This window comes from Rhipicephalus microplus, chromosome 4, assembly GCF_043290135.1.
Source record: "Rhipicephalus microplus isolate Deutch F79 chromosome 4, USDA_Rmic, whole genome shotgun sequence".
Taxonomy (NCBI): Eukaryota; Metazoa; Arthropoda; class Arachnida; order Ixodida; family Ixodidae; genus Rhipicephalus; species Rhipicephalus microplus.
In genome coordinates this window covers 4,097,974-4,170,062 of record NC_134703.1, presented here as the reverse complement: position 1 = coordinate 4,170,062, position 72,089 = coordinate 4,097,974, and the positions used below count along the sequence as shown (strand labels likewise).

Genomic DNA, 72,089 nt, shown 5'->3' with positions numbered 1-72,089 from the left:
TTATATGTGCATATCGTCTCAATTCATACTTCAACAAAATAACAAACACCCTGAAAAACACCGTTCAAACCATAGCCACATTTTGGACAGCACCAGCTCTGAGAGCTGTTCGAAACGTGTGTTGTGGGCTGGCGCTAATTGGCTGGTGAAAGCATGCCCTTTCAATTTGGACACTGTAATTGCAAACAGAAGCGCTAATGTAGTAATGGTTGGCATTGGTTATTCGGTGTTATTTTTACGTGAATATATATCAGTTATCACACTTTATCATTCAGTAACTAGAGATGCACGTATATGTACTGTTGGTCAGCCCATCAAATAACGGTATAGAAAAATACATAAGACAACAAATTAAATACCTTGCTGCTACCATGTACAATGAACCATCCCCTGATTCTCTCAAGACTCCGCTCCACAGACTCATATTCAGATAACCTAAGCAAACGCTACTATATAGATACGAGGACGGGGGAGAACTTGATATCGACGTTACAAATCACCCAGTCCAGAAACCCAACGCGCTAAAACCTTTCCACGTTCCCTAAATGGTTCTGTATAGGTCGTGCTGTCATTTATGCCATACTCCTGTTCTCAGTATACCGGACTAGGTTCAAATTACGCGTATACTCTCTGCGCTGCGCAACGACAGCTTATCGTCTAGTAGCAGGAGCGGAAAACACCATAAGTCAGCTGCCCCTGTCTTCTGAAAGCAGGTCTGGTACTGCGCAGGCGTCTGCCTCCTCTCGCCACGCTGCTCTCTACCTCATTAGCTTTAAAGCGTTCGTTGCCACATTCTGGCAACTCACACATGCCAGCCGCAAAACGCGTCCACCGAAAAGCATGGTCGCTTCCCCTGATAGTTGGCGTACAGGTCCAAGGGCCGGCACTCTTTACGACACCATTGTGAGTTTAGGAAGCTCACGTAAAAAAATGCACAAAAAACAGAAACAAAGAAACAAACAACAGTTCGAAATTATTCACCGAGAGTAAGCTTGCACTGCTATCGCTCCCGCTTGTGCTTGTGAAACATTGGAAACTCTGTGAAGCAGATGGTGGTGGTTCGTAATGCTTCAGCTGTTGCCTGATGCGATCTAGGTAAAAATATGCGTGCCCGGACTCTAAAGAATGAGAACAAGGCAAACAGTGCTTGTAGATACGCGTCTCGCAATGAGCACTAGGTACATTGAAGAGATGTGTTTTTTTGTTTTGTACATATAAATGATGAGGTAGACCCTCCGTACACACAAAAGCCAGCTATTCTTGAGGGTTTGCAGTTACTCGTTTTTCTGCGTAACATGTGCACACATACTGCTAAAAATAAACACAGGAAGTCCACTAGAAAGCTACACAAATATATATATATATATATATATTGTAATGATAATAAATAGTGGGGCTCAGGCAAGAGACGGAAGACGACGAAGAGGAAGCAGAATAAGAACAGCCGGCCTGCAGCAAAGGCGTTGTCTCTTATTTCTCGTCGTTACAATGGCGCAGTCGACGAAGAAAACGGCTTACGTCTCGGTTTCGTCATCCAGAACGCCCGCCGACGTGCAGCCGCGGTAAGCGTCGCTTGAGGACGGCGTCAAGCCCTCCTCGGCAGCTGTTTACTGACACCACCGTTCGGGGACGGCGTCAAGGCCTCCTCGGCGGCTCCAGCACCCGTTACCGGTACCAGTTCACGATAAGGAACGCCGTCACGCTTCTTCGCTGATGGAACCCGCAAGGCGTCCGTCGCGGCCAGCATCGATCCCAGCACCGACGGATGGCGTCCAGGCCTCCGTTGTGGTTCCGGGAAACTTGTCCTGGGACGCGACACGTCGCGGCAACCATGCGCACGGGCCTCTCTCACCTAGGGATGGCGTACATGCCTCCTCCATACCTGGCAACCTGTCGGCGCTTCAAGCACCCACCGTGTACGGCGTCGAGGCCTACCCGGCGGCGCAAGACCGCTTCATCTACGCCACAGTACCAGGTCACAACTCATCACACGGGTTCCGCTTGCCTGGGAACGTCGTTCACGCTTCCAGCGCCCTGGAACCCATGTCCACGATTCCTACCACAGCTGGATTTCCAAGGGACGCCGTCCACGCGTCCTTGGTCAGCAATTGTACCACCTCGAGTACCGCAGTCACTGTATCCTCCGCAGAGGCGGGCCTTGGCTCTTCGTGCGGATCACACGACAGCGCAGCGGAGCTGCAGCATACCATCGCGCAACTCCGCGTCACGACCAACGCCCTCATAGCGTCGAGCTCCCAGCTATGTCCTGCCATCTTGCCAACATTGTGCGCACTCAATGCCATGTTGGCTGCGGCCGCCTCACAAAACTTCGAGGTAAGCTCGCCCGAGAACCGTCGCAATCTCGGGCGTTCTCTCACGGAGGTATCAGAGCAAGTGAACTGCTTGGCGTGGGCACATTTCGGAGTTTTGCCCGCAGTCCCGCCATCGCCGATTTCCTTCGAGCTACCGGAGTTTCGCGGCTTCCAGGACGATGCCAAGGAATGGGTGGCAACCGTCAACGCTGTCGGAGATCACGCAGCGTGGACGGACCAAAAGAAGTGGGGCATGGCCATAGACCGCCTTCGGAATGCTGCCGCGGCTTGGCATCGATACGAAGGCGTGCGGCAGACATCCTGGGTGGACTGGAGTGACAAGCTCATAGCTGCTTTTGGACGGAGTCACCATCACCTCTCCACGACCACCCAGTCTTACGCGACCGCTACCGAGAATAGATCCCAGAAGGAGACCACCCTCGCGGCTTCAGCTGTATTTTGCAGCTTCCCGACAGCCAATTTAACCACCTACCCTGGGACGAACAACCCTACAGTGTTGACCCTCACTTCGAAGCGACATCTCCTGATATCACGTCAGTCTGTGGCCGAGTGTGCGGACGTCTGCCACACGCTAAGCGCCGCCTCCTTCAAAGTCACTGTCAGCAAAGACCTACCAGAGAAGGTAATACTTCCGGTTAGTGACAGGTCATCTGACAATGAAGGCTCTACTGCACGTGAAACTATAGGAATAAGCAGCTTGAGCATGAGTCCGACAAAGGCAGTGCTGCAAGAGCACGCGTTGCCTCTCAAGCTGCAACCTGAACTCGGCTCTCAGATGACTACAAAGACACCCCGACGCCCCTTGCCACACCGCAAGCAACGCAGGCGTCGACGCTCAGTGCAGCAGGTGACGGTGCAGCGTGGACTATTTCCAGCATTTGTAACACGACTGCGACAGGATGCTCAAACCGACGAGATTAAACCAACGCGGCCACTTTGCAGGAGCCTGTATCTCCTGCTAGCGGCATCTTGTCCAAGTCAACAGCGTTGGCCCCATCGTGGACGACGCCTGCACCGACCATCACGTCACAGCCAGTGTCGTCCTCCGGAATCTCCTTCAACAAACTTCCATGTGAAATATCAGCTTGGCCGAGCCCGGCCACCCCGGAATAGTCAATGCCGCCCACCGGAGACATTGTCGGTAGCCCACGAGGCTCGCAGTCGGGGCCGAGTGTAATGATAATAAATAGTGGGGCTCAGGCAAGAGACGGAAGACGACGAAGAGGAAGCAGAATAAGAACAGCCGGCCTGCAGCAAAGGCGTTGTCTCTTATTTCTCGTCGTTACAATATATATATATATATATATATATATATATATATATATATATATATATATATATATATATATATATTGCAATAATAAGTTAATAAGTTCTAGGATTTTACGTGCCGAAACCAGGTTATAATTATGGCAGACGTCCTAGGGAAGGGCTCCTGAAATTTGGACCAACTGGTGTGCTTAACGTGCACTGTCATCACACAGTACATGAGCCTCTACCTGTACCTTGTGTATTAGAAGCACTAATACAAATTACTGTAATGATATCTTCCAGAGTGCTTATGAGGAGAGCCAATCTTTATTCATTGTCGTACGAGCTGGTCAATAAAGCATTGCCGCGTCAAGCGGAACATTAAGTTGAAACTCGACTGAGTGAAATGATCACCAAGCTCGACTAATTAATCGCTTCAAATCAAGTTCGTAAAATACAAGGAAGACAATTTTCGGCTCTTCGAAATTTAAGATTACAACCTAGGGACACTCTATAAAAGCTGCCAGGCTATTATTTCGGGCACGTAAACAGTTCGCGAGAGTGACCCGGCGTGAGAACCTCCCACGTCGCCCGACACAGGGGCTTCATGACCGGCTCGTGTAGGTTAAGTGCATGGTTACGTGAAGCGATGACAGCCTATCGATATGCAGACATGCTAAAAAGGAATCTAGTGCTCGTGTGAGCAGGCCAAGCTAGAAAGTTGTCAGGACTGCGATCTCTGGCATACACCATGAAATTACAAAAGCCTCGCCGTGGTGGTCTAGTGGCTAAGGTACTCGGCTGCTGACCCGCAGGTCGTGGGTTCGAATCCCGGCTACGGCGGCTGCATTTCTGATGGAGGCAGAAATGTTGTAGGCCCGTGTGCTCAGATTTGGGTGCACGTTAAAGAACCCCAGGTGGTCGAAATTTCCGGAGTCCTCCACTACGGCGTCTCTCATAATCATTTGGTGGTTTTGAGACGTTAAACCCCACATAGCAATCAATCATGAAAATACAAAAGAAACCGTCGCCTCATATAGCACCACCTGGTACGTAACAGCGCTACTGACTTGCAGTACAATGTTAGATGCGTGCGTGCGACGTGCAGCCTCGTCAAACAGAATTTTAAAGCCTAAAAAGTGATGCAAAAAAAAAACTGGTAACAGAAGAGGAAGTAACACGGACAAGGCCCAAACTATCAACTCAGAGTTTATTGAAACAAGAAACATATATGTGTGTGACTAGATGAACATGTAGTAAAGAACCATTAGCAGACTTCCTGTATTGTGTTGTCGTTCTTTTGCGCACCAGCAATCTAAGATAAGTTACCAACTCGTCCAGCATTCCATCATTCTACAGTTAAACCCGTGAGCCGGAAACCTAGATGTTTAAAAACGATATCGTAGGAGGGCACGCTGGAGGAAAGACCGTTTATGTACAGGTTAAACAAGTGTCTTAGTACAAATCTCTTGGGAAGCCCTGTAGTATCTTTTTTCGGAGACAGGGAATCGTTCATTTATACGTAGAGATACCTGTCTTGTAAGTAACTTCGAATCAAGTCATGTGCTTTCTCACTTATCTCATATAAATACATCTTTGTCAACAAAATGACGTGGTTTACAGAATGATCTTGTTTTACATGAAAAGAAAGCAATGGTATATAATCTTTGTTCAGTGTTATTTAATATTCCATGTTTGATAGAGAGAAGCGCTTCTTCACAGGATTTTTTTTTCTTTCTAAACTCGTGATGCACGTCAGACATAATAGAGTACTTTCGGACAAAACTATCAGTGTGGACGTTCATGATTGTCTCAAGAGTTTTTGACATCTCTGGTAATGCTGGTAAAGGTCAGTGATTATTAAATGTGTAGTCTGCGCCATATATATGCACCGGGCACACTCTAGCCAGCTTGAGCGCGTCCGGGAACACACCGTGTTTGAGTATGCAGTCAGCGACATGAGGTAAAGGACTGCAAACTATGCAAAGCCCAACATCAGGCCTGCGTATGGCAAGCTTGCCAAGAAGTCCCAAGCACCGGCCCGCTCAGTGGTAGAATACCGGGCTGACACCCAGCGGACCCGGGTTCGAGCCCCACTGTGTCAATGGCACTAGGTTTTTAGGGGCGAGGCTCCTTAAGGCGTGGGTCGGTACAGCCTCCGATGTATGTGGTATTAGCCACCGGTGGCACATATCCGCTCTAGAGCGAATATATGCCACGGGGGATGCGAGATGGGAGATGGCGGTACTAGGAGTGTTCACTAGATTGACGCACGGACGCACGCACGGACGGAAGGACAGACCAACTAGCACACGGACGGACGGATGGACGGTCGCGCAGACGTATGGACGGACATATGAATGGACGCATGGATGGTCGCGCGGACGGACGGAAGCACGGACGGGCTGACGGACCCTTCATTCACTCATCCCCATTCACACCGTAGATATGCTGTCATTTTTTAAAGACGATAGTCTTTCTTGGGGACCTTGGACGCAAAAATTTTGGTCTGTCTGCCTGTATGTATGTTTGCCTGTTTGTCCACTCTTAACAGCATCGGGTATTTGAAATGGCTCACCCCATCCACAGCACCCACCAATGTTGGGCAAGATTCAGCGTTCATACTTGTGCAATTGTCGATTAAAAAGCGATTATTGCGCATGTCTGGGGCACCACAACAACAAGTATATATTCTGCATGTGCGTCTTTTACTAGAAAAGGCGTACATAGGTAATTTTAAGGATTGTAGCGCTTCTCACGCTGCGCTGACCATGCAATGCCTGCATGAACAGGCGAGTGTTTCCAACGGTTTGCTAAAACGAGACGGTGGTGGCACCTACCCGTCGCCTTGCGTTCTACACCTTATCACCTCTGAGACGGGCGCGCACACCTGTCTCAGAGCCACGCGCTCCGTTTTCCAAGAAAACTGCCAGATGGCACTCACGTCTCACTTGTGACGTGACTTTATGCGCTGGTTCACCTCCGCTGCACGCTTGAGGCACTCTAACGCAGCGCCTCCAGAATACCATTCACCAATTTTCTTGTGCAGAACATCAAATATATGTTTTGTTCACTCTCTCCACACACAAGACTATGATGTTTCGAGGACATTTTCAGATTACATGCAGATACGGTGCCATTTTTTATTCAAATTTCTTGCGATGAAGTTGCGGACACCGGCGGCGGCGGACAGCTAAGTGCCGTTCGTGAACCGAGTTTTGATCTCATAACAGCTTTCGCTGTAAAATAGAGGGAAAAGCACATCAATCTTCAAGGTCCTGCCCATTTGAATGATCAGCGAATATACAGCGTTTGGGCATGGTAACGGAACCCTGGGCATTGCGTTTCCAGTGGCGAATGTGGAGCTGTGAGATGGGCTGGACGTTATTTTGCAATTTTGTAGTGTACTGGACATAGAAAAAAGCTGTAATGCCTATCAAAAGAAGGCCACCTAACTGCCTTTGGGTACACCAACAGAGAGAAGTGCTCCATCGTAGCAGGGGGTGGCCTGTAAAGGCGGTATAGAGGCCGTTCCCTCAAGAAGGGGCGTCACAGAATTCGATTTTGAACAGGAAACGACGCCGTTCAATTCTTCAACGGGTGGCACGCGTGACCGCAGATAACGTGAGCGTGGCTGCGTGATGTAGCAAGGTGCCAACGTTAAAACGCGCTTAAGGACCCCTTTTTCAACCCACCGAGCACGGAATTTCCCCAACTTGGTCCTTTCAATTTGTTGTTGTTGTTGTTCTTGCGGTTGTTGTTGTTGTTGTTGTTGTTGTTGTTGTTGTTGTTAAGTTTTAACGTTTTTACAAACAGCGAGGCCGCGATGTATGTGTTGTCACACAACAGTGTCGGTGGGTACTCTATAACTTCCCTCCTGAAACATCCCTAAGAACTCATAGTAACTTTATACAAAGGTAGTACCGGATTTGACGAGGTAGCATGCCTTAGTTTATATGCACGCAAATTTCCATTTAATTCATGCTCGCGGCATTTCCTTCGCGGTATATCGGAAGCTAGATTTCTCCATTGACTGCCAATGCAATTGCGCCTCCAATAATTGGGCCAAAGAGCGTGACACACACACAGGCACAGATGCATACAAACAAACAAACACACACTCACACACACACACACACACACACACACACACACGCGCGCGCGCGCGCGTGTGCATGCATGTGCATGCGTGCGGGCCTGTGTGCTTTCTTTGAAGGGTTGACCGAGAACTTTCACTGACATGCATTTTCTAAACGACAGATATTCACCGCAGCGGCGTCCCATTTTTGCTAACTTTCTTTCATCGCGTAGGCATCGAAAAGGGCGTAGTCCCATATAAACGCTGGTTTTCCTTGCCCTGGCCATCCCGCAGCCTAACCTAGGTATTTCGATTGATTTTTCTCTCCTTTTTACAATTTAGCTAGTATACAACCTTAGCTTGTTCTTTAGTATACCCCGCCATGCTTCACTTTCAGCTGGTCGTTATTCTAGGGGCGAAGCTTCTTAGGGTGTGGGTCTGTCTATCCTCCGGTGGTGTATGTAGCCACCGGTGGCACATACCCAAAAGAGTGGTCTTTAGAATGTCCGCTGGATGGCGTCACTTGTATGTGCTGAATACATGACGAAAAGGTGTGAGATGGCTGTACTTCAAGTGTTCACTAGATAGATGCACGGATGGACATACAGATAGACGGACGGACTGACGTACGCACAGAGAGACAGAGAGGTGGACGCGTGGACGGATGGACAGACAGACAGACAGAGGGACGACCGCGCGAACAGATACACGGATGGACAGATGGACGGAAGAACGGGTGTACGGTCGGACGCATGGAAGGATGCACGGACGGACGGGTGCACCGACGGTCACACTGATTGACGGACGCAAAGAAGGACGCATGGACGGACGGAAGCAAGAACGAATGGGCGGACGAAAGCAAGAAGAGACTTACGAGCGCTTCGCCCCACCAATTATCATTCACTCCGTGGATATGCTATGATTTTTTATTCTACTTCCCTGATCTCCATTAGGCCCCGTAAGTGAATATTACGGTTGCCGTCCCGAAGCAGCAGCCTCAATGTCTTACTTGCCCTTCTCCACCTGCTGCTTTAATCTGTTCCTCCGCCTCTCTCTCATGATCACGCCCCTCGCTTTTATGCCATGATGCCCATGGCGAACATCATCTCCTAGCACACGTGCTGCCTTTGGTAATAAATGGGCTGGTACAGATGCCCACTTTCACCTTAATTTCTGGCTTTTAATGAGAACCATGAGCCCGAGCAATGAATCAGGCTAGGCCAGCGTACTGAGGCACGGCTTTTAGGGGCGAAGCTCCTTATAGCGGCACCCGTTCGTCCCTCGTAGCCGTAATAGTAGTTGTAGTGTGTAACCAGTATCACATTTTGACCCCCAAGGTGGTGCCGGTGGTAGATTTCTTTGCGTTCCTGAACAATAAAAAATAGTGCTCAATGTACATGCCAATGACTGCTAAGGGGGAATGAGAGACAAGAGAATTCGGCTTTTAGTTACGCGCACGCTGCGAATTTTTTATTGTTCAAGAACGCACACAAGACAAGAAAGGGTTGCGACGTTATAGTCGCTGGGAATAACCTCCTAGGTTTTAGAAAGGTTTTGCGAGCGTTGGGCCGCAGTGCCATAAATACAGTGAACTCGTATATACCATGAACTCGAGGTGGTTAAAGGTGGGAACTAGGCGTAAAGCGCAAGCCGTAAGAAAGCGTGCGTGTGCGTCCTCTCGTTCAGTCCTTGGAATGTCCGCTGGATGGCGGGGCTTCTATATGAGAAATATATGTTTAAAAGATGCGACATGGTAGTGCTTGGACTGTTGAATAGGTGGACGAACGGACACACAGACAGATGCATGGACGGACACATTGATGGCTGCATGGATGAATGGACGCATGGACGGACACAGGAGCGAATGCATGGACGAAAGCAGGGACGGACGCACAGGTGAACGTGCGGACGCACGAACAGACGCACGCACGGACGGGCGGATGGACGCACGGGTGGCCACACAGACGCACGCATGGATGGACGGAAGCAAGAACGAATGGATGGATGGATGCTTCGCCCCACAATCCATCATTCACTCCGTAGATATGCTGCCAATTTTTTATAAACGCTTGGTCGGTATGGGACCAATGTATGCGGCAATTTGAGGCCTTGAATATGGCGATTCTGTCTCTTTTTTCCAGGAGAGGAGCACTTGCCAGGTATATTCCCATTTATACACCAAATAGCTGAAACGCATATATATGTGTAATAAACCCATACCTAAATAATCGATCGATCCCATTACATATTATGTCATTTATCGCTATTCAGGATTAGCACGGTGAAAACGCAGGAAAGTTTTTTTTTTCGGTATACATTTAGTCGAAATATCTTGTTAAAATGATTGGCAAGTTGTAGCATCATACGGTGTGGTAAAATATGATACTTGCATGTAGTGCCAGGTCTAAAAGTTGGGAAATAGCACTCGAAAAAGGGAATGTGCGAAAAAAGACAAATGCTGAAACTCTGACGATGAACACAGAGGTGTCAGGCAAAGCTCACAACTATTTCGCTCACAACTATTTCGACATATCCGACCACCTCTCTTATTTCCTGCTCAACTGATGCGGATGCAGCAACAAGTGAGCACTTGTACGTACATTGTAATTTATGTAGTTTTACTCTTTCAATAAGTAGCGCCGTCCTTTTATTTAAGTGCCGGTCTGATAGCTGAGGCCCCAAAATGAGGTAGAATCTAATATCGGCGAGAAGCAAGTAGATCAGTGACGCGACAATTAGTTTCACACTGGCTTTCCATGTAGACACTTGATTGCACAGGATGCATGCATCTCTATCTATGTAAACAGCGTATCGGACGGCGAGCTTGCTTCCTAGACTTGCACATAATAAAGCAAATCTAATCACTTCTCTTCTATGTTAACAATTGCTATATCATTCAGTCAACACTCTGGCGATATTGATAAAAAATATCGCAAGTTACAAAGGAATACATACAATACGAGTGTATAAATACAACGTGTACAAATATATCTTCATCGTTGTTGTGGCTGGGACAAATATGAAAGCGCATTACCCTAATTGGCTGTAAACTTGTAGTGGTTTGAAACGACCTCTGTGGGCTCGGACTATAGACGTGTTGGTTGTGCACGACGAATGGGCCAAGGCGTATAAGGTAGCAAGATAGATGCCAGACCGGCAATACGTGACAGTACGGAAACAGCGAACACGGACAGCAGTGTGGCACAACTATAGACACTGCGCAGGACAAGAGCGCAATAATGCTCCATTTATCAGCACCCAGTGACCGAGCACTATGACCCACTCCAGTCACGGATCCGCGCACACGCCACCATTTGTCACTGGCCTGCTCGTGCTAATTGCGAATCATGGTCGTCTTCTGCGCCGACATTGTTTGCAATCCATCTAGGATACACATATATTATGCCTGCACGCAGACCACATTGCGAAAGCAGACCGATCTGTGCGCCCCCGTACGTTGGTACTATAGTGGCTCAGGTATCACTATTGGAAGCCATCAATTTCGGGGGTGCTCATGTACGCTAGTAATAAATCGCACACGCTTTTGCTAGGTTAAGCAGCCCCTTATAATGAAACATTATGGGATATTCACTGATTTAGTGTTACGATCAGTACTAAAAATCCAGGAAGTGTCTAGACTTGAACTCTGCCCTCACAAGCAATTCAAAATGGCATTCGTCTCGGAGAAACACCATGAGATTGCTACCAGGCATATGAAAAAATTACGACATACAAATTATCAATTGCACTATGGTGCTGAGCTAAAAATGAAACAAAATCTTTTGATCAAGCGTTTAAATAGAAATGCCTCAGAATAATCAGGTTAGGATAATGCTTCGTAAGTTACAGCAATGTTATATATATTTGACAATTCTTCTTTTATTTTTTCTCTGCAACAGTTTTCAATTATTTACGTGTGCAATAGTAGATATATTGAATGTATAAGCAAATCTTATGTAGGTATATCCATCACCTGCTAGCAGGCGCTTTCGTTTGCTTATAATTGCTTTGGATTACACTGCGTTATTAATTTCATTTATTTCATTTCATTTATTTACTCTCATTGCCGTAAGGCGTTACAGAGAGGAGGGGTACAATATTAAACAATCAAGAGAAAAGACAACAGCGGGGTGGTTACAAAAAGTGATTGCTGACAGTGGACCTGAAGTGCGCAGCGTCGCTGATGGAGACGATGGAGGCTGGAAGGTGATTCCACTGCACGCTGGTCGTTGGGATAAACGAGTTCAGGTAGAGGTTTGTTCGGGAGTTTGGCACACCAACTTTTAACGGATGATCAATGCCGGATGACACGTATGATGGAACTGAAAAAAAGGGATTGTTTTAAGGTCTGATTGGCGTAAAATATTTTATGGAAAACACATAGGCGGTATATCATACGACGGGTTGCAAGATCAGGTAGTTGTACTATTTGTTTCATGTTAGTGACACTGGATGACCGGGAATAATCAGAGAGAATGAAACGAGCGGCCCGATTTTGGATAGCTTCAAGTGTGGAGACAAGATTGGCAGAATGTGGATCCCATACAGAAGAGGCATATTCAATCTTCGGCCGTACAAGGGTTTTGTAAAGCTGCATTTTTAATGAAGTGGGAGCGCGAGAGAAATTTCGTCGAAGGAAGCCGAGCATGCGGTTCGCATTATTGCTAATATATTCAATGTGCGAGTGCCACGAAAGGTTATGTGAAATCTGAATGCCCAGGTATTTGTAGGTGGTAACCGATAATAGAGGGGAGCCATTCAAGAAATGTGTGTTTACAGGGGTGTGCTTGATTGTTCGAGTTAACCTCATATATTTGCACTTGTCGACGTTTAGTTTCATTAGCCAGGTGTTGCACCAGGCTGAAATTGTGTTAAGGTCGGTTTGAAGTTGTGAGGGATCAAAGGGTTCACATATATTTCTATATATAACACAATCGTCAGCGAAAAGACGTATTGATGAGGTTATGGTATCGGGAAGATCATTAATATAAATTAGGAAGAAAAGAGACCCCAATACTGATCCCTGAGGGACACCAGATGTAACAGGACAGTGAGGAGATTCGTTATCATTAACGGCTACATATTGAAAGCGATTCTGCAGAAAACATTCAATCCATCCTAAAATGTTAGGGTCAATGCTCACTTTGCTAAGTTTATAAAGTAGTAGTGGGTGGAAGACGCAGTCAAATGCCTTCGCAAAATCAATGAAAATGCAATCGACTACTGACGCACGATCCAACAAAGAACAGAGATCATTAGTAAAGGTGATTAATTGAGTTTCACAGGAATGATTTTTGCGAAAACCGTGTTGGTAGACTGTAAAAAATGAATTAGATTCTAGAAAGCTCATCAAGTTAGTGTAAATGATGTGTTCGAGTAGTTTGCATGGGATTGATGTAAGAGAGATGGGTCGATAGTTAAAAGGGGAGAAAACTTCACCAGACTTGTACACTGGAATCACCTTTCCACCCTTCCAGTCGTCGGGCAGTAAGGAAAACTGTAAAGACTGTGAAAAAATATAGGAAAGGATCAATGAGGAGTTCACATTGGTACTTTTCAGCAACTTATAGTTAATTCCATCTATTCCAGAAGATGAAGAAATTTTAGCCCCCTGTATCAGCTTGAAAATTGCAGCACAGTCAATAAAAATGGCTTCCATTGGTTCAAGATGTAGGCTTTCTTTAACAGGAAAAGAAGTAGGAATTGTTTTAGTAAAAGATAAAGAAAACGTATTGTTGAGCAATACGCAACACTGCTCTCGTGGAACAAGTGTTCCATCCGGTGTTTTTAGTTTTACATCTTTAGATCTGCTCATATCAACAGCGCTCCAGAACTTGCGGGGATCAGTCGATAAGAGAGATGGGAGCGTTCGCTGATAATACTCGGTTTTTGCACGAGAAAGGGCTTTTTTATATTCTGATGCGACGTGCGCATAAGCCGCCCCACCTTTCAGCAGAACTTGATAGTCTACAGCCGCGAAAAATGCGCTTTTTTTTATTAAGCAATCGTGTTAGTGAGACGTCGTACCACGGTTGGCGTTTAGGACAGGGTATTCGTCTGAGCGGTATGTACTTATCAGTCAGCCATTGAACCTTGTTTCGAAATAAAGCCCAATTAACATTGAGCGGACGCTCCCAAAATTCAGGAAGGAAATAATCTATAAAAGCTTCCAGTTCCCTATTTATGGCTTGGAAATCAGCTTTAACATAGTCTTAAGTTTGTTTAAACTGTTTGGCGGGGCGCGAAGAGGATGACGGTATAGTGAAATGGGCAACTAAGTGGTCACTCAAAGCAGGCAAAAGCGTTAAAGATGAAACAGACTCGGGAACAGTGGTCAGATGTTTATGTTTTTTCAGATGTAATGTTTATGTTTTCAACGCTACCATATAACAGCGCATGTATGGGTACGCTACACGCGTGAAATGTTGCGGCAAGAACGCCGCAATGCGGCTCTTGCAGACAGTTATGTTCTTGGCTATAGACTTGCAGCAGCCAATAAAATGGCTGCATATTTTAAACTTCGCATTCAATATTCGTTCCACTCGAACGAAGGTTTGCACCACGGCGTGGTTTCTCTACCGCATCTGGCAATCTGTAATCAGAATAAAAGATGCAAGGAAAGGCAGGGAGGTTAACCAGATGCCCATCCGGTTTGCTACCCTACACTGGGGAGGGGATAAAGGGGAGAAAAGAGGTTGCAGAAAGATGAGAAGGTACACACAATCACGAGCACACTCGGGGAGCACACACAGTTTACAGGCGGCCGCTCAGGTTTGTTGACTTAAGGTAAAGTAACAGTGCTTTAGTTGCTTTCTGCGCAACTGAGGCAGATGCCCAAGGTCCTGGTATCTTCTGCACACAAAATGGTCCGGGGTCAAGTCGATTCAAAACCATCCGTAGCTGGCATCGCTGTGTGTCGTAGCAAGCGCAGCTGCACAGGACGTGTTCGATGGTCTCTTCATCTCCGCAGTAGTCACATGTAGGAGTGTCTGCCATACCAATGCGAAAGGAGTACGCCTTTGTGAATGCAACACCCAACCAAAGGCGGCATAACAGTGTCGCATCGGAGCGGGAAAGGTGTGATGGTAGCTTTAGCTTGAGCGAAGGATCCAGTTCATAAAATTGACACCTTTGGGAGCTGGTAGACGACCAGAACGTGCGTGTGAGATCTCGAGCCAGCAGGGTGCGCACAATGCTAATATTTGCAGCGAAAAGAACAACGCTACGCTCTCCTTTGCATAGCCGATTCGGGAGAGCATGCCGACAAGTTAACTTGGCTTAGCCGTTATTGCAGTCAAACACACTATACGTCACTGACGTCTCTGAAAACAGCCGACGTGGGCCTCCGTGTGTTATCTTTGATGTATAACTGACCTGTTGAGTGTGATAACGCAGCGGAGCAACGACAGTGGTGACTAGAGCGTCAATAAAACAAAGTAGGAAATACCAGACACTGAACAAGATTCTTTCGGTTACTGTTGCGCAATGTTTAAATGTGTGATGTAAGCCCTCCTTCGGAAGTGTCATTTTCGGCTGAGACGAACCTTCTTAGCGAATTTAATTCCCATTCGCTTGAAGTTGATTGATATGTGGGGTTTAACGTCCCAAAACCACCATATGAATATGAGAGACACCGTAGGGGAGGGCTCCGGAAATTACGACCACCAGAAGTTCTTTAACGTGCACGCAAGTCTGAGCACACGGGCCTACAACATATCCGCCTCCATTAGAAATGCAGCTGCCGCAGCCGGGATTCGAGCCCGCGACCTGCGGGTCAGCAGCCGAGTACCTTAGCCACTAGTACCATAGCCAGAGTACCTTAGCCAGAGTATCTTAGCCACCGCGGCGGGGCGATTCACTTGAAGTCGCGTCGTCATATGCATTGTGAAATTTGCTTAAGTACTTTGTGTTTTCCTTACGGGAAGCAAAGCTTTGGCATATTGAGTGTTATGCTATACTGATCAGCTTTGAACTGCGCTCCTCGCAACCCACCTAATAATTAATATTATCTTTAATGTTTCATAGCGCATGGAACAAGGACGAAAAAACAGGAGCACTGTGTTTCTTCTTTTTGTTCGTCCTCCTTTCATGTGCCGTGAAAGATTAAAATTACTAAACATGCAATATATCTTGACAACTAAGGCAAGTATCAGAACCTGCCCAAATATGTAAAAAAAACGAATAAAATTTTGATGACATAAATGTAAGGAGTTTTGTACAAATGATTCTGGTGCTTGATTTTCTGTCATCATCGCTTCATTCGTCTGAAGATATCATGGTCTTCTATTTCGGTCAAGTCAGCATTTTCAGTTATCGTGATTTATAGCGAAATAAGACAATCAATAAACTGCTCGCATAGACACTGAAAGAGACATACATATTGAGATAAGCATAGCTATAGGCACAACTATAGACATACATATGGTCATACATATAGAAAGGTACAAGGAAGACGATAAACTCAAATCAAAACGAAGAACAACAAACATATAATGCTGTCAAAAATATACTACTATCGGCTCGTCTTCACTCAATTACAGTGGGAAAAAAAGGGGGAATCTTTAAGCTTCTTCAAGAGTTGAACACGATAGCGATATTTTGTTCCTAGTGCGTACTTCAAACACTTAGTGTACGAAATATTTTCGAACTTGCTGTGCCCCCACTACGTGGTCATAAGGGTGTAGTAATGTGTGCACCTTTTGAAATGGCTGGCTGACTTTAAACAATGGAGTCATTGAGACAAGAACATATTCCTGCGCCCGAAGGCTATGTACGCTTAAACCTAGCATTAATAAGGCAAGCCTTTGCCTAATATATTGGTTTGTGATGCATGTACACAGGACGCGTGTGTTTGTAATGCATGAAAGTTACTTTCACTCCATTTCCAAGCAGAGAAAGTTATTGTGATTTTTCTACAAGTGGAAGCGTGGCTGTGTTTCCAAGCAAAACACACTGAAAATAGAGAAATATGGGAGGTTACCTTTTGATCAAATCATTATGACAGCCTTGCATAGTATATGGTACTCTCGAATAGCTTCATTTCACTGTGACCCGGACAGAAGACCCGCAAAGCAGTATTTTAAACAAAGCATATCAACGTCTCTAGAGGTAGTAAGAACAAATACATGTGTTCTTTCTTGGTTAAAAAGAAAGCCCTGCTTAATATGAAGAACTCTTAAGGTGTGATGTGCTTTCGCAGTGCTTGACGCATATAGTAATGTGTCCATCATGTTAGTTGTTTATCGTAATATTTATTTCGTCATCCTGTGTGTATAGATTAACCAGAAAAATTGAAAAAAGAAGAGGCGTGGCTGCGGTGAAACACCCACTTCCCGCGAAAACAGCCCGCGTTCGATCCCATCTGACACACAGAGTTTCTTATTATTTACTTCATTTGCATCATTCTAAGCTTTTCGGTCACGCGAAGATGATAATTTTTCGCTCAGAATCAACGACACCTATGCCGATACAAATTTCGGACTTTCTGCGACACGACCTCGTTAACTCTATGGGGTTAATAAGAAAGGGAAAAAAAACTGCTTTGCAGGGCATCCATTCTGCCAGATTGAAGGACATTCATGAGTACACATTGAATGTAACGCCCAACATGTCGTTCCAAAATTTCGAAGAAATATGTGCGCTACTGCACACACCAAGCAGAGGCACCTCACCTAGTTTTCCTTGTAATGAACGCGTTATACATTAAAACGGTAAATATGCCTGTTTTTTATATATACAAATCTCGTACCCACAGTGCGCTACAATATGTAAAAGCGAGAGTTCACATAAACTTTTCGAGTCTGAGATACTGGGGTACATCGCTAAAGTATACAACATTGCTGCGTTGGTTGTTCTTGACGACTAAATGTCTGTTCGTTCAACGTCGTTGTCATTTGTCATGGCGTGATTCGTGTAACCGTTTCCACTTCCGCTGACAACACTGGGCACCGCCGGATCAGATGTTTCCTGTAACACGAGAAAAACACACAAACGCTCAGGAGATCTATAGTACGTAAGAAAAATGTGGGCATGTACTATTAAATTAATAACGCATGTTGCTCTTTCTGGTGAGTCGCCGCTTGTCACATATTTTACTCTGGTTAAAGATACAGGTTAAGCCTAACATGGGTAGTCGAACTTCTAACGACACTTACAAGAGAGCTTGTCTCCACAGAAAATTAACGGGCATATATCAAGAGAGTTATATATGAGACAGATGAAGTATAATCAAAAACAGCTAATTGGCACGTTTATTGTTTCTTGTTTTTAATACTGCACGATACCAACGATGGAACCCCATTTCACTTCTTTTTAGGAGCACTTGCTTTTGTTATTTTTGCAGTACTCTTCCTCGCCTCTAATTTATACCGGCTTCTCAATCATTCTTTATAACCTGCCTAATAAACCTCAGCGCCCGCTTCAGTAGAACAGCGGCTATAGGGCTCTTGGCTGCTGCCGCGAGGTCGTGGGTTCGATTCCGGGCGCGGTGGCCACATTTCAATAGAGGTGAAATGGTAAATGCCCATGTACTGTGCGATGACATATCCTTTAAAGAACATCAGATGGTCAAAATTTTTAGAGCCCCGCACTACTGTGTCTCTCATAATCCTATCGTGCTTTTAGGAAGTAAAACCACAGGTATATTATTATTATTATTATTATTATTATTATTATTATTATTATTATTATTATTATTATATTATTATTATTATTATTATTACAACTCCGCCATCAAGCAGAGCTTACATACTTTTAGTCTGGAAGCACTTTATTGGCAGAGCTTGATTTGTTCTCGCAGTTGAAGTATCGAGGGCACAAAGCTTTTTAAGCTGCTTTTTAGCAGCTTTTAATTCCTGTCCTTGTATCTTTTTCACTTTTTAATCTGATTTACATTTTGTTTTGTGTTGACCATTGCCATAGTATGAAAAGATTGAATCACTGTACTTTAACATGATTGCTGAAAAAGATTGCTAAATAAAGTGAAACTGAAACTGAAACTGAAAAAAATTCAGGTGCCTGTATTGGGTAGGCGTAAGTTTTACCACTGCATACGTTTATTTGTGAGCTAACACCTACGTATACAATCACTGCACAATATAGCTCCTCGCTCATTTATTGTTTTTCTTTTTGCGGTAATCATCATCATCATAACATTATCATCAGCATTATAATCATCATCATCATCATCGTCGTCGTCGCCGTTATCACTATCATTATCATCATCATCATCCTTACTACACCCGCTGCAGAGCAAAGGCCTCTCCCACGATCCACCAATACACCCGGTCTTGTGCTTTTTGCAGCCATGTTATAGCTTAGAACATTTTAAGCTCATCGACCCAGCTAACTTTCTGTCTCCCCTTCGTGCATTTGCCTTCCCTAGAAATCCAGTTATTTACCCTTAACGACCAGTGGTTATCCTGCCTACGTGCTGCATGTCCAACTCATGCCTATTTTTTTTTTTTTATTTCAACAATGATACCCTTAACACCGGTTGGTTCCCTGACCCGCCCTGCTCTCTTCTTGTTTCTTAAGGTTAAACCTATCATTTTCGTTTGCATTACTCACTGTGTCATCCTCAATTTTGACTGAACTGTCTTTGTAAGCCTCCAGGCTTCTGCTTCATTGGTGCAGAAATACGCAGCTGTTATGTACCTTTTCCTTTAGCGCTAGTGGTAGATTACCGTTCATGATTTGAGAATGCTTGCCGAATGTGGTCAACCCCATCCTTATTCTTCTATAGTTATTTCGCTCTGATGGTCCGGTTCCACGGTTACTACCTGTCCTTAGTAGATATATTCCTTTACATCTTTCAGCGTCTCTGCACCTATGACAAAGCGCTGTTTCCCGCCTAGACTGTTGCACATTACTTTAGCTTTATGCATATTAATTTTGAGACCTACTCTTCTACTTTCCGTGTGCAGTTCAATGATCACGAGATGTAATTCGTCCCCTGAGTTACTCATCATGACAATGCCATCAGCGAATGGCATGTTAAAATATTTTCCAATAAATCTTATTCCTAACTCTTACCAATCTAGATTCTTAAAGACATCCTGTAATCACGCACTGAATAGGATTGGAGAGATCTTGTCTCCTTGCCTTACACCCTTATTTGTTGGGATTCCGATGATTTTTTTATGGACGAAAATGATGGGGGCTGTGGATCCACTGCATGTTTCTTTCAGTATGTTTGTGTAGGGTTCGTCAACGCCCTGATTCCGTAGTGCCTGCATCACTTCTGATGTTTCAACGTGATCGATAGTAGCACTATGGTCCACTGTGGAGTATATAGCAAGTACTAAATCCTGCTTGGTCCTTTTGTTTATTGAACACTAATACCACCCTGATTTTATTAGGTATTAGTTTTTCGTAAATAGTTTGTAGAAAACGGAGAGTAAGCTAATCATCCTATAACTTTTCAATTTCTTGATATCTTTTTTTTTTCTTTTGGATTAAGATGATGTTGCCATCTTTCAAGAGTCTGGTACTCTTTCTGTCAAGGAACACCTCGTATATAAAGTGGCCTGTTTTTCTAACAGAATTTTTTCGCCATCTATCAGCAGGTTCGTTGTCACCTTTTTTTCACGAGCGGCTTTGTCTCTCTGCATTCCTTCTAGTGTTTTCATTACTTCCACTGTCACTACTTGTAAGGCGTCAAGTTCTTCTGGCCTATTATTGCTTCTTATGATATCAACCTGGCTTGTTCGGCTTCTTTACAGCTCGCTGTAGAACTCCTCCGCCCCTTGATTTATCCTCTTCATATTGGTTATGACATTGCCTGCCTTGTCGCATACATCCACTTTTCGGCTATGCACAACTTTGTCTTCGCAGCTTTTAGGCTTCTGCCGCTTTTTACAGCCTGCTCCATTCTCTCTATGTGGTACCTATTGATTTCAGCTACCTTACACCTATCGATTAACTACGAAAGGTCCCCTAGCTCTATATTCTCGGTTACATTTTAGGCTTTCGTGGTGTGTCACCTCTTAATGAGATTTTCTACTCCTGGAACAGTTTTCCATTCTCCTGTCTAGTGACAGTATCTTCGACTTCAATTGTGCTCTTTTTGATGATACGAGTAACATTATTGTTCATTGATTCAATACTAATGCCGGTTATATTGTTTAGAGCTGCGAATTTATTCTGAAGCGAAACTATGAATTTCTGTACTTTTCCTGTCACTGCTAGCTCTTTATTTGGCTTCTTGTGTATCAGCTTATGCCATTGCTTTTTTTTTCTGAATGAATGCGAGGTCCAACAACACTAAATGTTGTTGACATTCTATTTACGTCTAAATGCAATATACATACCTCCATCTTTATCGAAACAGGTGTCTGTTCCTTGGCTGACTGCCCCTTCTTGTGGGTTTTGATCATCAGGTATATTCTTCTCATGCAAGGTGATATCAAGCTCGGATCTACATCGGTGGACTTCCTGAACGCTGCATAAAAACAAGAAACCCACAGACATTTATTGCAGTACAACTACAGAGAAATAACTTAGTTACTTCGCTTACAAATAGCGACCCCTGGGGTCTGTCCTATAAGTAATCGAAATCTTTACCCCTGCACTACATGTTTAGTACTGAACTACTTTTGAAATCATCGTTATGTTAAATATACCTTATTTTCGGTGGTAGTGGTTAGACGAGTGGCGATATAGGCGTTTAGTGACATTTTGTTTTTCCACTGTAAAAGAGGATGCAAATGTAGGCGTCCTCAAAGTCGGGACACTATGTGTCTTGTGCAGTGCAATGTCACCGGCAAACAGAACTGTGAAAGCCACACACACACACACACACACACACACACACACACACACACACACACACACACACACACACACACACACACACACGCACGCACGCACAGACACACACACACATAGTATATATATATATATATATTTTTTTTTGAGAGTAGGCAACAAGGGAAACAAAGCAATTATTTTTTTATTCATTTCTAACAGTGTCGGCTGGTGGTCCAGCGTTTTCCACAACCCGTAGCAGAGGGCCGCCGTCAAAGTTAGAGACCACAAAAAAGAAAAAAGGAAAAAAATAGAAAAATTGAACTAACGAGGCAATCGACAGACAACAAAACGAAAAAGAAGAAAGGAACGACGGAGAGCCACCGGAAGTGGGCGGGTAATTCATGTATTGTCATGACGGGTACATTAGATACGCCGCCAGAAGAAGCGACCAACGAAAAGAGGAAAGGTGAAGAATAGTGACACTTTCTCGCACCCGACACATTGGTTCAGTTAAAAGTTCAGGTGGTTTGGCGGCTGGCCTGCGGCGTCGGGCCGTACACACACAAGAAGATACATATGACCCACTCCAGCTTAAGGAAAAGATTTCCCCACGAAACAAAGCTAAACGTGGCCTCTCCCACTACTCCTTACCCTGTCTCCCCCTTCCTGCAGAAAATTGTGTAACCAGTTATACTAAACATAAATTAATGTATATTCTTTAAGAGATGAACAAACAGAAGCATAGACAAAAGAATAAAAAATCTTTTAAATAAAAAATTGGAAGAAACTAATAATACTAACAAGCGCTGGTTGATGCACGTAGCACCACATTTGTATATTTTCACGCGCTAGGTTGATCATTCTATGTGTGCGAATTCACGTATGTATAAGCGAACCGATTAATTCCCTTAATGGGCTCTACGAGGCTTCGCGGAGGCACGTTAGTTGCCCGACGCTCTCGTTGATTCCGTCGGTGAGCGGTCTGAATTTCTTTATCAAGTGTGCTGTTCGCGCTCCCGTGTGTTCTGGAAGCTAGATTGTAGGAGTACGACACTTACGGGCTCGAAAGGGGGATCAAGCAAGTTGTTGTGTTTGGAGAACGAGAAATTAGGGACACCTTATACGTTTGCCCTGTCGTTGCTGGAGGGCAAACGGAACGCGGTTTCCGTCAGTCCAATGTATACCTGTTTGCACACCTCACAGAGACTTTTGTATACCACATTGGCTGGGTCACAGTTTAGACCGTCTTTAATTTTGTATACAAAGTCTGAACAGGAGGTTTCGGCCGTATCTGTGGTCACCATGTGTGTGCACACCCAGCAACGAGGTTTTCCACATGGTCTACAACCCTTATAGTGATCGGATTTGTAAGTTTTCACTCTGACCAGTAAGTCTCTCGGGTTTTTATTTCTTCGGTAAACCACATTGCGTGGAGTTAGAAAAATGGCAGACAGGCGGTTACTCTGTTTAAGTATGTTGTAGTGGCGGCTTAGTATAGAATTCACCCGAAGTGTGGCGGCGGAGTATGTGAAAATTAAATTTGCCCCTGCCGTTACATCTTTATTTCCGTTGTTTTGTTCGATTGTTACTTTTCGGTCCAAAAAGTTAGCGCACTCAATTGCATCGTGAATGATTTTTTCGGGGTACTTTTGACGCGAGAAGGCTACTTTTAATTCCCGTGCGTGAGAGTCGAATTCCGTAATTTCAGAGCAAATTCTTTTGTATCTGTGCATGAGCTTGAAAGTGAGGGACACCTGTTTTGCAGCGATGGGGGTGGCTGCTGTGGAAATTTAGATAGTCTTGTTGGTCAGTTGGTTTTTTATACAGGGAAGTAGAGATAGTGGTGCCACTGAGTGATACAGTGACATCCAGAAAATGAACAGTCTTCTGCGAATACGTGTGCGTGAATGTTATCGGTGGATGCAGGGAGTTCAAATCAGAAATGAATTTGGAAAAAATATGCTCAACATTAGCCCACACGAACACTATGTCATCGAGCAAGCGTCAGTAGAATATCGGTTTGAACTGAGAATTTTCGAGGAAATGAATCTCTAAAAAGGCCTTGAAAATATTTGCATAAATTGGGGCCATTTGGGTTCCCATGGCAGTTCCGTTCACTTGTGGGTAATGTTTTTGGTCGAATTCAAAGTTATTATGTTTAAGTACAAGATTTAGGAAAAGCCCTGAAGCATTTTCATTGAACTCGCTCATCGATTTACTTTTTCCATAGGCGGTGATTGTGGCGGTGATTTTTTCGGTGTAGGGAATGTTGTTGTACACTGATGAGACAGCAATGGTGACCAAAAAGCATTTTAGAGGTACTACCAAGTTTTACTTCCAAGTCTGGAGGCAGAGGGCTATGATATGGCTTAAGGCGGGCGACGTGGACGATGTCACGTCCACGCCGGCGCATGTCGTCAGATGGGGAAAGTGGCTCAATGAGAAAATTCACCGGCGAGGTTTGCTCCAAAACACGGTAAGGGCCCTCGTACTTCGGGACGAGTTTTGAAGAAAGGCCGGGGGTTTGGTAAATAACAGCCAGCCATACAAGTGATTCGGGGAATAGCTGTGGCTTCTTGAAGAGTCGGCGTTGTTTTCTTTCTGGCGCTGCTGTTCTTGTGACGTAAAGGTGCGTGCGAGTTCATGGCACTACCTCGCTTTTCGGGCAGCTTCGGATACAGATGGGCATTCGTATGTGTCGGGACGGAATGGAAGGAGAGTGTCAACGGTGTGGGATGGGTCGCGTCCATAAAGAAGAAAGAAAGGCGAAAATACAGTGGTAGACTGTGCCGCAGTGTTGTATGCGAACGTGATGAATGGAAGATAGCGATGCCAGTTTGTTTATTCAGATGTCACTTACATCACGAAGATGTCGCCGAGGGTGTGGTTAAATCTCTCCGTGAGCCCGTTAGTCTGCGGATGGTATACCGTGGTCTTGCGATGAACAACATGGCATTCAGAAAACACAGCCATGACGACTTTTGATAGGAAGGCTCGACCTCTGTCACTTAGTGGATCTCGAGGTGCACCATGTCATAGTATCAATCGATGGAGGACGAAGGACGCTACGTCCCACGCAGTGGCACTTGGAAGGGCGGCAGTCTCAGCGTGGAGTGTTAAATGGTCCACAGCGACTATGATCCACCGATTTTCATCTGATGTTGTCGGTAGAGGGCCATAGAGATCAATTCCGATCCGATCGAAAGGTTTGGCAGAGCACGGGAGCGGTTGAAGCGCACCGGACGAGTGGAAAGGCGGTGATTTGCGGCGTCGACAGTCAGGGCAGCCCATAACGAATTTTCGAACGAATTTATACATTCCGCGCCAGTAGAAGCGATGGCGAATGCGTTCGTAAGTTTTGAAAACTCCGGCATGACCACATTGGGGATCGTCGTGAAAGGAGGCGCAGATTTGTGATCGCAAGCTGCGCGGGACAACCAAGAGCCACTTACGACCTTCGGGGGCGTAGTTGCGTCGGTGTAGCAGCCGATCACGAATCGCGAAATGAGCAGCTTGACGTCGGAGAGATCGTGGTACCGCAGTGGTTGACGATCCAGAGAGACAGTTAAAAAGGGAAGCGATCCACGGGTCCTTGTGTTGTTCACCGGTAAAAGAGTCGAGGTCGAGAGATGCGACGGAGTTGGTACCAGTGGTTTCGCAGGCCGAGTCGGGAGGTAAAGGCGAACGGGACAGGGCGTCGGCGTCAGAATGCTGGCGTCCGCTGCGATAGATGGCGCGATTGTCGTACTCTTGGATTTGCAGCACCCACCGAGCTGGGCGGCCAGAAGGATCTTTCAATGTGGCGAGCCAACAAAGTGCATGGTGGTCCGTTATGAAGTCAAATGGACGATCGTACAAATAAGGGCGGAACTTGCGAAGCGCCCACACTAGCGCTAAGCACTCTTTTTCAGTGACGCTGTAATTAGCCTCAGCTTCAGTGAGCATGCGACTCGCATAAGCGACGGCGTATTCGGAGTAGCCCGGCTTGCGTTGGGCGAGGACAGCGCCAAGAACAACTCCGCTAGCGTCTGTATGAACTTCCGTTGCAGCTGTTGGGTCGAAATGCCAAAGAATGGGAGGAGATGTTAGCAGACTACGGAGCGTGGCAAACGCGACGTCACAGTCAGAAGACCAGGATGAAAGGTCTGCGTCACCGCATAGGAGGTTGGTCAGTGGTGACATGATCGACACGAAATTTTGAATGAAGCGCCGGAAGTACGAGCATAGTCCGACGAAACTGCGAAATTGTTTCAGTGTAGTAGGTTTCGGGAACTCGGCGACTGCTCGCAGTTTTGCAGGGTCGGGTAGAGCACCACGCTTGGACATGATGTGCGCTAAGATGGACAGCTCTCGCACGGCGAAGTGGCACTTTTTAAGGTTCAGTTGGAGCCAAGCGTTGGTTAAACGTGAAGAACCAGTTGGAGCCGAAGCACATGTGAAGGAAAATTGAGAGAGAAAACGACAATGTCGTCGAGGTATCATAGACACACAGACCACTTCAGTCCACGCAGCGTGTTGTCCATGAGTCGTTCAAACGTGGCAGGAGCATTACTAAGCCCAGACTGCATTACGTTAAATCCATACAGGCCATCTGGTGTAATGAATGCAGTTTTCTGGCGATCAGCTTCTGCCATAGGAACCTGTCAGTATCCAGATCGTGAGTTTAAGGAGAAGAAGAATTCGGCTCCTTGGAGGCTGTCAAGGGCGTTGTCGATGCGCGGTAATGGATAGACGTCTTTCCGCGTCACCTTGTTTAATCGCTGGTAGTCGACGCAAAATCGAATCGATCCATCCTTCTTTCGAACTAGAACGACAGGAGATGCCCAAGAGCTGTGCGATGGTTGAATAACGCCACAGCGTAGCATCTCTTCGACCTGGTGGTTGATGACGTGACGTTCTTAAGCAGAGACACGGTACGGTCTTTGACGCAATGGCTGGTGCGAACTGGTGTCAATGTAGTGGTGCACTGAGGAAGTACGACCCAATTGCGGCTGAGAAACGTCGAATGAATTCGTGAAGTGCTGGGCGAGATTAAGAAGCTCGGCGCGTTATTTTGAACCCTTAAGGTGTCAGCGATGGAACTCGAGAAGATGTCACTCAACGAGCATTCAAGTGGGGAAAGGGCATGAAGTTTGGTCGAGGCGCTACTGCACGATTCGTCTGGCATGTTAAGGAATAAAGAAGAATCAAAGTACTCCACTCGACCGAGACATTCGCCGGCAAGTAGCGTAAGTGGTGTAGAAGAGGCTGTGGACGAAAATATTGCTTCCGCCAGCAGTGACGTCAAGTGTAGCGAAAGGCAAAGAAACGGCTCTGTGGCTCATGAAAATGTCGGAAGGTGTAAACATTACGGTAGCATCATTATGGTCATCGCAGCAAACAGGGACAACGGCAACAGAGGCTGGCGGAATTTCAGTGTCCTAACGCACGACGAGTTTTGGCGACCGCTCAAGGGTTTCGTGCAAAGGTTCGTCACACAGGTGCGAAAATTGAACTTCAGTGCGTGCGCAGTCGATGACGGCATGATGATTTGACAGAAAGTCACACCCGAGGATAACGTCATGCGAGCACACCGAAAGGATGATTAACTCGACAAGCTACATAGAGCCTTGGATGAATATGCGGGCCGTACAGGTGCCGAGAGGTCGAACTGGTTGTGCGCTAGTCGCACAAAGCGATAATCCAGAGAGTGGCGTGGTCACTTTGCGTAAGGAGCGGCAGAGCTGGGCGGCTATAACAGAAACTGCAGCACCTGTGCCGACATGGGCAAAGGCAGAATCACCATCGACAGATATGGCGACAACGTTAGCAGGTGAAGTGCGAGGACTTGAGCGTTTCGACGACGGCGCAGTTCTTGCTTTTGGAACTGTGGCGTTCAGTTTTCCCGGTTGGAGGAAGCGGGTCGAGGACGCATTGGGGACAGTGATCACCTGCGAGGAGATGGGGAGCGGAGAGAGTGAGTCTGAAACAAGGGCTGGGGTGACCGAGACTCGGGAAGGTTAGGGTATCCATACTGCGGTGAGGGATAGGGAGCAGGTAGGTGCATGGGCTCTGAGTGATACGGTAACGGCCGAGTAGCGTCGTGAAGTGGTTGGAAGTGACGGTGACATTATCGTGCCACGGGTCTTGGATTACCGCAGGCGTAACAGATCGGTTGATTGTCAGGAGTGCGCCGGGAATCGCTGACTCGTGGTGCGGCCCAAGGTGTCGAAAAAAAAGGGGGGGGGGAGTGGGGAGCAACTGAAGACATGGGTGCAATGCTGCTGACGGGGTCTGCTGCGTACCACCTGGGCATACGTAAGAGGCGCGGCCACGGGCTGCATATCCGGCGCATGGGCAACAGGCATGGCCACAGGCTGCTGGTGGGCAGCGACGGACACAGCCTGAGCTACTTCTTCGGCAATAACGTCGCGGAGTGGTAAGGGCAGACGAGAGGACGGCGGCTGCTGCGTGAAGGGAATCAACGACAGTTGCCGAGCTACTTCTTGACGCACGAAGTCTTAATATCTTGCAGGGTTGGTGAGTGGTCGGGAACAGAAGTGAGACTGGATAGCGAGTCGGCGTGTGAGGAAAATGGCCGAGTCAGGGCGCGCTACTCCCTCAACTCGTCGAAACTTTGACACAAAGTGACAAGTTCAGCAACGGTGGCAGGATTACGGGCCAGGAGCATCCTAAATGGGCCGTCATTTATCATTTTGAGGATGTGCTGAATCTTCTCCGTCTCAGGCATGGTGGTGTTCACACGGTTGCAAAGACCAATAATGTCTTCGATATAGCTGGTGAACCATGCCGTTGGCGCGCAATCGTTCTGTGCGCGAGTCCGCAAGCGTTGTTCGACTCTGGACTTGCGGACAGTGGGTCGGCCAAAAACGTAAGCAAACGGCGTTTTGAAGATGGACCACGTCGTAATGTCGTTTTTGTGGTTGTTATACCACACTTCGGCCACGTTAGCGAGATAAAAGATGACGTTAGTCAACTTGTCCACGTCATCCCACTTGTTTGCACTCACCAGTTCGTAGTTAGTGAACCAGTCTTCCACGTCGGTCTCATCAGCTCCGCTAAAGACCTTCGGCTGTCGCAAGCGAAGAACGCCGGGGTTGCTGGAGGATTGATTGTAATAGCCAGGTTGCACGTTGTTGGTGGTCATGATGGGAGGTAGCGTTCGGTTGTGAAGCTCCAGGTTTAGGCAACGGCGAATGGCAGCACCAAGGTTCAAGCGAAAGGGAAGGTCAGCACCCTCCACCAATTGAAAAGGGGCTTATTGGCGTGTATTGCGACGGTGGCCCTACGATGGAAACACGATCGGGACAGAGCAACGGTCAAGCAGATGACGCTGACGATAAGGACGAGGCGAGCAAGAGAAGTCCAGGACCCAGTACCCAAGCGGTGGCGATGTAGCTTGCCAACAATGTGTTTTCTTCTTTCTTCACAATATATATATATATATATATATATATATATATATATATATATATAAATATATATATATATATATATATATATATATATATATATATATATATATATATATATATATATATATATATATATATATATATATATATATATAAAGATCGACTAAGGTGGCGCGGGAAGCTGCCCTCACAAGGTGCTTGGTTTCTCGAAAGACGCTAATCAAGGTAACTAACCCTTTTGTGTAAATTACTAATTTTTTTGAAAGTTTCTCTTTTAAGAAACTGATACGGTTCTCGTGCTTTCGGTAAAACGAAATGTACATGTAACAACCTTCAGCAGAATTTGAAAACAAAGATTCCTCTCTTCATTGAAGATCTTTCAGCATAAATGCTGGGTGTCTTTTTTTTTCTTTTCATAAAATCCAAGTTTTAGAAGAATCTTACCACCAAACATATCGCGAAGATACTTCGCGCGCTAAATGATTCTACATTACCTGTAGACTAGCAACACTGCACTGAAAGAAGGAAGTGAGTCAACTTACCAGATATTACCGTGAGGGAGATAGCAACCACAAGCGTGACGAAGAAGCTGATGACCGGAATCCACATGTAGGACACATGGTAGAAGTCGTATATTCCCCTGCAAGACAGGAAACGAAGCTTTTACCTAAACAGGCACAACACCACTGTCGCGATGGCTGTAATGTATGCGCATAAAGGCATTGCAGGGTGAAAATACATTGTTAAGTGCACAAATAGGATTACCATCAGGGTATGTCAGGCAGTTTTACCGAATGTTCTTTAAACTAAGGTGCCTGATGTGCAAGCACATTGTCTCTCTCTCTCACTCTGTGTGTGTGTGTGTGTGTGTGTGCGTGCGTGTGCGCGTGCGCGTGTGTGTGTGTGTGTGTGTGGGTGCGGGTGTGTGTGTTTGTGTGTGTGTGTGTGTGTGTCTGTGTGTGTGTTGTAGCCGTAGTGAATATCTTCGTATGTTTAAGCAGAATCGATGTAACAGTATCTTTATTGTAAGCGCTCTAACATTGAAAGATTAGTGATGGCCGTGAAAGATTTTTTTTGTCTATCAATAAGGAGCCAGTTTATTTCCTAAAGATAAGAAGCCTGCAGTCCAGCGCCAAGAAAGTGCTATAGTTTAGTTAAAAATGATTGCATATTTATCATGCACAGTTGATTATAAAACTAATAATTTTCGGGCAATCTCCGGAGTTTCTCCAGAGTATGTTTACCAATTCTTAAATATGACCGGGGACGCGAATATTCAGAAGAACGTTTATAAAAAATGAAAATAGGTAGAATCAGTAAAGGGGTGGTAATTAACACATAATCAACGCCACCTTCCAGTTATCGTGGACCCCCTTTTTCTTGTGCAATTTTTAAGCATACAAACATGAAAGCTAGTAAGAACTTCACAAGTTCAGGGCTGTGCATGGTGAGCTGTGGAATTGATCATTTCATACATAAAAGTATCAGACAGAAAGGCGGTGGTAAGGAACAGGGACTCGAATTTCCTCATTTATGCTGAGAAAGTAGCTTTGTGCTGCATCGTAGCACGCTTATCGCTGTCCGCGATTTTCTCGGAACGAAAAAAATGCATGCTTGGATCATGTTCACGCCATGGACTGGCAGGTTCCTTTGAGTTATAAAGATTGACTGTAAAAAATATTGGTGCCATCAAGTATCTCTTCTATGGGGGCTGTCAGAAAAAAAAACAATAAAAACCACTTGTCTGCGCAACTGACTGGTTGGCTGCTTGAGTTTCTGTAGTAAATGAAGTTCATGCCATGGCTGCGTGTCGTCTTAGTGAGGAACAAGTGAGCTGTTACTGACCTCCTAATGCTATGACATCATCTCTTAAGTGGCTTTGACCCACCCTGAGTAGTAACTCCGCTGAACAGGAACAGGAACCGTGTAGTTGAAGGCGCACTCCTCCAGGGTGGTGCGGGCGCCACTGGGCTTGCCAGGGTACAGAAGACGTCCGACAGCCACCCACAAGGCCAACCCAAAACCCGTAAACATTGACGACATAGCAATCTGAAGGGGTATTGGAAAAATTGGCGAAAAAATTACATGGCGTATTAGACTATGGCAATGCAATGAAACGTACCAGACGCATTTACTTTTGACCAAGACGCTATGCTTTCATCTGCGAAATTCTAACACCAAAATAAAACTCCATAGTTTGTTTCCAGGTTCATGTGTCACGCTACATTGTCTTTAACTGCACTTAACATCATGAAAACGCGTACGACATCAAGTGGTAAGTGACGTGAATGGTACCGCGTGGATGATACATCACCGGAAATGTAGCAATGTATTGTAACGTATGATACTGCGTCATGTGGAAAACATAAGGTTTTGGGTTATTCGCGTAGAAATCTTACAGTGTTGGCCAATGCCTTTACAGGCTGGTTAAACGGCGGTGAAAGCGGTGTGTTCAGAATATGCAACAGTCTTTTTATTTCACTAAGTAAACCATTGCATTATGACCATGTCTTTGTATCTTAATTGTCGTATTCTACTTGTTTTTCATATATACGTGAACAGGTACTAGCTTCACAGGCTCTTCTGTAGTTGTGAATAATGTACTCAACAGCAGAAGTTAGCGGGACGCGGAATTTTTGATAAAGCTGAATTCCCGATTGGTCTGTGAATATCATTTCGAAGTAAATGTCCCATACTGCACTTGGCATTCTGACCTATACAGTCACCAGCTTTATTACAAGCATTCAGCACTGATATAGCAGAAAGTCGCATTTGTTGTAGATCCAACGTGCTCCAAAATGTTTCTGTTGATACTACAATAATGATGGATGCCCTGGTGAGTCGTACAACACTGAATATTAACACTCTTAAAATATGTCTCTTATTACCTATGCCCTGCTAGGCTATTCACTATGTGCCATCGACTCACTTTCGTGATCATCACGAAAATCATCATCATCAACCTAGCTACACCCACTGCAGAGTAAAGGTTCTTCCCATGCTTCGCCAGTAGATCATGGTCCTGTACTTGCTGTGGTCACGTTATCCCTGCAAACTTCCTAATCTCATCTGCCCGCTTCACTCTGCCTCCTCCTTGCGCGCTTGCTTTCGCTGAAAACACAGTCTGTTACTCTTATTGACCACTGTTTATCTTGCCTACGCGTTTATGTTTTGCTCATGCCTATTTCTTCTTCTTGATTACAAATAGGACTTTCTCAACATATATTTGTTCTCTGACCCACTTTACGAGTCACTTTACGTAACCATTTGTTCCCATCGACTCCCTTTCTGATCCTTTTGTATTCGTTCTTTAGCTGTTGATAGACTAGTGGATAGCAAATTATCTAATTTTGTACCTGTTACATGAGGTTTTGTTACATGAGACTGCCTATAATACTCACGAAGGTTTTCTTAGGTGATCTCCTTCGGAGCAATTTAATGCTTATAGTTACGCCAATCTCATAAACCGAAAACATATTGGTTGTTAAAGAAACACTATCTATACTGACATATTATAACTCAACTGAGTGTGTTGGAATGCAAGTCCATGGTGACGACCTGAAGTATAAACAGCCTCAAGCTCCGCAGAAACTGTTCCGCGAATCGCCGAGTGCCTGTGAACCATAATAATCACCATGTGACTCACCAGGGTTTCCTTCCTTGAACACTCTGTGATTGCTAGTACCCTATGACTCATTTTATGTGTCGCTGATAGAGCACGCGCCGTTCGCGGTGTGAAAGTCGTATAGTGACCAAAAAAAAAAAAGCTAGAGGAAACTACTGTCTTCAGCGTGGTTAGAAGGAATGCATACAGCATAGTATGCGCTAGAGCTACTCAAGTGAAAAAAAAATGTTTCACCAGTTCCTATACCGTCTTCATAATTTGGTGGCATTTTAATGAAAATCTGTCCATTACACATGTCCACACACAAGTGGACGATAATGGCAACTCACTCACCTTACTCCCGCACCAGGGAAGCAGGAGACCAAGGATGAATACCGCGCCAGTAGCACCTTTAATTGATCCAGTCGTGACAAAAACAGCCTGTGAAGTAAAATTGAGTCACATATCACATATAGGTCTGAATAAAGTTTATAAAGCTTCATTGTAATCATAACTTTCAATATTTCTGGGTCCTTCTTTATTTACGTTGTTTATTTCATCTGTTTTCGTGTCTTATAGTTTAGTGAGCTCGTTTTTTCGTGTTTTTTTTTTTATCTCACCACAAGTCCAAAGTACCCATCGCCGCTATAATCACGACCGGAGAATAGCAAGGTTGCCTCAAAGGCGCTACGCATCTTCGACTTCGGTCGCTGATGTAGACGACGCAAAATATTTCCATCGTTCACCGTTTTCATTGGTGGCATCTAATAATTCCCACAAACTACTTTGGTGCGCCCCTTTACGACAATGTAACTCAACTAATCAAGGTGGAAGAAGCTGCACTTGCTTTGGCAATAGCTCTCTCAGGCGGAGTTTCTATATTCAGACTCTATAACGGCCATTCGTAATTTTGCTATGTGTCGAATCATTGCACCCACCCTAGGAATTCTCGGTGTAGTTGTGAAATCGACAGGCATTCGCAAGTGGGACGCTCTGTTGGCGCGAAGTGCGAGCGCTGAATGTGAGTTGTTGGAACCGAGGATGTTTCGCTTTTTCACGCTATGCTGCTGTTCTACCTGCTACTCGACATCGTCAAATAAACATCCTTCCAAAGTGGTGGAGATACCACTGCAGTGCCATACGGCATTTTCTTTTTTTCCTTAATTTATTAAAACTCCTGCACAAACATCAAATCGGCGTTTTCTCACTGATAAGACAGAAGGCAGGCTCGCGGAGAGGAATGCCAGGAGCACCGTAATGAGACCAAAGCCGGCAGCTGAAACAAAGATTTGTGTTCCATTTAGTATCACTTATTAAAAAAACTGGAAGTCAAACTAACTCTAATAGCTCATAATCTGTTTCATACCTGTACATTTGTACCTAATTTAGATAGCATACTATTTTTCTTACAATGGCCGCATGAATTGTCTTTTCTATTGTAGCTTGCAAAATGAAGACCTCTAACCAAACAATTAGTGATATGAAAAGTGAGCCAAATGTTGTCAAACACTTTTTTTGTCTTCCTGATTTGTTCTGAAAACTATGCACAAATAGCTCCAACATTTAATAATAAATACAATTACAACGTACAAATTAGGATTGACAAAAGCTTTCTCTGTAATAAATTTTGTACGGTGGTGGTAAAAAGTCTGGAACTATGACCATTTCACTACGAAATCTCCACTAAAGCTGTGGCTGTTTCCGTACCACCCATTTGCAATGTTCAAGCTGGGGAGTGACTTCTTTTGGTCAAAACAACAGTTTTGATTTTTTTTCAATTCCAAATAAAGAACTTCTCTATTTTTCAGAAGATATATTGCACTTGGGCACTCATGGCTTCAAAATGATCTTGGTCTTTTTTCTTTGACATGTTGACTGCAAATGTGTGTTCTTCCAACGTCATTTCTGCATTTTGCTCATAACCAGAATTCTGGAGATTACATACATTGTTTTTCAGGAACTGTCAGTCAAAAGCAAGCGGAAATCCTCAGATTGGTTTCTTATAGGCGTTTACATAATTGATACCAGATATCAGCAGCCTAGGTGCAATTGTATCTTTTACATATGAATCATTCATGAGTGGCAATTTTCCTACAGAAAGAAACATAATAAAGCATATCTAGTTCTCATGGCACGCTCATGATTTTAGATCAACTCCTATAAAGCATAAGTGTAACTAACTTTGAAGAAAATTGTAACGCCATGCCGATTGAACATTTTAACAAAATCTAGGCATGTCGAAAAGTAACAAAAAAATCTAAACCTTGAACACAGCTTTAAAATAATTTTAGCTTCAGTTTAACTTGCGTCTACCCAAAAAATACCTTCAAACTTTATAGCCACAGCTTTATTACCATTTCTCTAGAGCCAAATCCTAAAGACGCTTTAGAAGTATTATTATTATTATTATTATTATTATTATTATTATTATTATTATTATTATTATTATTATTATTATTATTATTATTATTATTTGCATACACAGACACACGAGGACACAGAGGAAAAGGGGAGGGAGCAAGCTACCAACTGCCACATAAAGGGCCACAACAGCTGCTCACTTTTTCGCGAGGAGGGAAGAAACAGAGGAAACAAAGATTAGAGGGGAGACAGAGGGAAAATGATGAGTAAGAAAAAAAACAGTGACGAAAACTTCGGCGAGTATGAGTAAAAAAAGATTAAAAAGACCGCCTATAAACGGGTGGCCAGGTCCGTTTGGTTCATCCCTGCATAAATCGTGCGCAGAGTAGATGTCATAGATGTAGATTTTTCTGTAGTGTTAACGCGAGCATCTGCTACAAGGAATACAGGTTGGCCTTGCGTTGCATTTTCAAATAACCAGGTTCGTGTTGACGCTAAAGAAACTAATAAAAATTATACTTTACCGATTGCCTTCATAGCCCACATGACACCTTTGGGAGAGAGTTTCACAATGTGCTTTATGAAGTCTTCCCAGACGATGGCAGCCAACGCGTTGTACCCAGATGATAACGAGCTGAATTAAAAGAAAACAAAGTAAGTTAGATAACGTCTCGGGTTATTTTAGGTTCATCATAAAAGAGGTAATGAAATATAGTATGTATATGAGTATCCAAAAGTCGAGCGATTGCAACGAAACCCTCGGTTGACACACAGATTAATGTGTAAAAAACGTGGATTATTAAATCAACAAACAATGCCAAAAAACTCAACCCACAAATTAAATTTACTGAAGTAGTAATTATACTGTTAACGCTATACTTGCTTTAGCTTGAGTACACTAATTACAAGTGATTATTATTTCGACTAAACTCTTTTGCACACAAGATTACGTGAAAGAATCTTAGACGTACCACCAAAATACGCCAATGCTAGTAACATGGAGTGTTACCTGAGCGATCCACTGTAAACTGCCGCGACAAAAAGCCCCGTGATTCCAGGCAGGTGACCCAACGTCTCCATCACAAAGTGCGGCATCAACTGCGTTCACAAATGATATCCGCACCAATAGAAACGTTAGGACTCTGCTCTCATCCAACTCTTTTTCTTGAATATCTGAAGCACTAAAGAGGCATGGTGGTCATTCCTGCGTGACCGAAAGATACAAAAGGTGGTGCTATTGTATTTAGCAAGTAAATAAGAATTACAAACCCACCAGTATGCACTTTAGGTAAATAATTCTCCCCCTCCCCCTCCCCCCTAAAAAAACAGATAGCATGTTGGTGTCTAGAGAAGCAAGGTAAAACCGTCATCCAGCAGAGTCAATAAATAGTTTCTTTAACGTTTCATATAGCTGTGATGCCGTAGAAAAGTTTTAAAACTAGTTGGTCTATTTAGTTTATCATGCTGATTGTTCAAATTATCTGAAAAATTTGTTACCATAGGCGCTTCAGTTTTTCTTTATTACGGTATTAGCAAAGTAATATACAGTATTTTAAACTGTAGTCTATCACTAAACGCAAGTGAGTTTGCAGTAGAGGCTAGCCATGTTGAGCAACTGCTATCTTGATTTTGTGTGTACGTATCAATGAGGTGGCCATGGCAACAGGCAAGTGACCTTAGTGTATATTAGTCATTTTCCCCCCTTGCCATGCTCACATCCAAGCATATGTCTTCATCTGAGAAAGGAAACAGCGAACACATAGTGGGGTTAAAGCAAAGGAGGAAAACACTGCGTCTTGTTTCTGCACTGTCTTGCTTATTCTTTGCTTTGCCCCGAGCTGCCTTCACGTGCTGTAAACTTTCTGGGATAAATTACCATCTAGTACACTCTGGTGAGACGTTTTTAAAACTAGAAATTCTTTGATCGTTTGTTTAGGAAATGACCATATGAATAATTAGCACGTGAATATACGAGTCACACCAATGTTGGCACTCCTATTCGGTAATAATCTGCATTACCGCCACCACTGACAAGTATTAGCTCTAACTTGCCTGGTCGTACTTGGTTATCATGGCTGCTTTGAGCGGGTCACATCGGTGATAGAGCGCGAAGAGCAACAGGCCACATAGCGCTGAAATCACCAGTATTGATGATACTCCCAGCATATTGATGTAAAGCGCCCTGCAAGTGCACAAGAGACGAGGACACATTCTTAAGCGATTGCTAAGAGTGTGGATAAGGAGAGGGTAAAAATTTTTATGACCGTTTGCTACGAGACGCTAAGTGACTAACTTTGTCGCGGGACTGGTGCTAGTCATAAACCAGCCATTAGAGTTCTACTTCGGATGATACAGCAATTTACAGTTTGAAGAGTAGAATGAGTACGTCTTTCCAAGTAGCCCTGCATCTCGGAAATGCACTTGTATCTATGCCTTTTTCTACGCAGCAATGTCAAGTTTAATTCTTTCGTTTTAAAGTTACCCAAGCACATTAACCTAATCAATAAACTATAAACAGGCCTGTATTCCCCAGGTACGTTTATCTAAAGTGTCAATATTATGACGGCACGTGTTTTTTTCGTTTCCTGTATGCCTGCTCTTTGGAATTTCCTATCCTTGACCTCTGCCCGTGTACGTACCAAGTAGATAATTGCACGTACGTCGAGAGAATTAGTGTGCTTTATTTTACTTAGAGCTCTTTTTCTTGATTGATTGATTGATTGATGTGTGGGGTTTAACGTCCCAAAACCACCATTTGATTATGAGAGACGCCGTAGTGGAGGGCTCCGGAAATTTTGACCACCTGGGGTTCTTTAACGTGCACCCATATTTGAGTACACGGGCCTTCAACATTTCCGCCTCCATCGGAAATGCAGCCGTCGCAGCCGGGAATTGAACCCGCGACCTGCGGGTCAGCAGCCGAGTACCTTAGCTACTAGACCACCGCAGCGGGGCAGCTCTTTTTCTTACTCAAGGGTGATAATTATATGGATGGTCTACCAAACAATGTGGATAATTTCGAGATAAGTGATTTCCTTAGAATGAAATAAAGTGTCATGAAAAGCAACCTCCCCCTTTGGCTGTCGTCCGTGATTTGTGAAAGTATACTTGTAAATCATCACATAACTCAATAACTAATAGACTATTACACTGCGGCAAACATTCAAACTGCGGTCCATGAATTATATTTAGTAATTTTCAATGTATACTTGAAGGCATTCAAAATGATCTTAGAAGTTGGCGTGGAATCTCTTCTGCCATGCGCGCAGTGAATATGTTATGAAATTTTATTCATTCGAAACCACCACTCCACTGCCCCTTAAGCTCCTCGTGACAGTTCGGCGATCTGATCTAACACAAGACGTGTGCTGCTCTCAGTCGACTGCTGTCGCTACTTCGAGAAAGAGGCGACTATCGATGAAGGCACGAGGTGTCGCTATGTACTAAAATTGACCGTAGATATTCTTTACCCGGGTGTATGTCCTGGAAACTGGAGCCTACACGAAGCATTGGCTTTTAAATACAACAATCATAACTTAAACAGGTCTGCGATACAACTGTGAAAGGCGTTTGGATGCATGGTGCCGAAAATATAGGCAGAACGGCCACAATAAATAGTCCAGAAAACAAAGTCCCCCTACCTTTAGGCACAATGTATTAAAAGCGATGAATTTCTTTGCGTACAGCAAGCACTTTTGGCATCTAATTATCTATCTATCTATCTATCTATCTATCTATCTATCTATCTACCTATCGTCCATCCGCCCATCCGTCCGTCCGTCCGTCCGTCCGTCCGTCTGTCTGTCTGTCTGTCTGTCTGTCTGTCTGTCTGTCTGTCTGTCTGTCTGTCTGTCCGTCTGTATACGTCTAGGTGCTCTTATGATCCCGCCGCTCAAATTGGGTACCCCAAAATTAGTAGGGAGGGTAAGATGGTTTGACGAACATGACTCACTGGTCATGACATGAATAATGCCACAATGTCGCCACTGAAGTTGGTTTGTGTAGGAGTGTTTAGGGCCACCACCCGCCGCGGTGGTCTAGTGGCTAACGTACTCAGCTGCTGACCCGTAGGTCGCGGGTTGGAATCCCGGCTGGGGCGGCTGCATTTCGGATGGAGGCGGAAATGTAGACCCGTGTGCTCAGATTTGGGTGCACGTTAAAGAACTCAGGTGGTCGAAATTACCGGAGCCCTCCACTACGGCGTCTCTCAGAGTCATATGGTGGTTTTGGGACTTTAAATCCCACATATCAATGTTTAGGGCTACCATTCTTGAGCGCACCAGCGCAAACACCAGCTCTACATAACAGCTTACCACTTCTGGTGTTGCTAATGTCCATGTTGCTGTTGACATCATTACACAAGTTAAATAACTCCTAATATAAAACATATGCAGCTGTTTAACGTATGCGTGAGTGTGTGGATTCGCACATATATTTTAGCGCCTCTGCATAACGTCTAGCTCCAAAAACGAGAATGCAGTGATAGTCGCGACAAAGAAATCGTAGCCATGGTAAAGGTCCTTATGAATACCATTCGTATGCTCCTCACTAGCATTGACAGTCCGGCTGCAAAGAGTGCACTTCAGTTAGTGGATGCGCTGAAGCCGATGCTATCAAGTCTTGAAAGGCACCATGGCTCCGCCTCTGCAAGCCTTTCGTAAAGAGGTAAAGAAGCTTCGATATTTAAGTGGAATGCCCGAGGCCTCAAGCCCCGCTTTCCTGATATCCGACAATCTGTGTTTAAAAACCAGTTTCCAGTTATTGTTATCTGTGAGCTAAGGCTACACAATGCAATATGACTATCCAGGTACGAAGCCTTCAAGTCCGCTACCTGCAACGAACAGAGAAGTCATTGTATATATCAGATGCGACCTTACCTATATCGAGCACCGTGTAGCACCTCACGATGACAACCAGTATGTCTGCTTGACACTTAAACGTAGAGACCTCAATTTCACGCTTGTAGGCGCATATATATCACCTTCAAACCGTTTTGAACCTGAAAGACTACGTGCACTGTTAACAGCCACACCTGGACCATGGATCATCAGCGGGGATTTCAACGCTCACCACCCACTATGGGGAAGTCAGGAGACAGACAGTCGCGGAAGGCAAGTATTCTCCTTTGCTCTGGAGCAGCAGCTGCTTTGTGTAAACGACGGAAGCCCAACGTTTCTACGGGGAACGACATACAGCAGCTGCCTTAATTTGACATTTGTGTCACGAAGTCTAAATGGAAAGGTCAAGTGGTTCGCAGACTATGAAACTTGTGGAAGCGACCACATACCAACTTATTTGAAGATCAAGGGCCTGTAAAAACCGCCAAACTACGACACTTCGACTCTTATTATTGACTGGACAAAGTTCAGGTCACTGACGGGAAAAAGGTGTCAAGAAAATAAAATGCCTCCTCTTGACACCCTCGAGGATATGATTAGAGGTGCTACTCAAGAAGCGACCTATCATATTCAACATGCTTCAGATTATTGTCAATATCAAGCGGAATCGGAACGGTTCAGAGCGATCCGTCGTCGCGTAGAAAGAAGATATAGGCGCACTAAGTCCATTCACGACTTGAGGGAAGCAAGGCGCCTACAGAAAAAAATTCAGCGGCGAATAATTTCACTTCAATTCTTTCGCTGGAAATATCTGTGCAAGTCTTTGGATCCACACAAGCCTTTGACGCAGACATGAAGGATTGTTCATGGCCTACGAACAATGCCACATCAACATCGCCCCTTCAAGTGTCTTTCTCTCCACCAAGGCCTCACCGAAATTGAAGTATCAGAAGATTTCTGCATGAAAGTTGCCGGTCATGCGTCCGCGTGCACCAAGCGCCACCTAGAAAACGCTCCAGTTTCCAGAGATTCAAGAATGGACACCTTTTTCTCTCTACAAGCGGCCTTGACGGCATGCAAACGATCTTCATCGCCTGGTCCGGATGGCATCACGTACATGGCTCTTTGCAACCTCGGAGAAGCAGCTCGACGAGCCCTTCTATCCGTGTACAATGACTCGTGGAGCAGCGGATTTATCCCTCATTCATGGAAATCCAGCCGCATCGTCCCTGTGCTTAAACCAGGTAAATCTCCTCTGCACTTGACCTCTTATCGCCCCATCGCGCTTACCAGCTGTTTCGGGAAAGTGATGGAGAGTATGATTTTGACTCGCCTAGAGTGGTACCTGGAGCGCCACGAGGTATACCCTCATGCTATGACGGGCTTTCGGCGTGGGCGGTCTGCAATTGATAACGTTATAGACCTGGTCTCATCTGTTCAGCATCAAAAAATACTGAAACGTTTATCTGCGGCGTTGTTCTTGGACGTGAAAGGTGCATACGATAGCGTATCACATGAAGCCATTCTGGATGTCATAGAAAATGTTGGATTAGGGGGTCGGGTTTACGAATGGATCCACAGCTATCTGAAAGGCAGAACTTTCTTTGTACAGACGGAGAATGGCACAACAATGCACCATTGCAACCGTCGAGGTGTGCCTCAAGGCGGTGTTCTTAGCCCCACACTTTTCAATCTAGCGCTACTCGGCCTGGTTGACGCACTTCCAGAATCTGTCCATCTATCAATATATGCAGATGATATCTGCATCTGGGCGTCAGGCGTAACACGCCTTCATTTGCGTGCCCGGCTTCAGAGAGCGGCTACAATAGCGACAAAGTACCTGGAAGAACGGGGACTAGAGCTGTCATCAGAGAAATGCTCGCTTATAGCGTTCACGCATAAGGCTATGAGCCCATATGCTATTAAAATCAATAGACACATGATCAACTACGTAAAGACCCACCGATTCCTCGGAGTCATAGTTGATCGCGACCTCTCCTGGAGCCCTCACATCGCCCACATGAAAACGAAACTCACCATGATCATTCACGTACTGAGGTTTCTTGCTGGAAAAACCTGGGGTGCATCGGTACGAGCAATGCTCCAACTCTATACTTTTCTGTTCCTCGGTTATATGCGATACAGCTTACCCGTGCTTTGCGGGATCCAAAGAACAAACTTGCGCGTCCTCCAGTCGATACAAGCCGAAGCCCTGAGAATATGCCTTGGTCTCCCGAGATGCGCGTCTACAGCAGCGACAGTCATCATTGCGCGTGATTATCCAGTCAACGCATACATCCGCGTAAACGCTTTGAAAATGCACATAAGACATTTCGCTCGGCTTCCATCTCATCACCTAGCCTCACTTCGAACTTCCAGGCCCCACTCAGCGTTCAGCGCAACTGTAACTCAGCATTGCGCAGTGCTTCCATTGCACTTCACGCATGCAGCACAGCCGCCGATACCATTATGGTGCCTACACCCACTCAAAGCCCTTCTTACAATTCCTGGCATCCAAAATAAGAAAACGTCGTCGCATCTAGCCCTGAAACAGGCCACATTACTTTTCCTGCAAGAGAAGCACAACGGACGTCTTCATTTACACGGATGTCTCGGTGTCTTCAGTAAGCTCTGCAGGGGCGGTGGTTATTCCCGCGAGGCACATCACAATTAAATTCATGACATCGCATTTGACGTCGTCGACAGCTGCAGAACTTGCAGCCATTCGTGCAGCTCTGGAGTTTATAGTGAAAGAACCTTCGGGAATTTGGTCTATCTTCTCGGACTCGAAGGCATCTCTTCAATGTCTTATATCACCATTTAGCCATGGACCTAATGAACAGTTAGTAGCTGAAATAAGGCTTCTTCATCACCAAGCAACCGAAAAACAGCACAGCATAGTGTATCAGTGGATACCAGGTCATTGCGGTATATATGGCAATGACCGCGCAGATGAGGCCGCTAGATCTGCACACGATGGTACCCAATACACAGCCATCCTGTTCTCAAGAACCGACGCAGCGACAAGACTTCGTTCGCTTGCACGTGACCTCACACTGGTACAGTGGAACTCAACAGACTTCACAAACGCGCGCCGGCATAACTTGGATCCCGATCTGCAGCTTCGTCTTCCACCAAGGATATCACGAGCTGAGGAGACTCTTCTATGCCGCCTGTGGCTTGGAGTGGCCTTCACGAACGCATACTCTTATCTCATTGGGATGGCCAGCTCTCCTATACATGCACTTACTGCAGTTGCGAAGAAACCATCGCGCACCTTCTGTGTGAGTGCACCCATTCAAACGCGCAAAGACAAGAACTCACTGCAGCTCTGGATAGACTAGACGATCGGCCTTTGTCAGAACAAAGGATTCTGGGTCATTGGCCGAGCCCATCCTCAGCCCAGAAGGCTTTGAAAGCTTTGCTGCGCTTTTTGCGGACATCTGGCCTCAGAGACGGACTTTAGTGTCTTATACTCTTTGATGTTGCCTTTCCTCTGTCGCAATTTTTTTGTCATTTCTCCCTCTCTTCGCAACATTTTTTTAACATCTTTCATTCCCTTCACCCCTTTCCCCAGCACATGGTAGCCAGACGGTCTCAGAACTGGCTAACCTCCCTATCTTTCCGCCTAAACTTTCTTCCTTCTTCCTCTTCCAAAAAGAAAAAAAAATCTCACTTACCTTTCATCCGTACCTTTGGTACAACATCCATACCAAAGGTACGTTGATTCTGCCAATTTTTTTACATACTCTTACTTGTAGCAAAAACATTCAATCACTTTAGACAATGCAGGGGCCTAGCAAAAATTTAATTTTTTCCCACCTTTGTGGCGCACAGGTCACCACCCCATCATAAATGATATACTCAAAGTATCCATCCGGCCACCCAAGGGCAGAAATATGCGTCCTCTACCACTTAACCACTTACTATTCGCACATCTTGATGATGATATTAGCGCAGATCAAGCCACATATAGCACATTCATCTCCAGCATACAGGTACTAAACATGAGCTGGCGCATAGCAGAAATTTTCCTTCACTTCTTCCTTGAGCGCCTTTATGATATTAAGTGTGGAGTGCTTTGAATAAAATATCGTATAAAATTTTCAAAGAATAGAGGAAGTATTCGACAAATAGAAAGAAACAGAACGAAAAGGAGAGAAATAGCAGGCAGAATATAAATAAATCGAAATAAACAGGGAAAAAAACACAGGCAGATAATACTGGAAACGACTAAATAAAAGGAGCGAGAAAGAAAAAATCTGAAAATAACAAAGCAACGAAGACTTCTCAGCCATTTATTCAGAACGGGTATGCGCCATAGGTTTGAAATAGAAACAGAAGTACAAAGCTCCCCACTCCGTTAAGGATTGGCACCCGTAATTGGAAGCAACCTTTTTTTTTTTTTTGCGGGAATAATAATGAGTGTTGTGACTAGCAGGCCACCATACACAGCGCGTAGTAAATGCCACATGCGATTGCGTGCTTAGTATGACATAGCGAAACAACGCCAACGTTAGGACCAAGGCAAACTTGAGGCTTCTGGCGCCCAGCGAGCGCGCACTGCTTCGTACGAAAATTTAGGACAGGTATTTACATCGATACCGTATCTTCTAGCGTACAACAGTTGCTTGATTATAGCTCGCATTTTAAACTAATAATCGCGGAAAAATAAGAACTAGCAAAACTCTCCGCGTATAACCGTAAGTCGTCTTTGCAGTATTGTGGAACAGTGTCATGACGTCAACTTGACCAACAATATTGGTATCGAAAATGTGGTAAATTCTGAAACATTATTGTTTCGTGTTAAATTATTTTTTCACTTTAGTTTCTTTGTAACTCTCATCTAACAAAAATATTTTAGCATGTCTTTTGAAGATTAAGCTAGAACACGTGCTCCCGTTTAATATTGGGGAGGTGAAGTGAAATTGAAGGTTCTCTTTATTTTTAATTGATTCATGTAGGAAATGATCCTCGACTATTAAAACTAGTACAATTGTTAGCCTGATGCAGGGAAATGCTCTGAAAATTCTGGCATCGCCTGTCCTAGCACTGTATTCTCGAACACACGGGCTATACACACCACATAAAAGTTGTAGCGAAGCCTCCGAGCTCTGAAATGGGTCGAACTCTTGAGTACCTCCTAGTGGGGCTACCCAACAAGGACGCCGCTCGCGCTTAGAGTCCGTGCTTGGCCGTGACTGTCGCCATTTTGTATGCTCACTGGTTGCCGGCTAATAAACGCCTTAACAAATTGGTGGAGGTGCTGCGATCTCCTTCGATGCCCTTGGAGCTACGATCACGTACCCTGCCATCTACCATGTCCCACGACGCCTCTCAGCAAACGCCTCCTCCAATGCCACCCCCTTGTCCCGGTGTCCCCAGGATCCGCGATCCACCCGTCTTCACTGGCGCCGATGGCACTGACGTGGAGGACTGGCTCGCCATTTACGAGCGCGTGAGCGTCCCCAACAAATGGGACGAAGACAGCAAGCTGACCAACTTGTGTTTTACCTTGCGGGTGTCGCCAGTTTGTGGTACAACAACCACGCGTCCGATTTTGCCACCTGGTCCGATTTCAAGACCGCAATCATCAATGTCTTCAGCCACCCTGCTGTTCGCAAGCAGCAAGCCGAGCAGCGCTTGCGTGAACGTGCTCAGGAGGCTGGGGAGTCATTCGCCAGCTATATTGAAGATGTCCTGGACCTATGCAACAAATCCAATTACACCATGTCCGAGTCTGACAAGATCCGAAACATCATGAAAGGCATTGACGATGATGCCTTCACGATGATGCTCGCCAAAAACCCCGGCAGAGTGGCTGAGGTGATCACACTGTGCCAGAGCTACGAGGAGCTCTGCCGGCAGCGTTCGATGACCCGACGCTCCCTACCACGAGCTGCAACGGTTGCTGGCTTGGAGGCCAGTTGTGACCAAGTGGCGTTGATGGCAGACCTGAAGTCCTTCATCCGTGAGGAATTCGCGCATCAGTTCTCGCTCCTGCCCTTTGTCCACCAACCGGCTGTTCAATAATCAGCTACTACCCTTCTTCCTCCCATCCACCGAGCGATTGAACAGGAAATAGCGGAGGTAATGCCTGCGTACCACCCCCCATAGCCTCCGGCTCCTGCGTCCCTGAGTTACGCACAAGTGGTCGCCAGGCCGCCCCAAGTCGTTCCAGCACCCGCTCCTCTGACCTACGCTGAAGCTGCTGCTCGACCTCCATCCTTTGCAGCGGGTATGCCCGCTACGTATGTTGACGTAACCCCTCAGCCTCAGCTTCAGTCCACCATGGAGCCACCATTCCGTCCATCGGCCCTTACAACATGGGTGAGACCTACCCCGGTGAACAGATGGCGCACACCAGACAACCGGCCCATCTGCTTTGCCTGTGGTTACGCCGGTCACGTAGCCCGTTATTGCCATCGCGTACAGCCGGCTCCGATTTCTTCACCTGTTGCTGGCCAACTCAGCCGTCCTTATCACGAAGAACCGCCGTCTATGCCACCTCGGTCTCACCCAGGTCCATCTCGAAGATCGCCGTCTCCACGACATCGTTCCCTGTCCCCCATGCGGCCTAGTGCGGCTGCTCATGAGCGGGAAAACTAGTCGTCACAGTCCCTGAGGCAAGGACTGCGACGCTATCGCAATGTGAAAGCCCTCAGAGCAGCCCCTCAAATGTCATTGACGTGCTTGTGGACGGTGTTCGTGCATCGGCTCTTATTGACACTGGAGCTGCCGTATCAGTTATGGACAAAAAGCTGTGCCGCTTACTTCGAAAAGTGACGACGCCACTTTCTGGGTTGTCCCTCCGTACCGCAAGTTTGCATCGTATTCATCCTACAGCAGGGTGCACAGCTCGCGTTGTCATTCAGGACGTTCCGTATGTTGCCCAGTTCATCATCATTCCGGCATGCTCTCATGACGTCATCCTGGGGTGGGACTTTCTCTCCCGCCATGACACCGTCAGCCAATGTGCCACCGCCGAAATTGAACTCTCACCCTTCTCGCATTTGACGCCACAAGACAGTTCCTCGACACTGAGCAAGATTCTAACGAAAGACGATACAACAGTGCCTCCGAACTCGACGACGGCTGTGTCTGTCTACTGCCCCGGTCTCTCCGATGCAATTGCACTCGTTTCGCCTTCCAACCACGCTTGTAGCAGGAAAGAGTTGCTAGTACCTTTCGCGACCGTGCAGGTCAACCAGGGCAACGCTGCTATTTTTGTAACCAACCCGCCCCGCACACTGTTACCTTGATTCGAGGAGAATGTCTCGGCAGAGTGGAACCAGTCGACGACGCACAAGTCCTGGGCGTACCCGATGACACGCGTTATCCCAGGTCGCGCACCATCAATGCTGTTTCCACTTCTGATCCGTCATCTGCTGACGTATTTGGCCCCTCCATAGCTGACAACTTTACGGCGGTACAGCGTTCCGAGCTTCTGGACCGAACATCGTTCTTCTTTCGATGTCGGGCGAAGTTCTCTCGGTCGCACGTCCGTTGTTACGCATCGCATCGACACTGGTTCCCATCCACCTTTACGGCAACGTCCATATCGCGTGTCCCCTGCGGAACGTCGGGTAATTAATTATCACGTTGACGATAGCTCCTACGCGACGTTATTCGGCCCTCGGACAGTCCATGGGTGTCTCCTGTTGTTCTTGTTGCGAAGAAAGACGGTTGTGTGCGGTTCTGTGTGGACTACAGACGGCTCAATAATATCACTCGCAAGGATGTTTATCCACTGCCACGCATCGATGACGCGATTGACAGCCTTCATGGAGCCGATTTTTTTTCTTCTCTCGATCTGCGCTCGGGGTACTGGCAAGTACCCATGGCTGACGACGCTCGACCAAAGACCGCCTTCGTCACGCCAGACGGCTTGTATGAGTTCAACGTCATGCCGTTTGGTCTATGTAATGCACCTGCGACCTTTGAGCGCATGATGGACACCGTTCTGCGCAACTTGAAATGGTACACGTGCTTGTATTACCTCGACGATGTCATTCTCTTCGCTCCGGATTTCTCCACGCATCTCCAACGTCTGAAAGAAGTTTTAGCGCGTGTGAGCAATGCCGGCTTACAACTAAATCTGAAAAAGTGCCGCTTTGCAGCACGGCAACTCACCAGCCTGGGGTACGTTGTGTCCAAAGACGGCATTCTTACTGATCCTGCCAACTTCGGGCCGTGGCCGAATTCCCCAAAGCTGCATCTGTCAAAAAACTGCGTAGTTTCGTGGGCCTGTGCTCATACTTCCGACGCTTCATACGAAACTTTGCCGCGATAATATCACCGCTGACGAAGCTCCTTGGAAGTAACGGGCCCCTCAATTCGTGGTCATCCGAGTGCGACGACGCGTTCGCGAAGCTCCGCAATTTGTTGACGTCGCCTCCGATTCTACGCCACTATGACCCTACAGCCCCAACGGAGGTGCACACGGACGCCAGCGGTGTAGGCCTTGGTGCTGTCCTGGCGCAGCGCAAACCCGGATTCCCTGAATATGTCGCAGCATATGCAAGCCGTACACTTACGAGAGCCGAGACAAACTACACCGTCACGGAGAAAGAGTGCCTGGCGATCGTAAGGCATGCGTGGATGGTGTTGCGGACGGATCAGAGAGCAAGTCGATCAGTGGGGCGATCCAATTATCCTTTCACTGATCGGTAGCGAGGATGTCAACATCGATGGCAGATACAGAAATTGAGGTTACTGAGCAGGGCACGTCCTCTTGAGGTAGAGGGGAGCGTGAGAGGGCATCGGCGTCAGCATGCCGGCGTCCGTTGCGGTGCAGCACACGGATGTCGTAGTCTTGTAAGCGAAGAGCCCAACGGGCGAAACGACCTGAGGGATCCTTCAATTATGAAAGCCAGCATAGTGCATGATGGTCGGTGACGGTGACAACATCGAATGGGCGACCATACATGGTTTATGAATCGTAGTGAGCGACCAAAAAGCCCAAGTTTCAGTCTTGTTCCTACATATTCTTGTGAAAAGGTTTCCGAAGTGTGGGTTGATATATATTGTCGTTCACCTGTGGCACATACCAGCATACCGTGGACCGTTACGCTGTGGGTATGTGAACTCCTTGACTGAAGCGGATAGATAGATAGATAGATAGATAGATAGATAGATAGATAGATAGATAGATAGATAGATAGATAGATAGATAGATAGATAGATAGATAGATAGATAGATAGATAGATAGATAGATAGATAGATAGATAGATAGATAGATAGATAGATAGATAGATAGATAGATAGATAGATAGATAGATAGATAGATTACTTAAGAAATGCTGCCCATTAAAACGGCAGCCCTCCGTGGCATTGTGTACTCACGTTCGTGCCTTGCGAATTGATGCAAGACCACAGTAACGTTGTACCATGACCTGGTTCATGCCGAATCCTGAGATCCACGTGATCGAGGACCCGCCAATGACGCTCCAGAAAGTGAAAGTTTTCTGAAAGTTCAAGCTCATGCTTGCGTGTTGCAAAGTAGAGGATAATAATTAGTGATATGACGATGGCAGTGATGTGTGCATACAAAGTAGATAGATTCGTACGCAGAAAATAGGCTATAGTTACTGCAGTGGGGTACAACTTCAGACACCTGCGGCGTTTCCGCCTCAAAGGCACATGCACGCTCGCGTACACCAATGATGGCCCACTAAGGCAGATGTCATGAGTTGCACGTCCGTGTGAATGGCTGAAAGCTGTCTGAGTGCACGAGTGAGTCTATTTCTTTAGTGTCGGAGGTGACCGGCCTTCACTTTACGGTTGTCTGGCCGGAACCTCTCCAGACCTTTTAGGTTCTATTTCACTGTAGATAGACTTTGTTTTATATTAAAGAACGAAAGTCTGAAAACAAATAAAAAACATTTGCGCACCGAGCGTTCGAAATTAAACGTTATATTAAGCAAATCTGACGCCAGGAGGTATGCAAGTGTAGTTGGCACCGTAAAATATACTTAGTTTTATTCAAATAACGTTACGGCACCTGCAGTTTCATCAAATGATAATACACCAAACCAATAATATTTATCACCAGGTGATACTTCCTTACGCATTCGGCCGTTCCCCGTGGTTTAAAATGGCGAATGTTAGTTCAAAACATACGGTAGTTTCGCAGCTCGTGAGGTCAACGCAATAATTTGCTGAGCACTTTGTCAATCGATGGAGATAATACAGGTGATGACTAACCAGACAACCTTTTTCGAATGACCTGCAGCACGTCAAGCTAGCATTTTCCGAGCAATTTTTCGAACAGAATATCACCAGCATAATATTTCTTACTCAAGAAGCAGTAGTTTGGAGAATTGTGGAGTAAGGAAGCCGACAGTACTAATTAGCTGCCAAGCTTTTTACTAGTTAAGCAAAGCTCAGCGTGCTGATCAAAGTGCTAGAATGAATGCCACAAAGTCTCTAGAATAGATGATAGTTGGTCTATGACAGTAAGAGAATTTACGAGGAAGCGGTATAAACGCCACCCGTATTAATGGTAGAATCATAAAAACATCGCCAAATAAATTATGCCTAAAACACGGTTGGCTGGTGGGTATACATGTAACCAGAAATGTCTCGAGGAATCTCTTTTATCTTGATGTACAAGTGCGCACGGAACGTTTTGCAAGCGTGCACTAAGCAGTCAGGCTAAAAAATTACTTGTAGCTTTCAAGATACATAAATAGCCTAGCAGGTATCATACGTGCTTTACGTCGATGGCTGCGTACTTATAACTTGTGAGCTTTGTTTGCGAGAGGCTTTGGTAGTATAGTGCAGTTCAATACGTACTCAAAAAATTCGAGCAGCCCTTCTTTGTTGACCGCGTCGAAAACTGCGCTGGGCTCACCGATCACCATGAAACCCTGTAACAAAACAGGTGACCAAAAAATTAACATAGACATCGAGACACATGTCTGTTGTGTTTTAGCGTCGAAGCTTCTTAAGGCGTGGGCTGAGCGTACCGTCGTAATCGTATGTAGCCCCCTCTCGTTAGTTCTTAAACCAGCCGTAAAGGGCGGTACTTGTACATATAACGAAATGCATATACGCTGAAAAATGCAAATGATACGATACTAGAGGACGTCACTTGTAGTATGATAAATAATAAAAACCACAGCGAATCCATGGAATTAATGATGATGAGTAGGGCGAAGCCTACAGCAGTCAGTCAGTGTTTCCGTTCATTCGTTCGTTCTCGCTTCCGTCGATCCGTGCGTCCATCCATCCACCCGTCCATAAGTCCATTCATTCGTGCATCCGTCCAAGCGTCCATCCGTCCATCCGCCCTCTCGTGCGTCCATCCGTGCATCCATCTGTGCGTCCGTCGCGGCGTTCGTCCATGCGTCCATCCATCCATCCGTCCCTGTGATCGTTCATGCGTCCATCCATCCATCCGTCCGTCCATGCGTCCGTATGGCTGTCCTATTGTGCGTCCGTTCACGCGTTTATCCATGCGTCCGTCCGTTCATTCGTGCATCTATTCATGCGCCCATCCGCGCGTCCGTCCATGCGTCCATATGGTCGTCCTATCGTGTGCCCGCTCATGCGTCCATCGGTCCGTCCGTGCGTTCGCGTAATTATCTGTCCGTCAATGTGTCCATCCTTCCGTCTGTCCATCCGGCCGTCCGTCCTCTTCACCCCACTTGTCATCATTCACCTCCTGTATATGCTGTGATTTTTTTAGCAGCGATGATAGCTGCACAAAGTACACTTTATGTAACATTCAACTTCAGCAATTACTCATTATCTCTCATGTTATTCGGCAAAACGAGTTGACTGCAACAAAGGAGCGCACTCACACAAATTGCTTCTGCTGTGGCATCTTTGAAGATGATATCAATGCATAATAAACAACGGGCCCTTTCAACATTTAGGCAGTGAGAACGCAAGCAGCTCATTTTCACTTATCAGCGCTCTTCGACGGCAGCCGACTACAACTGACGCGTCTATGCATTATAATTAATTCGCCGCAGAGGTTAGCTGCCTTCGAGCTTTTACCGAAAGTTGCCTTTGACATTAACCAAGGGACACCGCTATGCGTAAACACCCGTTTACATACATATTTTGATGAAATGAAAGGTCAGTAACATTTGCACTCTATTCAAAATAAAACTGAAAGGATCACGAGCTGCACAAGCTCTATTTTTAACTCCACCTCCTTTTTTTTCTACACAGTATACACCACTGATAAGGCTGATCCTCAGCTTTATCAATGGTGGGCGTGGTTAGCAGTTACGACAGCCAAGGGGGCCAGAGCTTATTGTTTGTCTGTTTGTCTATATGTCGGTCATTTGGTCGGTCGGTCGGTCGGTCGGTCGGTCGGTCGGTCGGTCGGTCGGTCGGTCGGTCGGTCGGTCGGTCGGTCGATCGGTTGGTCGGTCGGTCGGTCGGTCGGTCAATAGCAACCATGTTTGTTAATCATGCATGTAAAATGTTACTCGTTTGTGTACAGAACACAATACTCTATTTGTAGCCTCTTCAAGTTATCGCAGTTTAAGAAATGTGTCTAAAATTCTCGTGAATTAGGGAAATGCAATATATGTATGATGCCTTTCTATTTACTTTTAAAATTTTCGTTTTGTTTTTGTTTACAGAGAAATTCGTTTCCGTTTCATTATGCGACAAAAATAGCACAACACTAATTTACAAAGTGTGTTGAGCGAAAGCCTCTGTCGATTTGTCTCACTATGCCATGCTTTTTTTTAATACCTTTCCAGAGGAATGGCACACAAACTGACTGAGTACGTATTTTCTTTTTTTTTTAATTTTACCATGCATCGCAGTGAGGTGCGAGACGCCTCCCTTTCGCGTGCGTCTGTATACCTCGCTTCGCGCCTCTTGCCGACTTAAGCGCTCATAAAGCTTTATATTATTCAAAGCTGCAATGGATTTTTCGCATGCAGAACTTCAATGCTTCCGTTTGACATAACTACTTAACTCTAATAATTCAAAAGTTTGTTCCTTCAACTTTATTATATGCGGTCGTAAACAATGTCTGTAACCATCTTAGTATGCACGTGGCTACAGAAGAAGTTAATGTGAAAGCATCAAGAAATAAAGCATTTCATTGACATCTAGAATTTTGGACACATTACATGGAACACCCGATACAACAACACCTCGTTAAAAAAAAGAAAGATAGAAAGAAAGAAAGACGGACACACCTTAATAAGGACAATCAGCAGTCCGAAAATCATCAGCAGAACCTGCAGGACGTCAGTCCAAACGACAGCTTTTATGCCTCCCTGCAGTGTAAAGGGGTGTATTTAGGCAAGTTTCATAGGTTTACCTAACATATATCCACGGTCCTACAGATTGCATCGGAGAAAAATAAAGCATCACTTACGCTTACCAACAGCTATATTTACATACAGCGCCCAACCAAAAGAAAGCTCAGTGCCTGGAAAAAGAAGCCTTGAATACATTTCATATTCGCTTGTAGGAATATGAAATCTGGGGAACCTATACCTGAACGAATTGAATGTACCATTCGCTTGGCCTTAGCGGCACTTCATGGTATTCAAAAATCAACTGACACCTACAGTAAAGAACATTTTTCACCTTGTGTCGAGGGCATTGTTGCCTTTGCAACAGTGCGCTCGTTGCCACAAGGGAAGTCAACATCAATGTGGCAAGGCAACAGTGCCCTCGAGGGCATTGTTGCCTTGCAACGATGCCCTGTTACTGAAGGTTGCATCTCCTAGCTTACCTCAATATCGGCTGATCTATCGACGCTTTCGCTTGCCAGTATTATATTGTACCTCGCATGTGAGGAAACATATAACGAAATATATTCTTGTTCGTTTGATGAATGCGCCAAACCTCCTCGAAACTTACGGCAGCTTCAAGCTTCAGCATAGTAGAGCAGAGCGTCATGAAGGAGCGGAACCAGGAGCACTTACTTGTGTCTGTTTACTTTTTCCTGCTTACTTTTTCTGTCTCCCGTGTGTCTTTTTTGTGCCTGTAGCTGTATATTTCTTCCTTTCCCTTAATTGTTCTTTCTGTAATTATTTTGGCTTCTTTTTTCTCTCACCAATTTTTTGTGTCTGCTTATTTCTATCTTTCTCTGCCTTTCGGCCTTGCTCTCAGTTTTTTTCTCTATATCTTTTTTGTGGCAGTTTCTTTCCATATCTTTCTCTCTTTTCATGCCTTTTCCGCATTCATATTTGTCTCGTTTTCCTTTCTTTTCTGTATTTCTATCTATCTATCTATCTATCTATCTATCTATCTATCTATCTATCTATCTATCTATCTATCTATCTATCTATCTATCTATCTATTTCATTCACAGGGTCCATTCCGCCGAGCAGATATTTCATTTGACGCTCTCACTTGCTGTACTCGGTCGGGGTCTTCACGTGGCGCCTACAGGGACGCCTATTGTCATGTTGCACCTACGGTGAACGAACAAGTTTCTTGCGGCTGCCTTAAACAGCTCTACTGTTAAAACGCGCATGAAGGTATGATGTGCGGAGACTAATCAACATGTAGGTATACTCACTATTGTCGTGTAGAAGGCGCAAACGCTTCCGTTGAGCACGATGGAAACCCAGACTGGAAGGCCTGTCACTGCACCGAGCAGGTATCATAGAGTATATAAACGCTGCACGGAAGTCCCCTTTCAGTGAGCGTATGCACAATTGTGGGATTTCGAGTGCTATAGGCTTTCTTTGACAATATGTCTGATTTTTGCATTTCGTTGTGTTGTCGTACCGAACAGCACAACCATAATGAGAGCAGCTGGTATGTGATGGGCCCAAAACACCCTGAATATAATTTCTAATCCACCTGACTCTGGACAGCGTTTTCTATGGTGCTGATGCGGGCACGAGGTACGCTGTGACGAAGATAAACGCTGCGGTGGTGCCTTTGGGACTAACATAAATTTGGTAATAAGCGGCATTGAGCAAGACGTAACCATTAGCGACACCATGGAAGGCTTTTGTCATGATTACATGCGAGTTTCGGTTTGCATTTCGTAGTCATTTTATTTGCCTCTGGGTATGCATACTTCTGTCGGCTGGGCTGCGTATCTGAGACTTATTACAGATTTGAGACCACCAAACCACGAAGGTGTTATGCTCATTACCCTTAAGCTATAGACAGGCATGCAGAACGAATGGTTTATCGAAAAGAAAAGTACTCACCAGAACCGAGTGCAAGTGATGGGCCATAAAGCACAACTCCCATTAAGAAACACTGCGATGTAGATAGGTCACTTACGTTAGCAAATTTGTGGATTTTATTAAATCCCATTCAATGTTTCACTATTCCTTACCACTTCTATAACGGTCAAAGCGGAGATAATTTTCCTGATCAGCACAGAATTGAACCGGTTCTCCAGATACTGCAAGGGCACAAGGCAAGCACTCATAAATATCACACGTGTTCGCCATAACAACGCGACAATTGGGCAAATCAGCTAAAAGCGAATAAGCTGCGTTGTGATTCCAATAGAAACTGAAATTTAGTAGGTGAAAATGGGTTATGTTCAACCACAGTTGAAAGTGTCCGCTTTGTTATTTGAGATCATTATTATTTTAAATAAATGTTTAAAAAGACACATTACAATGCTCCCACACTTACACTCAATATTGTCATATATTATATACGCATTCTGGAATCATCTATATTGCAAGAGTTGATACAGAAAAGTAACACAGACAATATTAACACAATCAACGAATTTGCAAGAGATCCCAGGTGCGCTAGTTGGTTCATGAACACAGACCAGTGCAGAAAACAAGAAGAAGAGCACATGAAAGGCAGCGTTCTGTTTTGTGTATGTCTCGTCCTTTTGGTGTACTACAAATAGCCCAGCTTTCACCAAAGTAGTAAGCAGAAATATTTAGGGTAAACAACAACGTCCCACCTATTTGGGGGCATATTGATTAAATTATTTTATTTACTTGAGAAAGGTTTTTTTTCGCAAATCGATTCATTTGGCACTGCGTCCACAAAACTTTCTAGCGTACAACAGATTCATTGCACCGATTCTTCGTGACGTAAATACCGCATGGTTTCCCCATAGTGAAACTAACATAAAAATAAAAACGGTATAAAAAAGGTTATAATATTTTTGTAACAAATTCAAAAAGGAAGACTGTCCCACTAACCTTCTGGCTGTTTCTCGGCTATTCACGCTAGATGCAGGATTCATATATACACGTATGAACGTTTTTTTTATTCTCCCTTGTATAGTTCTTTTCAAATTAACATTTCAAATTACATTTTCAATTCCCAAACTTGGGCTACCATTGTCCAGCTTACTAACGCTTTAGTAATGTAAAATGTTACAATTATGTACTGAAAACGTCCTTTTCAGGTGCCGTTCGTGAATTAAATACGTTAGTGCTTCTCACCACTAGCGCTGAGTAACTGTTCAAGATTTAGGCAAAAAGGAAAAAAAAATGAAACAACCTAGCATGTTAAAATTGCCACAGACATCAATGACGCAAACCGGCATGTTCTGGAAGTACCTTGTATATGTAGTCGCGTGTACAGCGTATATTACTCAATTTGTAATTTTATCTGCATGCGTACTTGGTGTGTATATAATAAGTGACAAGAACAATAGGTGATCGGGCTGTCGTAAGCTGTCGTCGGCGCTTGGCGCAACGCTGGCATCAACCACATATAGCGAAGCCAGCTGCCACCTATGTAGTGCCCGCTCACGCGAATAAGAAGTCTTCTTCTTCTTCCTGATCTTCGAGTGCCTCGATAATTAAATATTCTAATAAGCTTGATCCCATGGAATGAGAATGTTCAGACGTATGTATGTGCTGATAATATCTTGTTCTTTTCATCAGCTCATGACATTCACGCTCTCTATCAAAACCTCCAAATGTACGTATCTGAAATAGAGCACTGGTTCGACGTTATTCATCTATCTCTAGACGTAAACAACTCTGCATTATTAGTATTTACAATAAAAGACCAAGTACACATATCTCTCTCATACAAAACTGATACCACTTCACTAGTGCGAATCATCAAACATCTAGGAGTGATATACTACAGCTCTCTAGTATGGCGAAACCACATCGAATATATTGCTGCAAAGAGTGTTTGGGCAATCGGCTTATTATGGAGGACAAGCCACAGGCGATCAGGAATGCGCAGAGCCACATTAATATCAATATACCGCATGCATGTGAGGTCGATTTTAGAATTTCGATGTGTCTTATACTCCAGGGCACCTGCTTGTAAGGTACGTCCCTTTGTTCTTGAGAAACAGGCACTGCGCATGTGCTTAGGGCTACCTAAATTTATAGAGAATAACGTTTTATATATAGAAGCTATAGGTCCCACACTCCTCACCACATTCAAAATATTGACTGTACAAACGTACTTAAGGGCATCTGAATCCTTTTTGAGAAGTGAAGAAACAGCTTTCATTGTGAAACCTGGTTTATCTTTTTTATTCTCATAGGCCTAGATTTCACACAACTCAAGTAAAGTTTGTACAGTCTCTTCTCAACCCACTGTCCGTACAAATTAGAGAGGTGCTGCCAATTTTTAGCTCGACAAGTTCTCTCCAACTATACTTTGATGACATTTTCTCTAATAGCATTGAACACCTGCCGAGTAATTTGTTAATTAAGAGCTACTTTACAAGACCACATACTTTCTAGGAATGCAAGCACATGCCATAATTGCGATGGACGCTTCACAGCGAGATGAAAAGAGTGGCATCGCTATATTCTGTCCTGTACTAGACTGGTCCTTTTCCCTCCAAATTCCAAATTTCTCACCTATTTTTATTGCAGAATGTTTAGCCGTAGTATATGCCCTTCCAAAACTGCCAACATCAATAAATTCCGTCGTAATAATAACAGACTCCTTGTCGGTCTGCAGTGCGTTTACGGCAACCGGTGATTCGAAAGCATTGAGCAAATTCAACTCTCTAGTACCGATTAGTATGGGTGCCGGGGCATAGAGGCATAACTCTAAATGAAACAGTTGATGCTCTTGCGAAAGCGGTGTTAGACGGACCAGCTATCAATATTACCCCTACAACAGCCTTTATAGTAGCTTCTAGATTTCAGAGGCAAATGATGATGCGAGAATTCTCTACACCATATTTCAAACATTCTCTGAATTTCAACCATCTAATACCACCCTAGAAAACTTCCTCATGTCATAACTGATGCCTGGAAGTGTTAATCACTCGTACGCTGTCGTATTCCTCCAATAAATTTTTATTTGTTTAGAACAAGCTTGACTCCCTCGCCATTTTGTTTTTGTTTTGTTTTTTGTGAAGAAAAGGAAACTGTGGAGCCCTTCTTGATGACTTGTAGAAAGTTTTCAACATTAAAAAATGTATCATTAGAAATACTGTTACGAATCCATGGCTTAGTTTTGACAACGTGAAATTGACTATCCCTAGGTGCTCATACTCTAGGGCACAGCAACGGGAAAGTGTGCGCACCCGTGCCAGATTTCATTTTACGTTCTAAGAGATTTACTTTATAACCTCAATGCCATAATGTTCTCAGTTAATCCATGTTGGCTATACAAAAAAAATTCTTTGATGTCAATCTTTTATAGCTCATTTAGTAGGAACTAATTCATCAAATTTTTTTTCTCATAAATAAATTACAAATAATTATATTTCTGTTTATTTCTTTTTGTCAGTATTTCAATATATACATTCCTTTTTTTGGTTAAGCTACCCAATTCTTGACCAATCCCCTAGGGTGGGTGTGAGCCACAAGTTTAGGATCTACATCTACATAACATTAACGCAGGCAAAACCTTAAGTAGCGTCGCTGACTGTAGTGTATTCAGAGCGCGCTCTCGCCAAAGAGAAGCATTCTTGTTGTTCAAGTGCCTTGATGATATTGTTAAATGCGGAGATTCTTACTCTAGATAGAGAAGCACGATAAGACAAATCACGTACGAAAATTGAGAAATGACGCAAGCGAGAAAGAGATAGTGCGAAAAAAAAGAAAAGAAACATAGATTTGAATAAAAATAAAGAAATAAACGCCGATAGACTGAAAGAAGTTGACGGAAAAAAATAGAAAAGGGGAGAATGAGAAAAATGAAAAGAGTCCGTTTTACGTACGTTGTTTTTCTTTTTGTTAGAGATACTGAATACTGAAAAAGTTTAATTAAATTAGATAAGTATTTTGGCCAATACACCTGACTGAGTATGAGCCATGTTTGTTTATTCATCATCATCATCATCATCATCATCATTATTAGCATGACCATCATCATCAAAGCTGGCCAGCTCTGCACTACCTTGAGATTTTCATCTAGCGTACATTGCCTATATGTAATGTGAAAAGTCGATGTAACTTTTTAATTTTTACTGGGCCGCTTGATGGCTGACAATATAAGCATTTATAGTATGTGGACAGGTGATGAAGACGGTGAATGGTGATTCGTAGCACAAGGGCCAATGATAGCCAAAGAGTGCCAGAACAAAATGTACAGAGTGCGAATAGGATCTTAGTAGACGACTGTATATAAATACATAAGCAAATAAATAAATAAATAAATAAATAAATAAAAATATATAATATTACCACTATCGTGGCACCTATGAATGTCATTTTCATGAGTATGCGCTTCACAAAAAATAATTACCGCAGGAGGGGCCAGATCACACATGTATTTACATTACACGCAGTTTCACTTTGCTGGTAATACGTGCAAACGGTATTACCAGCATCGCTGCACATTACCAGGTTACGACATTCTTGAAAAGGAGCAAAGGTATAGATGAAATATTAAGAAATCTAAAATCAGAAAAAAATAATAAAGCTCCAAATAAGTGAATAGCTTCTTTTATAGTATTTTATTGTGTTTCATTCAGCGCATACTGCCTGCTATTTGTCTTCAATGATTTCTGCTTAACTATGATATGTTTAATTTTATATTTTCCAGTTTGGTTTGGTTTGGTTTGGAAAAACTTTATTGACAAGTCCGAAGGCGTGCGCCCTAGCACACGGCGGGCCGCTCCCACGATGGGACAGTAAGGCCGAGCCCTAGCGCCGCATCGTGGGCCCTCTGGACAGCCCAAAGTTGCGATGTTATGTCTGGACTCCGGAGAGCGGAGTCCCACTTTCTGGACGATGCTGTATCGGTGCCACGTACCGAAGGGCACTCCCAGAGCATGTGGTGTAAGGTGGCTAAACCGCCACATTTTGTACACGAGTTGGTTAAATAAACATCAGGATAAAGCTTGTGAAGAAAGGCAGGGTTAGGGTACGTTTCTGTTTGAAGTAATCGCAATGTAAGCGCCTGCGCTCTATTTAGCTTCGCATGTGGAGGTGGAAAGATTCTCCTATCCATAGCGAAATGTTGGGTTATTTCATTATATGTAGTTGGCGGATCCCTGTTTACGAAATCTCCAGTTCGACCCAAAGGTCCTCCATGGCCGCGGACAGCTAACCCTCGCGCCCTGGAGTGGGCCAACTCATTGAGATTTATGATCCCTCCGTCCATGTTTCCCATATGAGCTGGGAACCATGTAATGGTATGGGTTGTAAGCAACTTATCACCGAGTATATTTTTGGCCTCTTTGCACACAGCTCCAACACTGAAGGCACGAATGGCAGCTCTAGAATCGCTAAATATGTTATTTTAACTTCTCATATGTATTGAAAGTTATACGTGATCTGCTACTTCTTTTACGAAAGCTTTTCAAGCGCTTCTGCTTTTGTTATCAGTGCTTGTGTGCAAACTGTCGCTTCAGGTGAGAGGACCTCACCAGGCGTCCGGCCTTTAGTACTCTATTTCCGAGGTGCAATTTCGTTTACTTAAACAAAATCAATTTACAATATACAACCATATCATGGGGACGTCAATTAAAAAAAGCACGAAATATGTTTGATCAGCTTATCTGTAGAGCCTTCGAGAAAGCGTCCCACCTGGTGCACACTAATCATGTCCATGTTATAGAAAACGGGCAGCGACACGTGGGCAGCCACAAGGCTAGCTATGACGACACCAACGACGGCGACCATATGCTGGGAGCCATGGAGGAAGTTCTCCGCAGGTACACCTAACATGGCAATCGCTGACATGCTGCTGGCCGTCATGGATAGTGTTACTGGAAACATCTGCGCAAGAAAATGTTTTATTTATTTAATTATTTATTTATGTATTTAGTTATTATTCATTTTTTTATTTATTTATTTACAATACTGCTACTCCCTTTCGAGAGCGTAGCAGTTGGGCAGTACAATGATTTTTCACACACACACACAAACATAACAAGAGAATGTATATTGTGAATACAATCGAAGAATGCAGGTGTTTATATATATAGGTATATATATATATATATATATATATATATATATATATATATATATATATATATATATATATATATATATATATATATATATATATATATATATATATATATATATATATATATATATATATATATATATATATATGACGCTACGATGAAAGGGTGACGTGGCCTGGCTCATACGCCATGTTTATTCCATACTGTGACTTCTTCCTTCTCTGCTTCTACCAACCATCACTTCATACGTCACACGATTCCCACTCCCCCCGAAAGAAGACATGGATTACGAACGAACAAGAAAAAGCAAACAAGGAGATGTTAAAAAGTCACAAACGTCGAAATTCACAATTGGTTCTATGCTCCAGGGTAGTTCCGTAAACTTTCAAAGACTTCAGGGGAGAGTGCAGCAGTCCGGTTAACGCAGGAGTTCTGGTGGGCGAGGCTGGTGGTTGCGTCCTGGATAACACAAAAATGCTTTGGACGTGGAGATAGGGGTAACCACATCTGGTATTCTTGTGAAGAACGAACGAGGCTTAAACATTTTGCAGAATCGACAGTTCAGATATTGTACGCATCGAATTCCTCGTCGTGGGTGATACAAAGGCCGTGCAGGCAGCTTGCGTGCGCGTTGATCGAGGTTGATTGGGCGCTGCCTGTGTAACTGCCGAGTACAAGGGGTGCTTTTGTGGCTTTTGGAAAATTTTCCATAGCGATGTCGCAGATGTTTTGATCGAAGGCCCATTTTTGATCTCTGGTGGAGAATGTATCCACGACGATGGGCCTTCTCGCTATGTTCTTTGAGCCTTAAGAGTGGTTTCGATGAAGTTTTCTTTCGTCGTTGACAATGTTGAAGCGTACGTTGACGTTGTAGTTTCTTGGTTTCGTCGACTCGCTTGGGGTGTAACATTGATCGTGGTGTGCAAGGATTCTTAGCAATTCCTCCGCAGGCTTCTACGACGCCAACCAATGCAGCTGTTTTTGGCACAAGACGAAATGGGGGGTTTTGCGCACTTGAATCTTCTGTATTCATAAACCGCTCATTGTTGGTGGTTGCCTGAAGAGTACTTGTGTCATCCGAAGTAGCACCTGGGCTTTTGTTTTCATCGTTGGCAGTGAGGTTGTATACTAGATTCATGTCGCTTTGATCTTTTGGTTGATGAATACCAGTCGTTTCTGCAGAAGACTTTTCTTCACATGATGCTGATTGTGAATGCTTCTGTCTTTGTTGAGCTGCTGAGCTGAATACTTTGACCGAATAAGATTTCTGTGAAAATTCGTTGTCTGCTTTGGTTTCGCGCGGATTTACTAACTCATCATGCGTAAATGTGAGGGTCTTATGAGGTGCTTCATCAGGTTTATCAGTAAAGTTGATGACAGGAGATAGAACTGCTGAGCTGAATACTTTGAACGAATGATGTTTCTGTGAACATTCGTTGTTTGGTTTGGTTTCATGTGGATTTACTAACTCGTCGTGCGTAAATGCCGTCACGCGTCCGAAGCCATGTGGGCTATGTGTGCGACACGAAGCATCAAGTGATTCGGGCTGTTCAGTAATACCTGAAGTATTATGGTGCCGTAAGTACATAGGAAATGCCGTTTTATTTGCCCGTGAAAAATCCAACCGTAAGTCCGGTCTTTTGGCAAAATGGTCTACATTCCTATCGGCATACGGTGGCATTACCTTCTCTGCTGCGACGTGCAAGTCCCTAGTTGGTGTTGTAATGCGTGAAGTGTATTTGGACGAGTCATACGATGGTACAATGGTGGAATATTTTCTCTGAGGCCTCGTTTGGGAAATAGGCTTACTGCGGGAAGACTTCGCGTAACTCTGATGGGCGAGTTGAAAAGCTTTCCGCTGATGGAGTATGGACAGGTCTTCATCGTATTCCTTGAAACGGCTGATCATTTCTTCTTTGATCTTTTTCCAAGACTCATCGTTCTCGAAGATGTGGGTGAGGTAAAACTTGAATGCCTCACCTGAGATGTAGTCGGTGAAGTTTATGATCATCTCCCGTTCCGACCATGATGCAGCGGCGGCGTGGAGCTCGAACAGGTTGAACCAGTCCTGTACGGGTCCGTCGTCCGCTGATCCGGTGTACTTAGGGATGTCAAGGTCGTCTGATGCTGCTGTCATGATGCTTGGTGGTCTTGGTGGTCCGCGTTCGGTTACTGCGTCTCGCTGAGGTCTTCGATGATGATGGCCGGGTGATGAACTGGTTACGAGGTCTTCATCCTGTCGACTTGTGTGACGCTACGATGAAAGGGTGACGTGGCCTGGCTCATACGCCATGTTTATTCCATACTGTGACTTCTTCCTTCTCTGCTTCTACCAACCATCACTTCATACGTCACATATATATATATATAAAATGACCACTAAATATGTTAAGAATTTAAAGTGATATCTACTGCGGTCATCAAAAAAAAAAGAAAATGTATGGCGCTAAATGACGACTAGACAGATATAGTTACGATAGCTTTAGTGTCGAGACTTCAAATGCATTAAAACCTTGATTTGGAAACACTGAGAGCTTGTTTGAAAATGCATAAACGATTGTTGAGTGCAGGTGTGAACAAAGAAGAAACAAGAACGAAACCTGTGTCGCTTTATCACTCCTGGCCCTTCATACATAGCTCCTGTTATGCGCGAACAGTTTTTTTTTTCTATTTGTGACGAAAACAAACTAGTTTTTTTTTCTAGTCTATGGATCATGCGGCCCATACCGATTGACCCTTTAGTCTGAGAGCGCTCTTTGACGAGTTAATAAATGTTCAGTAAGCCATTGCCACAGGGAACTCTATCATTGTATAATGTTCCCCTTGGGATAGATCTGTCATTTCTTCCCGGTTTTCAACGCACAAGTACAGAACTAATCACCTATTCTAGTCATCTGCGAAAAAAAAAATGTAAAGCCGCAAGTAAATTTCGGTGCTCACTGCGGAACCATCCAGCTGATGACGTAAAATAATTTAAGCATTATTATTAAGCGAGAACGTTACTACAAATAATGCTATTAAATGCCAAAATATATTTTCAATACCAGATGTGATTGGCATCAGAGAAGACAAAAAGTACGCATCAAATTGTTGAAATGTACATATATCAACTTTTATTTTCTTGATACATTCTAGCATTATTCTAAGCATCCAAGTTTAGCTTCCTTGTTTGCATAACAACGGTATTCTTTTTTTTTCGCAAACTATTTGGAAGGAAGGCATGCCCACGGTAGCTCGCAGCCGTAATGCACTTACCGCCCATTTCCGTCACATTATCTTGAGCAGAGATTCAACTTGTGCGCTTTGGTACAACGTGGTCAAGCGAACAGCCCAGATACTGATCAGTATCGAGAACGTCACACAATAGACCGTAGAAGACGATAGTACACAGAAGACAACGCTGAGTTGGTCTACTGTACGTCTTTCTTCGTATATATAAATACTCGTCGGTATCCGCGCTGGTGTGCTTCATCACATTATTTCTGCTTCGCTTACCTGCATTTGCTTACTTCCCCCGAAGAAGTCCTTTTTGTCGGTGCTGCGGCGGTCCTTCCAAGCAAAGAACACACCTATTAACGTTGAAAGGCCCAGCACAGCTACAAGCACGCAGTAGTCGGCTGGTTGGAAATACCGGGGAACCATGACGCAGACTGAACGGGCTCTCTAAGCAAAGGAGTGCCGGTCGCAACTACCGCATTCTCTGAGCGCTGTTGTCTAAACCCGTTGACAGGTCGTTCTTCCCTTTCCGTCCTCTCATCCGGTGATCCAAAGTTACAGCGTTCTGCTCGAGAACGAAAACAAGTGACAACAAGGTTGCTAACCAGTCCAATAATCAATGACGAAGGCCTCATTTCGAAGGTTGATGAAGAATGCTCGACTGCTCTTTGGGAATGACAGCACTCGCTTTCTCTAGCAGCGTGCTTTGTAGCTTACTCCGAGTTAGATTTTTTCTAAAAAAACATTCTTCACTTTTTTTTTTATATCATGGTTTTGCGGAAAGGACATTGTCGGATATGGCGACCATGTGGGATACGGCTGACCATTATAAAACTCCCCTACAGCGTCTCCTTCTGATTTCGCGTGTTTGCACAAAAGCAGCCTATAAGCGGTTGGGACCGGAGATGCGGATACAAGTGAAACGATGTCTGCGTCCTCAACGTGAGCCGCCTTCTGCGGCTCGATTAACACCACTTCGTGATGAATGTGTCCGTCGATTGGCAACTGCTTCTCACGTCACCATATCAGAAGGTTGCGTGTTTGGATCGTGTCAATAATGTTCAGGGGTGGAGTAGGAGGGTTCACGTGGGTGAGGATGAAAAACAAGCAGACAAAACCTATATAACATAGAGTCACTGAGGAACAAATGATGACTAACTTTATTTTCTTCATCCTACAACCTCAAGAGCTTGGTTGCGCACCCTTGCATGACTTACGTTTCCGAACACAGCGCAATAAAGTTTCAGCCTTTGTGAAAATTTGCATTGGGTGTCCTCGCCCTTGATGTGTTACCATAAAGCCTCAACAACAGAATAAAGAAAATGGCTTCGGGTGCCCACATGAGGGAAACTAATTTTTTTGTCATTGTCATCTCATTCATTCAATAATATCAGGTGTCCGTACTCCGGCTAGGTATTGATTTTCAGTAATTGTGATTTTATGTGCCCGCGAGTGACTTCGAGGATCAAATTGCATTTGCATGACTGGCAATGCGAGTTGCGATGAGATGACTCCGTTTGATAAATTTTGATGCTTTCTGAGGCATGTGTTGATACATCAGTCAGTCTGGCTAATGTGTCTATAAAAACACGTGAGAGAGGAATCCGGTTAGCGACTCCAACAGAACCTTTTGCCCTGCATCTGGTAGTATTTTTTTCTTCCCACTGCAGACCCTTGCGACTTTTTGTGCACTACCGAACAAATGGGACTAAGTTGCAGAAACCACTACATTCACCATGGTATCGCTTCCCGACCTTCTGGAATACTGCAACATTCCTAGATTCTTCGCTGGTTGAGGACGTTAATATTCACATTTGTTTGTTTTTTTAATGCAAATGAGCTGTCCGCAAGCCGATGCAACGTGACGCGCAAGATACCGCGACTCCTTGCGGTTACTATTGCGCAGTGTATAAATGCGCGATGTGACCCTTCTTCGGAAGTGTTGTTTTTTGGTGAGACAAACATTCTGAGCAAATTTGATTCCGATTCACTCGAAGTCGCTTCGTCATGGGCATTGTGAAATTTGCTAAAGCACTTTGTCTTTTCCTTGCGGGAAGCAAAACTTTGGCATATTAATTGTTATGCTGTACTGAGCAGCTTTGGACTGTGCTCCTTGCAATCTGCTTATTAATTATTATTATCTTTACTGTTCATAGCGCATAAAACAAGGACAACAAAACAGGATGTTGATGTAGATCCTAAACTCGTGGCTCACACTCACTCTGGGGGATCGACCAAGAATCGGGTAGCTTATCAAAAAGAAAAAAAAAGAACAGGAGACACTCGTAGCACTATGTTTCATCTTTTTGTTCGTCCTCGTTTGATGCGCAGTGAAAGATTGAAATTGTTAAACATGCAAGATTTCTTGACAACTATAGCAAGTACCAGAACCCGTCAAATATGTAAAAAAGAATTAACTTTTGATGACATGAAAGAAATAGGTTGTGTACAAATTATTCTGGTGCTTGCTTTTCTGTCATCATCGCTTCATTCATTCGACAAGGCCAGGGCTTATTATTTCGGAGAAGTCGGTATGATCAGTTATCGTGAGAGAGAGAGAGAACTTTATTTGCGCATAACGCGGAGCATTCCGAATGATCGGGCCTCTATTCCAGGGCTCCGCCGGCCCTAGCCATCATCTCTACCCGTTGGACCAGCCAGCGCTGATCAACAATGGCCGAGCTGTACAGCAGTGCCTCCCATTGTTCTAATGTGTTGTTCATCTTGTGGTGTTATTTATTGTGATGCGTATACTCCCACGTGATGTGAAACAGAGTTGGTGTGGCCCCACACCACAAACATATATTTTTGTATGCTGTGGGGTAGAATACATGCAGGCTGTGTAAGTTCATGTATGTGTTTGTTTGGATACTGCGTAATGCCACCGATTCCGATGCTGACAGTTTTCTGTGACAATAGAAAACTGGATGGAGTTTTCTATTGTCCCTGTATTACCGAAGAATTGTACCAAAGTTAGGTAGGGTCTAGGGGCGTTGGATCCTCTGTTGCAGTGTGCAAGGAAGCTCGGTGATTTGTGAAGCCTCGAGCCGCCTCATCTGCAAACTGGTTCCCGGTGACGCCCTCGTGCCCTGGCGCCTTCTTCGTGTAGAAGCCTTCTACGCCTTCTGCATGCAGAAGGTTGCATGCAGCCTTCTACATGCAGCTTTCGAATCTGTGATTATTGTCATTGGAGCTTTTCGCTCCCTGCCCTCCCTGATTGCCAGCGCGATCGCTATCTCCTCCGCTTCTGTGATAGTGGCTCGGGCTATGGAGGCACAACTTATTACGTTTCTTTTTCGGTCTGTGACCACAGCCACCATGTTCTTCGCATTTGCCTGATATGGTGCAGCGTCCGTAAATCTCGCCGTATTCAAATATTTTGTATTTTTATCTATGTTAGCGGCTCTTTCTTTACGTCTTCCAGCATGTAAAACTGGGTCCATGTTTTTCGGTAGGGGGCATATCTTGTACCAGGTTCTGACTGAGCACGACGATTCCTTAGCTCTTCCATGTGCCTGTACTTGTTCACCGAAGCCGATCCTCACAAGAAGTTTTTTGCCGGTGTGTCTGTAGCAGGCGGTTAATCTGGGTGTTCATTCCGCCTCGGCCAACTCATCAAATGTATTGTGAAGTACGAGCGCTAATAGCTTCGCAGTTGAAGTGCTTTGTGGTAGTCGCAGAGCCGCTTTATACGCCATCCTTATTATTTTGTCCGCTTTTTCTTTCTCCTCTCCATTCATGTTGTCGAGGGTAGCGAGTATGTTAGTCTGCTGATGACTAAGCTCTTAACCAAACGAAGTACATGTTGATCTTTCAGTTCAGCACGATTGTTCATTATTCGAACTATCATACGAACAATTTGTTGAGCTGTTCGTTTAAGCATATTCAGTGTGTGGAGACATCGCTGATTGAACTGTAACCACATTACTAAGATTCGAATGTTGGTTTTCTCTGGAATAATATTGCCATCTAGCTTGACCTCAAGGCAGAAGCTCGGGTCTGTCCTTTGTTTTTTACTCTTGGAGAACCGAATGAGTTCCGATTTGTCTGCCAAGCACTGAATTTCCCTTTATTTAGTGTACTCTTCGATGGTTTTAGCTGCCAGTTGAAGCCGCTCTTCTTTTTCTGCCAAGCTACCCTTGGTTGTCCATATAGTGATGTCATCCGCATAAAGGAGTGTCGGATGTCGAGAATATCTTCCAGTTTTTTGGCTAGACCAATCATGGCTATGTTGAAAAGCGTAGGCGAGATCACAGCGCCTTGCTGTGTGCCTTTGCTCGGTGGGTGAAAGACATTGGATTCGTCTTCTCCTAATCTGATAACAGCGGTTCTTTTAGTAAGGAAGTTCTGTAGATATTTGTACGTCCTTTGACCGCAGTTTGTCGCTGCTAGCCCATTTAATATGGCCTTATGGCTTATTTGTCGAAGGCGCCTTTTATGTCGATGGCCATGACAATGTTTTCTCCTGCTTTTGGAACATTTGTTAGTACTTCCTCCTTTAAAAGCAGAAGGATGTCCTGTGTCAAAGGTTCGAGCGGAACATGGTTGGAACATGGTGTTTGGCAACAAGTTATTTTGTTCAAGGTGCCGTTGAAGTCTGGTATTTATTAAGCTCTCAAACACTTTGCCTAATCACGAGGCAAGAGAGATTGGCCTGAGGTTTTCTATTGCCAATTTATTTCCTGGTTTGGGTATCATATTTTATTACAGCATGCTTCCATTGCTGAGTTATAGCGCCATTCACCCAGTGCTTATTTATGAAGTTTAGAAGCGCTGTTGTGGCTTCGTCATTCATGTTGCGAATCATGGCATTGGTGATTTGATGCGCCCCAGGCGCTGTGTTGCGTTTCATGCCAACGATTGCCGCTCTGACCTCGGCATGCGTGAAAGGTGCATCCAGTTCTGCGTTTGGGAGCCCAATGTATTCAGCCTGGTAAGGGGCTGTGAAGGCTCGGGCGCCGAAACATTTAATATATATGTATTGAAGGAGGTCATCTCGTGTGCTTGAATACGTGTGCAATAATCTTTCTAGAGATGTTTTTTGTACTTCGTGTTTGGTTTTCAGAGGGTCAATCATGGCTCTGAGGATATTCCTTGTCTTTGCTGTTCCTAAGGTTCCATTTAGTGAATTGCAAAATTGTTCCCAGTTGGCTGTCACGAGTTGATTAGCGTACTGTTCGGCTTGCTGCGTTATTTCTGTAATTTTCGCTTTGAGTTTCTTATTTCGCTTTTCCCTTTTCCATCTTTAAGTGAGGGTTCTTCTTGCTTCTCACAGGATGAGAAGGTGGGCGTCTACTTCAGGGGTGTCATCTGTTCTATCGATCGATATGTGGGGTTTAACGTCCCAAAACCACCATATGATTATGAGAGACGCCGTAGTGGAGGGCTCCGGAAATTTCGACCACCTGGGGTTCTTTAACGTGCACCCAAATCTGAGCACACGGGCCTACAATATTTCCGCCTCCATCGTAAATGCAGCCGCCGCAGCCGGGATTTGAACCCGCGACCTGCGGGTCAGCAGCCGAGTACCTTAGCCACTAGACCACCGCGGCGGGGCATGTGTCATCTGTTCTGGCGACGGTTTTGGTGTGCATTTGCTTTTCATTTCGAATTACTTTGCACCACTCATCCAAGTCGTCTATGGTAGTCACATGCGGTTTTAGCGATTTTCTATATGCATGCCAGTCTGTAATTTTAGCTGTGCCGATGTGTTTGTGGATTAGGCTGGTGCGGATTGTGGTGCTTAGTGTGTAATGATCACTGCCCAGGTTTTCAAGGGTGTTGTACCAGTCCACGCTGTGGCAGTTTCGTACTATCGTCAAGTCCGGACTTGTGTCCATGGATACGCTGAAGACTATTCTCGTCGGTATTGCAGGGTCAGTTAACAGCGTCATTTCCAGTTTCTTCATTTCTCTTGTGATATTCTTGCCTTTGGTGTCTTGCATCTTATATCCCCAGCTTGCATGCCTGGCATTAAGGTCCCCAACTATGATTAATGGTTTCCCTTTCGCTAGTTTTGCTGTCTCTTGAAAGAGCTTGCCGAACGTTGTTTTCTTTTGTCTAGGGGGACTATAGATATTGTTACGGGGAGAAGGCGTCTAAAAAATGCCTTTACTTTTGGTAAACAGGCAGGCATACAATATAGAGCCCGGTCTGCACGAGCTCGCCTTAAACATCGTCCTCTTTTCTACAATGTTCATTTGTGGTACCCCGTAGCATCACCCCCGGCGGCGAAGGCACCGTCTCGGTGCTTGGTTGGTCTGAGTATTATCGCTTCAGCCGAGTGACGTGAACAACGTCAGAACACGATTTCGCACTGGTGGCGTTAAGAGGTTCAATTTCATATGTCACGTCGGTGACTTGGCGCATCACACGGTACGGACCCGAGTACGGTGAAGTCAGCTTTCCGCACAGGCCAACTTGCCGCGACGGCGTCCAGAGAAAGACTGTGTCACCTTGACTGAAGTGGGCATCACGATGGCACGCGTTGTAGACCTGTCATTGTCGTTCCTGTGAATCACTCAGACGCCGGCGAGCAATCTCACGTGCCTCTAGAGCTCTATAAATCACATCGCGGGCATATTTTGACGTGTGGCCAACGGCAGGAAGAAGCGTGTCGAAAGGCAACGTAGGTTTTTGTCCGTACAGGAAGAAAAATGGCGAGAAACCTGCAGTGTCATGCCAAGACGTATTATAGGCAAATGTTACAAATGGAAGGGTGGAGTCCCAGTCACGATGGTCGGAAGAAACGTACATGGCGAGCATGTCCGTGATGGTTCTATTTAGCCGCTCCGTGAGCCCGTTGGTTTGAGGATGATACGCCGTTGTGAACTTGTGCTTTGTAGCGCAAGAGTGCAATATGTCTTGGATAACTTGTGATAAAAAGTTGTGACCCCGATCGGTAAGCAGTTGCCGAGGAGCGCCGTGGTGTAATATGACGTCTTCTAGAAGAAAGTCAGCGACGTCGGTCGCACAACTGGTAGGAAGGGCCCGTGTGATGGCATACCGAGTTGTGTAATCCATGGCGACTGCTATCCACTTGTTTCCGCTGGCCGATAAAGGAAAGTTTCCTAGTAAGTCAACACCTACCCTATAAAATGGTTCGGTTAGGATCTGAATGGGTTGAAGGCGTCCCGCTTCAAGGGTTGCTGGTTTTTTGCGTTGTTGACAGGATTTGCACGAGGCGACGTAACGGCAGACGGATCGGTAAATACCGGGCCAAAAGAAGCGACGTCGAATGCGGTCGTAAGTTCTTGAAACTCCCAGGTGACCAGCTGTCGGAATATCATGCAACTGTGCAAGGACAGTCTGACGCATATGTTGTGGTATGACCAACAGCAGCTCAGGTCCGTCAGGATGCATCCTGTAGCGATATATGGCGCCATCTTGGAGCAGGAACATACGGAGAGACGGAGGAGTTGTCGGACCACTAAGCTGAAGGATTATATCCCTGAGGTGAGGATCACGGCGTTGCTGATCTTCGATGTTGCTAAACGCGGAAAGTGCCAAAACGCAAGTAGGCTCATCGCTCTCAGAAAAGTCTGCTGGGTCTACTGGATGACGCGACAAGCAATCAGCATCCTCATGGTGGTGACCTGATTTGTAGGCAACCGTGTAGGAATATTCCTGTAGCCGTAGCGCCCACCGGCCGAGATGTCCACTAGGATCTTTTATGGACGACAACCAGCATAAGGCGTGGTGATCAGTGACAACCGTGAACGGGCGTCTATACAAATACGGCCGAAATTTAGCCACTGCCCAGACGAGTGCGAGGCATTCGCGTTCTGTGATGGAGTAATTTCGCTCTGCTGGCGATAAAAGACGGCTAGCGTATGCAATAACACGCTCGCAGCCATGCTGTCGTTGTGCCGAAACGGCTCCGATTCCGTGGCCGCTGCCGTCGGCACGCACTTCCGTAGGAGCGCATATATCAAAGTGGCCGAGAATAGGTGGCGTCGTAAGT

General features: G+C 44.9%; 1 protein-coding gene across 4 annotated transcripts; it reads right to left on the bottom strand.

Moving 5' to 3' along the window:
* Positions 1-13,990: 13,990 nt before the first annotated feature.
* LOC119172608 (sodium-coupled monocarboxylate transporter 1) lies at positions 13,991-64,586 on the bottom strand. Of its 4 annotated transcripts, XM_075892114.1 has the most exons (17): positions 64,406-64,586; positions 60,522-60,713; positions 54,917-54,985; positions 54,786-54,837; positions 54,140-54,207; positions 52,803-52,883; positions 50,428-50,501; positions 48,976-49,116; positions 36,844-36,973; positions 35,801-35,889; positions 35,316-35,425; positions 33,639-33,706; positions 32,785-32,871; positions 30,715-30,875; positions 29,369-29,466; positions 20,973-21,103; positions 13,991-17,628 (listed from the first exon to the last, which is right to left on the bottom strand). In XM_075892114.1, exons 1-17 carry the CDS (start codon positions 64,550-64,552, stop codon positions 17,524-17,526), a joined length of 1,803 nt encoding a protein of 600 aa, XP_075748229.1. In that variant the 5' UTR covers positions 64,553-64,586; the 3' UTR covers positions 13,991-17,523. The 4 variants fall into 4 exon arrangements, with proteins under 4 accessions (XP_075748229.1, XP_075748231.1, XP_075748230.1 ...); XM_075892116.1 differs by lacking the exon at positions 48,976-49,116; XM_075892115.1 differs by lacking the exon at positions 52,803-52,883.
* Between the last annotated feature and the right edge of the window lie 7,503 nt (positions 64,587-72,089).

Bases quoted from the DNA above. Each gene is read 5' to 3' on its own strand.
- LOC119172608 (XM_075892114.1), bottom strand. From the start codon at position 64,552: ATGGTTCCCCGGTATTTCCAACCAGCCGACTACTGCGTGCTTGTAGCT. The intron at 36,974-48,975 runs GTGAGTACACAA...GTGCACTTGCAG, and splicing joins TCAATTCGCAAGGCACGAAC to GGCGCTTTACATCAATATGC. The intron at 17,629-20,972 runs GTATGTATATTG...CTCGTGTTACAG, and splicing joins CTGTTTCGATAAAGATGGAG to GAAACATCTGATCCGGCGGT.